Raw genomic sequence first — 71,049 nt, forward strand, 5'->3', positions numbered from 1 at the left:
CACCTGAAGCCCTGGCGCCTCCCTCCCTCTTGTGACACCTCTTCCTCCCCGCTTGTGCTTGGCGAAGCCCTGCCGGGATCCCGCTACTTCCACCACCACGTTGTTGTGCTGCTGGATCTCCGTCAACTTCTCCTCCCCCCTTGCTGGATCAAGAAGGAGGAGACATCTCTGCTCCGTACGTGTGTTAAACGCGGAGGTGCCGTCTGTTCGGCACTAGGATCATCGGTGGTTTGGATCACGACAAGTACGACTCCATCAACCCCGTTCTCTTGAATGCTTCCGCTTAGTGATCTACAAGGGTATGTATATGCACTCCCCTTCTCTCTCGTTGCTAGTCTCTCCATAGATTGATCTTGGTGACACGTAGGAAAATTTTGAATTTCTACTATGATCCCCAACAGTGGCATCATGAGCTAGGTCTATGCATAGTTTCTATGCACGAGTAGAACACAAAGTAGTTGTGGGCGATGATTTGTTCAATTTGCTTGCCATTACTAGTCTTATCTTGATTCAGCGGCATTGTGGGATGAAGCGGCCCAGACCGACCTTACACGTACGCTTACGTGAGACTGGTTCCACCGACTGACATGCACTTGATGCATAAGGTGGCTGGCGGGTGTCTGTCTCTCCCACTTTAGTCGGATCGGATTCGATGAAAAGGGTCCTTATGAAGGGTAAATAGCAATTGGCATATCACCGTTGTGATTTTGCGTAGGTAAGAAACGTTCTTGCTAGAAACCCATAGCAGCCACGTAAAACATGCAACAACAATTAGAGGACGTCTAACTTGTTTTTGCAGGGTATGCTATGTGATGTGATATGGCCAAAAGGATGTGATGAATGATATATGTGATGTATGAGATTGATCATGTTCTTGTAATAGGAATCACGACTTGCATGTCGATGAGTATGACAACCGGCAGGAGCCATAGGAGTTGTCTTAATTTATTTTATGACCTGCGTGTCAATGAAAACGCCATGTAATTACTTTACTTTATTGCTAACCATTAGCCATAGTAGTAGAAGTAATAGTTGGCAAGGCAACTTCATGAAGACACGATGATGGAGATCATGATGATGGAGATCATGGTGTCATGCCAGTGACGAAGGTGATCATGCCGCGCCTCGAAGATGGAGATCAAAAGGCACAAGATGATATTGGCCATATCATGTCACTTTATGATTTGCATGTGATGTTTGTCATGTTTACATCTTATTTGCTTAGAACGACGGTAGCATAAATAAGATGATCCCTCGCTGAAATTTCAAGAAAAGTGTTCCCCCTAACTGTGCACCATTGTGAAGGTTCGTTGTTTCGAAGCACCACGTGATGATTGGGTGTGATAGATTCTAACGTTCGCATACAACGGGTGTAAGCCAGATTTACACATGCGAAACACTTAGGTTGACTTGACGAGCCTAGCATGTACAGACATGGCCTCGGAACACGGAAGACCGAAAGGTCGAACATGAGTCGTATAGTGGATACGATCAACATGAAGATTTTCACCGATGATGACTAGTCCGTCTCACGTGATGATCGGACACGGCCTAGTTGACTCGGATCATGTATCACTTAGATGACTAGAGGGATGTCTATCTAAGTGGGAGTTCATTGAATAATTTGATTAGATGAACTTAATTATCATGAACATAGTCAAAAGGTCTTTGCAAATTATGTTGTAGCTCACGCTTTGGTTCTACTGTTTTAGATATGTTCCTAGAGAAAATTTAGTTGAGAGTTGATAGTAGCAATTATGCGGATTGGGTGCGTGAACTGAGGATTGTCCTCATTGCTGCACAGAAGGGCTATGTCCTTAATGCACCGCTCAGTGCGTTGAACCTCAAGTGTCATCTGTAGATGTTGGGACACATCTGACATACACGTTTTGATGACTACGTGATAGTTCAGTGCGTAATACTAACGGTTTAGAATTGTGGCACCAAAGACGTTTTTGAAACGTCGCAGAACATATGAGATGTTCCGAAGACTGAAATTGGGATTTCAGACTAGTGCCCACGTCAAGAGGAATGAGACCTCTGACAAGTTTCTTAAGACTGCAAACTAAGGGAGAAAAGCTCAATCGTTGAGCATGTGCTTAGATTGTCTGAGTACTACAATCGCTTGAATCGAGTGGGAGTTAATCTTCCAGATGAGATTGTGATAGTTCTCCATAGTCACTGCCACCAAGCTATTAGAGCTTCGTGATGAACTATAATATATCAGGGATAGACATGATGATCCTTGAGCAACTCGCGATGTTTGACACTGCGAAAGTAGAAATCAAGTAGGAGCATCAATTGTTGATGGTTAAACCACTAGTTTCAAGAAGGGCAAGGGAAAGAAGGGATACTTCATGAGACGGCAAATCAGTTGCTACTCTAGTGAAGAAACCCAAGGTTGAGCCAAACCTGAGACTAAGTGCTTCTATAATGAGGGGAACGGTCACTGAAGCAGAACTACCCTAGATACTTGGTAGATGAGAAGGCTGGCAAGGTCGACAGAAGTATTTTGGATATACTATATATTAATGTGTACTTTACTAGTACTCCTAGTAGCATCGGGGTATTAAAATACTGGTTCAGTTGCTAAGTGTTAGTAACTCGAAATAAAAGGCTACGGAATAAACGGAGACTAGCTGAAGGTGAGATGACGATATGTGTTGGAAGTGTTTCCAAGGTTGATATGATCAAGCATCGCATGCTCCCTCTACCATCGAGATTGGTGTTAAAACTAAATAATTGTTATTTGGTGTTTGTGTTGAGCATAGACATGATTGGATTGTGTTTATCACAATATGGTTATTCATTTAAGGAGAATAATGGTTACTCTGTTTATTTGAATAATACCTTCAATGGTTTTGCACCTAAAATGAATGGTTCATTGAATCTCGATCGTAGTGATACACATGTTCATGCCAAAAGATATAAGATAGTAATGATAGTACCACATACTTGTGGCACTACCATTTGAGTCATATTGGTATAAAACGCATGAAGAAGCTCCATGTTGATGGATCTTTGGACTCGCTCGTTTTGAAAATATTGAGACATGCGAACCATGTCTATTGGTAGATATGCATGAAGAAACTCCATGCAGATGGATTGTTTGATTTTGAATCACTTGAGACATGCAAATCATACCACATGGGCAAGATGACTGAAAGGCCTCGTTTTCAGTAAGATGGAACAAGAAAGCAACTTGTTGGAAGTAATACATTTTGATGTGTGCAGTCCAATAAGTGCTGAGGCATGTAGTGGATATCGTTACATTCTTACTTCACAAATGATTTGAGTAGATGCTAAGTATATTTACTTGATGAAACACAAGTCTGAATTATTGAAAGGTTCAAGTAATTTCAGAGTGAAGTTGAAGATCGTCGTGACAAGATGATGAAATGTCTATGATATGATCATAGAGATGAATATCTGAGTTACGAGTTTGGCACATAATTAAGACATTGTGGAAATTGTTTCACAACTAATACAGCCTGGAACGCCATAGTGTGATGGTGTGTCTGAACATCGTAACTGCACCCTATTGGATATGGTGCATACCATGATGTCTCTTATCGAATTACCACTATCGTTTATGGGTTAGGCATTAGAGACAACCACATTCACTTTAAATAGGGAACCACACAATTCCGTTGAGATGACACCGTATGAACTATGGTTTAGAAAAACCTAAGCTGTCGTTTCTTAAAAGTTTGGGGCTGCGACGCTTATGTGAAAAAGTTTTAGGCTGATAAGCTCGAACCCAAAGCGGATAAATGCATCTTCATAGAATACCCAAAAATAGTTGGGTGTACCTCATATTTTAGATCCGGAAGCAAAAGAGATTGTTTCTAGAAACGGGTCCTTTCTCGAGGAAAAGTTTCTCTCGAAAGAATTGAGTGGGAGGATGGTGGAGACTTGATGAGGTTATTGAACCATCACTTCAACTAGTGTGTAGCAGGGCACAGGAAGTTGTTCCTGTGGCACCTACACCAATTGAAGTGGAAGCTTATGATAGTAATCATGAAACTTCAGATCAAGTCACTACCAAACCTCATAGGTCGACAAGGATGTGTACTACTTCAGAGTGGTACGTAATCCTGTCTTGGAAGTCATGTTGCTAGACAACAATGAACCTACGAGCTATGGAGAAGCGATGGTGGGCCTGGATTCCAACGAATGGCTCGAGGCCATAAAATCCAAGAGAGGATCCATGTATGAAACAAAGTATAGACTTTGAAAGAACTACTTGATGGTCGTAAGGCTGTTAGGTGATGATGGATTTTAAAAGGAAGACAAACAATGATGGTAAGTCTCACCATTAAGAAAGCTCGACTTGTCATTAAGATGTTTCCCGACAAGTTCAATGAGTTGACTACGATGAGACTTTCTCACTCGTAGCGATGCTAAGAGTCTGTTGGAATTATGTTAGAAGTTACTGCATCATTTATGAAATCTTGCAGATAGGATGTCAAAACATTGTTTCCTCGAAGTTTTTCTTGAGGAAAGGTTGTATGTGATACAACCAGAAGGTTTTGTCAATCCTGAAAGATGCTAACAAGTATGCAAAGCTCTGACAATCCTTCTAAGGACTGGAGTAAGCATCTCGGAATTGGAACGTACGCTTTGATGAGATGATCAAAGATTTTGGGTTTATACAAAGTTTATGAGAAACTTGTATTTCCAAAGAAGTGAGTGGGAGCACTATAGAATTTTTGATGAGTATATGTTGTTAACATATTGTTGATCAGAAATGATGTAGAATTTTTGGAAAGCATGCAGGGTTATTTGAAAAGTATTTTTCAATGGAAAACCTAGATTAAGCTACTTGAACATTGAGCATCAAGATCTATAAGGATAGACCAAAAACGCTTAATGGTACTTTCAAATGAATACATACCGTGACAAGATTTTGAAGGAGTTCAAAATAGATCAGCAAAGAAGGAGTTCTTGGTTGTGTTATAAGGTATGGGTATTGAGTAAGACTCAAGACCTGACCACGGCAGAATAGAGAGAAAGGACGAAGGTCATCCCCTATGCTTTAGACATAGGCTCTACAGTATGCTATGTTGTGTACCGCACCTGAAGTGTGCCAAGCCATGAGTCAGTCAAGGGGTACAAGTGTGATCTAGGAATGGATCACAGGACAACGGCCAAGGTTATCCTTAGTAAATAGTGGACTAAGGAATTTTCTCGATTATGGAGGTGGTAAAAGAGTTCGTCGTAAAGGGTTACGCCGATGCTATCTTTGACACTAATCTGGATGATTCTGAGTAGTAAACCGGATTTGTATAGTAAAACAGTTATTTGGAATAGCTCCAAATAGAGCGTGGTAGCTGCATCTACAAGATGACATAGATATTTGTAAAGCAAACACGGATCTGAAAGGTTCAGACCCGTTGACTATAACATATCTCACAAGCATAACATGATCAAACCCAGAACTCATTGAGTGTTAATCACATGGTAATGTGAACTAGATTATTGACTCTAGTAAACTATTTGGGTGTTAGTCACATGGGGATGTGACCTTGAGTGTTAATCACATAGCGATGTGAACTGGATTATTGACTCTAGTGCAAATGGGAGATTGTTGGAAATATGCCGTAGAGGCAATAATAAATTAGTTATTATTATATTCCCTTGTTCATGATAATCGTTTATTATCCATGCTAGAATTGTATTGATAGGAAACTCAGATACATGTGTGGATACATAGACAACACCATGTCCCTGGTAAGCCTCTAGTTGACTAGCTCGTTGATCAATAGATGGTTACGGTTTCCTGACCATGGACATTGGATGTCGTTAATAATAGGATCACATCATTAGGAGAATGATGTGATGGACAAGACCCAATCCTAAGCCTAGCACAAGATCGTGTAGTTCGTTTGCTAAAGCTTTTCTGATGTCAAGTATCATTTCCTTAGACCATGAGATTGTGCAACTCCCGGATACCGTAGGAATGCTTTGGGTGTACCAAACGTCACAACGTAACTGGGTGGCTATAAAGGTGCACTGCGGGTATCTCCGAAAGTGTCTGTTGGGTTGGCACGAATCGAGACAGGGATTTGTCACTCCGTGTAATGGAGAGGTATCTCTGGGCCCACTCGGTAGGACATCATCATAATGTGCACAATGTGACCAAGGAGTTGATCACGGGATGATGTGTTACGGAACAAGTAAAGAGACTTGCTGGTAACGAGATTGAATGAGGTATCGGGATACCAACGATCGAATCTCGGGCAAGTATCATACCGATAGACAAAGGGAATTGAATACGGGATTGATTGAATCCTCGACATCATGGTTCATCCGATGAGATCATCGTGGAACATGTGGGAGCCAACATGGATATCCAAATCCCGCTGTTGGTTATTGGCGGGAGAGTTGTCTCGGTCATGTCTGCATGGTTCCCGAACCCGTAGGGTCTACACACTTAAGGTTCAGTGACGCTAGGGTTGTAGAGATATTAGTATGCAGTAAACCAAAAGTTGTTCGGAGTCCCGGATGAGATTTCGGACGTCACGAGGAGTTCCGGAATGGTCCGGAGGTAAAGATTTATATATAGGAAGTCCAGTTTCGGCCACCGGGAAAGTTTTGGGGTCTCGGTATTGTACCGGGACCACCGGAAGGGTCCCGGGGGTCCACCGGGTGGGGCCACCTATCCCGGAGGGCCCCATGGGCTGAAGGGACGTGGGAACCAGCCCCTGGTGGGCTGGTGCGCCCCCCTTGGGCCTCCCATGCGCCTAGGGTTGGAAACCCTAAGGGGTGGGGGCGCCTCCACTTGGCTTGGAGGCCAAGCCACCCCTAGGGATGCCGCCCCCCTCCCTAGATGGGATCTACAAGGGGCCGGCGCCCCCTAGGCCCCTATATATAGTGGAGAGGAGGGAGGGCAGCCGCACCTAAAGCCCTGGCGCCTCCCTCCCTCCCGTGACACCTCTTCCTCCCCGCTTGTGCTTGGCAAAGCCCTGCCGGGATCCCGCTACTTCCACCACCACGCCGTCATGCTGCTGGATCTCCATCAACTTCACCTCCCCCCTTGCTGGATCAAGAAGGAGGAGACGTCTCCGCTCCGTACGTGTGTTGAACGCGGAGGTGCCGTCTGTTCGGCGCTAGGATCATCGGTGATTTGGATCACGACGAGTACGACTCCATCAACCCCATTCTCTTGAACGCTTCCGCTTAGCGATCTACAAGGGTATGTAGATGCACTCCCCTTCTCTCTCGTTGCTAGTCTCTCCATAGATTGATCTTGGTGACACGTAGGAAAATTTTGAATTTCTGCTACGATCCCCAACAAGAAGGCCCCTGCCAAGAGGGTGACAACCTTAAAGGTTAGAGCCTCAACTGCTGAAACCTCCAAACCAACTGAAGAGGCTATTGGAGAAGGAAAGAAGAGGAAGGAAAGGGTCAAGAAGACCACTGCCAGAGTGCTTGGTGGATCCTCCATTATGAGAGATCTAGAAGAGGAGGAAGAGGAAGAGGATGCTGCACCAGCTCCCAAGGCTTAGAAGCTTATGGGAGATGCAATTAAATCAGAAGCCTTCCAAACCCAAGAGGAACACCAGGAGTATACCTGCTGAGGAAAAGAACGCGGCCCCAATGCCTGAAGCTGAAGAAGAGGATGATGAATCCCATGTTTTGAGGAAGTTGAAGCCCAAAATTCTTGACCACAATGATGCTCATCCAGTCGCTCAGGACATGCACATCAGGAAAGATGCAGGACTGAGATTGTGGAGACAGTTTGATCTCTATGTTGTTCGGATGAGGACTACAGTTGACTACAGGTTCCATACAAAGGAATAACAAGAATTCTATGAGACATTTTTGCTTGACAAGAAGCCCATTGTATGTGACATGAAATGGGTTGATTGGGAATATATCAAGGAGAATGAAGATCACTTCCCAGGAGTATATGACAGCTTCAAGGCATGTGGAGTAGATGAGTTTGTTGGACAAAAGCTCACAAAATGGAATGATGAGCTGATCATGCAGTTTTACTCCACTGCCCACTTCTATCCAGATGGAAGGATAGTATGGATGTCTGAGGGTACCAGGTACCAGTCCACAGTTGAGGAGTGGGTCAAGCTAATCAATGCCCCCGAAGAACATGAAGATGACTTGGATGTGTATGCCACCAAGAAGAAAGACCACAACTCCATGGCAAACATGTACAAAGAGATCCCTGATAAGGCTTTGGAGACACACAAGCTTGGCTCTGTACATTTCCTGTTGTTTGGTCTGCCTACTATTAACTGGATCTTAAGGCACACATTGCTATCCAAGTTAGGAGATCACAAGATGATCAGAGGACACTCCATCAACATGCTACAAATCTTTGATGTCCCTCAGAAGTTCATAGTTATGAGTTTGATTGTAGAAACGATCAAGAGAACTGCTGCTGATCAAAAGAGAAGTTGTGGGTATGCTCCATATATTCTGGAGCTCATCAATTCTAAGATGGGCACATGAATTTATTTGCTGGACAAGGAGCATCTACCCTTACATCCTGAATTTGAAGACAACGCCGTTGTGATGAATGAGGAGGAACCATCATCAGCTCAAGTCCAGGAGAAGAGAGCCAAGGCAAAGGCTGAGAAAGCTGCCAAGATGCCCAGTGTTGAAGAGGCATCTCAAGTTTTCCTGAATAGCAAGCAAGATCAATTAGGCTATCTGATTCAAGCTACACTAAGGATTGAGAAGGGCTTGGCCACCCTGACTCAGAATCAGGAGAGCCTGGAAAGGATTGTGGAGACAAAATTCTATGATCTTGACCTGAAGGTAACTGAGATTCAGACTGCAGTTGAGCAGCTTCAGGAGGAAACAGAGGAGAGGAGAGGAAAGACAGCTACTGATGCTTTTCAGCGTATGCCATGAGGTTTGAGGTCTGCTGCAGTGCCAGTTTCAGATGCTAGAGCTACAGTGTCAGCACCAGCAGCTACAGCTCCAGTGCCACCTCCAGCACCCACTCCATCAGCTCCAACAACATCGACTAATGCCTTCGTCCTTAGAGTTCTTTCTACACCACCTCCTAAAGACCAAGCCTGAGAGATGCATAGCACTATGCATTTTCAAACTTTTTGGTAACTTGTTGCCAAAGGGGGAGAAATATATATAGATCATAGGCTTTGAGAGAGTGTGTCTTGCTTTTTATCTCTCTTGTTCTTTGGTTGAACTTTTATTGTGTGCTTGTGTGAGATACTTTTTGTTTGTGTGAGATATTTGTTTGATCATGTGATTGATCATTTGCTACCTTAATGCTTATTTGAATGATACTATCTTTTATATCTCATATATGATCATTCACTTGCTTGGTGATGAGTGCATGCTTTTAATTTCTATCATTTTGAGCACTCCACCAAGATGTATGTGACACGGAAGAGTAACCCATGAACCTAATCAATTGTGAATTTGCATTCAAAAGCAAATTTTAAATAATGCACAAATTTAGGGGGGGCTCTTGCTTATCACATACTTCTCAAAGCGACGATGTTTTTCAATCTTATGATCATTTGTCGAAGTTTTGATCTATATGTTGTCATCAATTACCAAAAAGGGCGAGATTGAAAGTGCAACTATCCCTGGGTGGTTTTGGTAATTTCTAACAACATATAGCTCATTGAGCTAATGCTATTTCAAGATATATATTTCAGGAAAGCTCAATGATTGGCATGGCATGGATTAAAAAGTGGACCCCTCAAAATGCGAAGGACAAAAGATTGGCTCAAGCTCAAAGCATAAGACTCTACATTTTACTTTTAGTGATCCAAGATCACATTGAGTCCATAGGAAAAGCCAATACTATTAAAAGGGGGTGAGGTGTTGCTTAATGAGTTACTTGCTCAAAATGCTTAGTGATATGCTCCAAAAAACCTCAACTACTTTATCATATCCACATATGTCCCAAACCAAAAGTCAAACTCAGCCTCACCGAAATCTTCTATCCGGCGCCACCGAGTTCACTTGACATAGCCACTGCCAGAAACCCTAGTCATCTCGATCTCACCGAGATGGGATTGCAAACTCTCTGTTTCCCTTCGTAACGTTTCGGTCTAACCGAGATGAGCGGTCGGTCCCATCGAGATTGCAATGCAAACTCTCTGTTTCCCCTTCGTAACGTTTCGGTCTAACCGAGATGAGCGAATCGGTCTCACCGAGTTTGCCTGACCAACTCTCTGTTTGTCTATTACCAAAATCGGTCCCACCGAGTTTGTGTAATCGGTCTCACCGAGATTACGTTATGCCCTAACCCTAATGGAATTGGTCCCACCGAGTTGACATGTCGGTCCCACCGAAAATCCTAACGTTCACATTTTGAACTAAATCGGTCTGACCGAGTTTTATGATTCGGTCCCACCGAGTTTGGTGATTTGTGTGTAACGGTTAGATTTTGTGTGGAGGCTATATATACCCCTCCACCCACTCTTCATTTTTGGAGAGAGACATCAGAATATGCCTACACTTCCAACATACATTTTCTGAGAGAGAACCACCTAGACTTGTGTTGAGGTCAAGATATTCCATTCCAACCACATAAATCTTGATCTCTAGCCTTCCCCAAGTTGCTTTCCACTCAAATAATCTTTCTACCAAATTCAATCCTATGAGAGAGAGTTAAGTGTTGGGGAGACTATAATTTGAAGCACAAGAGCAAGGAGTTCATCATCAACACACCATCTATTACCTTTTGGAGAGTGGTGTCTCCTAGATTGGTTAGGTGTCACTTGGGAGCCTCCATCAAGATTATGGAGTTGAACCAATGAGTTTGTACGGGCAAGGAGATCGCCTACTTCGTGAAGATCTACCCTAGTGAGGCAAGTCCTTTGTGGGCGATGGCCATGGTGGGATAGACAAGGTTGCTTCTTCGTGGACCCTTCATGGGTGGACCCATCCATGGACTCACGCAACTATTACCCTTTGTGGGTTGAAGTCTCCATCAACGTGGATGTATGATAGCACCACCTATCGTAACCACGCCAAAAATCTCCGTGTCTACATTGTGTTTGCTCCATCCAAACTCCTCCCTTTACCTTCATATGCAATTGTTTTACATTCCGCTGCTATACTCTTAGAATTGCATGTGTAGGTTGATTACTTCAATTGTGCTAAGTTGCTAAAATATGCCAAGACTTAAAATTGGGAAAAGGCTAGATTTTTATTTGGTCAATTAGTCTAATCACCCCCCCTCTAGACATACTTTCGATCCTACACCTTCGTTTGTCGCGACCACCAGCGCATCATCCTCGGAGGCGAAGGCCTCGACCAGCGCGTCCACATTGTCCTCCACCCACCGCGCCAGGTCGCCCCGGATGGCCTCCGGTACTGGGGCAATGGCTGCGTCGAAGTCGAAGCTGGGATAGGTGTTCTGGAGATAGCTGAAGACGCGGGAGAACGCGCGCCCGAGTAGGCTGCGGCTCCCCTCTTCAATGAGTCGGCTGGCTCTCTCGGAATGACTCTCCAGGCGCGTCATCACGTTGGTGAATAAGTGGAGGTGACTGGCGTAGTCGTCCACGTGGGGATGAGGGGCATCTTCATTGCAGATGTGGCCCAGCGCGATGTTGGCCCTGTTCCTGAGGCCCTGGAGCATGGGGGCGTGCACGCGCTCCAGTGTCCGCCGCTGAAGCACTTCCTCCCTATTCTGTCGCATGATGGACTCGGCATTCACAACTCGCTGGTGAAGAGAGAGCGGCTCGACACGGGCGGAGGCTAGCTCGGCCTGCACCGAGACCAGGGCGGCTGCGGCGGCCTCCTCGCGCCGCTCCGCCTCAGCCAACCTGGACTTGAGGGCGGCAGTCCTACCTGCAGACTCAGCCTCTACGAGCTTCAACTTCAGGTCAAGTCTACCCTCAAGACCCGCGCGAGCCTCGGCCACCCGGTGATCGACCTCCTCCCAGGCCCTGGCCTCGCGCGCGCTAACGACATCTTCCGCTTGGGCGACTTGACGCTCCCTCGTCTCTAGTCGCTCAAGCTCAAGGCTGCGCTCCATGGCTTCCAACGCCAACGCTTCCTCACGCTTCCGGATCTCTTCCTCTTTGATGGGTGTCCCCCTCATCGACGCCAACACGGCTTTGCGCGCCTCCACTTGCTGCTCCAAGGAGGCGCTCTAGGCTTGGAGATCCCGCGAGCATTTCTCTACTATCTCGCGGTGGTGGCCAGCTTCCCGAGCTTCTTCCAAGGCTCGGGAGCAGGCCTCGCGCGAGGTCACAAGGGATGCCTCGGCCTTCGCATTATCAAGCTCACGCTGGTGGCGCGCGAGGTTGATGGCCACCTTCAACTTGTGTTGCTCCTCCATTAGCCGGAGACCCTCGGCCACAAGACGTGCATCGACGTCCACGAGTTCTTCACCGAGCTGGATCATCGCGCCCATCGCATCCCGAAAGAGCTCGTGGCAGACGACACTCCGCTTGTGCGCCAATCTAAGCACGCTACCGACTCCGTCCTCCACCGAGGGGGACGTGGACGGGGCCCGAAGCGGCTTGCCCCCTTTCAGCAGGGGCAAGGGGCTGGCGCCCGCCCGGCTGCCGGCCAAGCCTCGCGAGGGGCCCAGATGAGTGGAGACTCGTCGCTAGAAGAAGACCCCAGGATCGAAGCCAACCAGCCGCCGTCCACGATCAGAGGAGGGGGCCTTGGCACACTGGCCGCGCTCCAAGCAAGGCGGCAAGGGGGAGATGGTGAAGGCATGAGCTCAAGGCGCCCCGCTGGCAGGCTCGCTCCTCTGGCGGACCCCGCGCCAAGGGCGGTGTGCGGGCTTGGGGCGCTCGAAGCTGGCGGGGGAGACGAAGCAAGGGGGATGCCCCTCGGGAGGCCCCCCGGCCTTGGTGGAAGGAACCCTGGCGAACCATTGTTAGGAAGGGAGCGGCGCACAAGGAATGACAGAGACAAGGTACTTACTCATCAATGGTGATGTACTTCCTCTGCTTCAACGGCCCGAAGGTGCCACAACTGCAGCTTGGGGATCTCTTCCTCTTGCGGAGCTCCTCGAAGTCCACGCGAAGCTAGCCGAAGCGTTGGATGTGGCGACCATCGCGGGGTGCGACTGGAGTAGCACCCAAGGAGACGCCTCAGGAGCGCTAAGCTGGGGGAAGCTATTGGGCTCCGCCTCGCGACGACCTGACGAGTCTTCAGGAGCTTCGACCTCAGAAGCAGCGGACTGAGTCGCCCCTGCGGCTGCCGCCCCAATGTGGGGATCACGGGTTCCCGAGGATGATGCCTCGGGATCCTCAGGCAGCATCGACACATCGGCACCCACGCCCCCGGCCTCCGACGGTACTTGCCTCCCAGCGTCCACTCTTGGGGCAAGATCGGGGCTGGTGGCAGGGAGAGGAACCACGATGATGGGGTTCTCACGGGGCCCCACGAGGCCGACTGGACGCAACCCCCACTCATCGAAGGAGGGCATCTACTCCACGAATGTCACCTTATTCAAGCAGCGGTACAGAAGGCAACTCTTCCTTGGCATGTTGTCTGGCAACGGGACACCCGTCAGGACCTCGAGCACCGTTCGCCATGCCTCAAGAGGGAGCCCGGACTCCTGAAGTCTCATGTGGTCCTTGCTCTTGAACAAGGCCCACATCGGTCGAGAGTGGCGCTGAAGCAGAGCAATTCGGTGCCGGACGAACTCCTTCGCCACCATAGGTGCAATCACGTCAAGGTCTTTGAGCCTCTTCAGCCTGAGCCAGATGGGGACAAGGCGCGAATCGGCGAGCCTTTGGTGGCACCAACCGAAGTTAGGAATGGCGAGCGCCGACACAGAAGAGAGCAGGGGGTTGAGCACTCCGACATCAACAAATACCCACCGTGTCCGAAACTCGCTCATGGATGGTGGGAGCTCGAAGTCAATCCCTGCGCCAGTCGTCGCCGCCACAGCCTAAAAGCTCAGGCATCCTGAGCTCTGCCGGGGATCAATCAGGTGCAACGAGAAGAAGTGGCGGAGAAGGGCCACGGAAGGAGCAATGCCTACCATGGCCTCGTAAACAAAGGCGAAACGGCGAGAAGGGTCACGGATTGGGGATCAAGGTGCAGCATGTGGATCTGATAATGGGCAAGCACTGCGTTGAAGAAGGCGGAGAAAGGAGGAACCAAGCCAGCCCAATGGGCGTCGATGAAGAACGGGACCTCGGTGGCCGTCCGGTCGACACGAGCTCGAGACGCAGGCCAATCCACCGTCCCTCCCCACTCATTGAAGCTAGAGGCGAGCATGGGGCGCACCTTGTCCATGGCCTCTTGGTTGAGCACCAGCGACCTGCCAACAGCGGGCTCAATGGCAGGAGGTAGTTCAGCGGAGGACAGGGGCTTCTTCCCTTTATCCGTCTGATCCGGCGCCATGGCTATGGGAGAGCGGAGCTCAGATCGGATTGGGAGAAGGGGCTGAACTTCAAGGGAGCGAAAGAATTGGGGGAATGCGCCGCAACAATGAGAGGGAAACCGTGTAGACCGCGGTGGCCGCCTAGCTAGGCGGGCACCAATGCTGCATGGGGAAGCGGAGACGCCCACGCCCAATCAACCGCCACACGTCAACCGAGGCCGCAGGATGATGGGACCCGCGGCGCTCCGCACTTGCCCTTTGGCTTCGCCTCGAAGCCAAGCCCAAGCGTGCCTTGGGCCCAGGGGCTACTGTCGGTGTTTTGGGAACGGGGGTCCCCAGACTTGCCTGCCTGCGGCCCATGGCGTGGCTCTGCGAGTGGGCCCGTACGGCCCATCATCACCAGCAAGGACTCAAGACCCTTGTGAGGGGCCAAGCCTTGCGAGGCGGACGATGCAAGACCTCCTCCGGAGCGACCTCACCAGGCTGGCTCGCAAGGGGCGGAGAGATCAAGGCGAGGCAAACCTCGCGAGGTTCTCATGACGTGAGCCATGACGACCAAGGCCAGGCAAGTGTCGGGAAGGCGCCAGCGTGCACAGTGTCCTTGTTTCCTCTTTGGTGCTAATGGGGCAAGTGCAGGCGAGGAGTTCTGAGGCATCAGGCAAAGGTTTCCATATAGGTGCAATGAGACCAAGACTGACGGTGTCCTGGACTAGGGGGTACTCAACATGTCATCTCCTGATCTGTTAGATTGGACCGAGGACCCCCATGGCCGTATACTCATGGGCCGGTTCGGACAGCTGCCGCATATATGGAAGATTCCACAAGACTTGGTGATCAAGACAAAGGACTCCTCCCCACCAGCGTATTCGGCTAGGACTCTTGTCATCCTAGGCCTCTGGTGCATTATATAAACCGAGGCCAGGCTAGTCGATAGATAATAGACAACAATCATACCATAGGCTAGCTTCTAGGGTTTAAGCCTCTACGATCTCATGGTAGATCAACTCTTGTAATACTCATATCATCAATATCAATCAAGCAGGACGTAGGGTATTACCTCCATCAAGAGGGCCTGAACCTGGGTAAATATCGTGTCCCCTGCCTCCTGTTACCATCGATCCTAGACGCACAGTTCGGGACCCCCTACCCGAGATCCGCCGGTTTTGACACCAACAAAGACCAGCAGGACAGCAAGATGGAGGTCACCGTGGAGCCTAAGACGGCGTCACCACCAGAGCCTTTGGCAGGCGAAGACTACTTTTGTCAGGATAAGTTGTACTAGTTGTCCCCTTTCAAATTGGCCGTTGTGGCATCCCTTCCCGCTCAATATTTGGAAAGAGGACCAGGGCCTCTATAAATAGGACTAGCCACCATGTTAGGAGGGAGAATCTTTTTGATCCTTACACCAGAGGAGAGACCTTCGATCCACACACCCCCAGTTCACCTAGCACAAGAACACCTCTCCTCAGGAGGCTGTTCTTCCCCTTGTACTGTTCATCCTCGGCCCAAGAGGCAATCCACCACCACCACACTAGAGTAGGGTATTACACCACAACGGTGGCCTGAACCCGTATAAATCTTGTGTCTCGTGTGTTGTGAGTTCGTGTGCCTAGCCTAGAGATTGCGAAGTATATGAGGGCGTGATCGGTAAGAGGGAGATCTTTGTGCACACCCCAGTGTTCGAACCTTAAGGGTTTTGCCGGAACCCGAAATCCGACAGAGGCAAACTTTAAAGGATTATGGTGCCATTTGTGACAAAGTGTCTCTTTGGTGTGACAATAAAAGTGCCATCAAGATTTCTCTCAACCATGTGCAACACTTCAAGACGAGGCATATTGAGATTCGGTATCACTTCATCCGGGATCACATTAAGCGAGGGGAGATCGAGCTCAACTATGTCAACACTCATGATAACCTTGCAGATATTTTCACGAAGCCCTTGGATGAATCAAGATTTTGCGAGTTAAGCCGTGAGCTAAATATCATTGATTTGAGCAATGTGGCTTGAACCTTTGCACACCCCACCATACTCATCTTGATGTCTTGTTTAGGTGTAGGCATGGACACAGGGGGAGTGTTGTTCTCTCAATGAACTTTCCCTCCCCCCATTGTGCATAAATTGATTAACTCTTTCACATTCACCTGTAGATGGTAATTATGCTTCAAAGAAGAGTTTTGGTCATGGGCCCAAGGATAATTCTTTGCGGTGCCATCCCAATTGACTCAAACATAGGTGGTTCCGGCCACCGCCTTCTCCTTTCGAGAGGTTTTGGTTCATGTTTGGTCCTCTTTGTCCTTTTTGCCTTTGTTTTGGCCTTGTGTGTGTTTTAGTTGTGTCGTTTGTGCTCTTTTGCGTGTCTGGTTGCTCGAAGTGTGCATTGCAAAGGCCGTGTTTTTATGTCTTCTCAAAACTTGCACTTCCGTGGGTGTACGGTACTACCATGGCTAGCGAAGGTACTACCGCGGGAGGTGGCTGGCATCTGTGTGTGCGCAGCTGCAACCCCGGCACGGTACTACTGCTTCCACCATGGCAGTATTTTTTTACTGGAAGAGCGGTACTACCGTGATGACCCGCGGTACTACCACACTGTCACGAGCGCGTGGGGGTTAAGAGCGGGCAGGGGGAGTTCCAACTCCCCCATACCCATTCATCTCTTCCCCTCACTGTGTCTCTCCCTCTCCTGCCCAAGAACGGCGCCGGAGGACCTCGCCGGATCTCCTTCTCTGGCCACTCTCCTCGATTCCAACCAGTGGGATCAATCCCCACCTCGTCCTCTTTCCATGGACCCCGGTATCTCCCTTAGTCCCTCTCTCTTTGCCCCATTTTTGTGCTTCTAGGTTTTGGGAGATGCATGTGTAGTCCTTGTGATTTTTGTCTAAATCTTAGCAAGAGGAGATTTTAGGAGAGTGCTAGTGTAGTAAATATGCTATTTGGTGTGGTGCGACAGTGTAGTTTTGATCAACGGTAGTACCGATCTATATTTACGGATGTTTCTAGATCTGATCTTGCGAAGATCTGTTCCATGCGGTACTACCACTCCTCTGGAGCGATACTACCGTCTGGCGTGCGGAAGTAAAAAATTACTTCTTCTCTAAGTGTGGTACTACCGTGCCAACTCGGTGTAGTACTACCATGGCTAGAGCAGATGTAATTTTTTATGTCTGCATCCTGGCCCGGTACTACCTTTGAGTAACAAATTACTTTGTTTTGTCCATCAAATCTCATTTCCACATGTTTCCTTTGGTGTTGGCCTTGGTCTTTGCAATAATCCTTCTCGCTCTTCTCGTGTGTTTGTGTTGTGTGTCATAGGTGGTGGCTCCGGTTCCAATGCCAGGCGCTCGAATCCCAGCCATGACATGAGCTCCAAGCGGCTGCGCAACCAAGAAGCTCCTGAGGGATCCAGTGCCCCACGACGCTATGTTAAGACCACAGCTAGCAAGTTCAAGGAGCCAAACATCGGCATGGATGAAATACCTCAAGCGGAGTTTTTGATTCGAAGGAAGCTCAACCCTTATGTCAGGCCTAGAGAGCTCTCAAGGGGAAATGACTTGTTCTGGACCAAGCAACAGAATCTCATCTACCTAGACGTGATCAAGGCCAAGCAGAACATCTATGTCCCAGTTCAATGGATTGACATGGGACATCTGAAGAAGAACCAGGCATATTTTAGAGAGCCTCTGGATTTGATGGAGCAGTTTGGTATTGAGGAGATCATCACTTTCCACCTTGACTTTGACCCGGAGCTTGTGGCTCAATTCTTTGCTTCTGTCCACTTCCACACGGATGAGAAGCGGACCATGACTTGGATGAAAAATGGGAAGAGGATGACTGTTGAGTGGAAGGATTTCATGGAGCTGTTGCATGTTCGTGATGAATGGCTTGATGCTCCCGTTGGTGCCTGCCCACATGCCAACCCCGAGGATGCCAACAAGAGCAAGCTTCAACCTTTCTTGTTGAGAAGACCCGCCCCAGTGGCAAGAAGTCTTTTGTGCTGTACTCGTTTCTTGACATCATGCACCAGATCTTTCGCAACTCTCCGTTTCCTCACATAGGCGACAAGGACAAGGCGCACTCCTATCTCGTGGACATGATGCTCATGTGTGAGGAAGCCCGTCGTCATCAACCTAAACCACTTGATATCTCTCACATCATGTGGAGTGAGCTTCAGTTTGCTGTGTTCCTCCATAAGGTGCCCATCTATGGACCTTACTTGTTCCTCTTGATCTCGAAGGCTTGGGAGAATCTCTTTCCGAGTTCCTTGCTCCCAACTGGATTCACCATGAGCCCATTAAGCTGCGTCAGAGGAACAAGTGGGCTAACACCACTACCCGGGCTGAGGCCAAAGCTGCGATAAGGATGAGTTTGAGGAGGAGGAGGCTGAGGACAGTTCTGTGGGGTATTCACCTCCATCTACCGAGCCATCTTGGGCTAAGAAGCTCAAGGCCAAGATGAAGGCTTTGTTATGCATGCAGGCCAAGGGACAGTACAAAGCCCACGTTTCTAGAAGGAGAGTCACCAACGCGACAAGAGGATCTTAAGGAAGCTTGGCGAGGACATCTTAAGCGGGTCAGAGAAGAACATCACCCCTGAGGCTGCCTGGATGGCGAAGCAAGGCTATCATTGGACTGAGTCAGATGGGCAGTCCATTCCTGCTGCTGAGACAGATGAGGAGATTGATGGGTGATCACATCAGTAGGAGCTACCACCTGTGTCGTAGGTGTCCTCTCTGCCTTTTTGGTGTCTCGATGCCAAAGGGGGAGAGAGTGTAGGATTTGCGAGTCTTGTGTCTTGTTGCTTTCGTTTTGTTGAACCTTCGTTGCTTCGGTTTGTTGGTTTGTGTTGGTGTGCCTGTGAGACAAGGAGACCTATCCTATCATATGGTGTGAGACATATGCCCTCAAGCTTATCTTATTCTCTAGTATGTTTAGTAGATTGTGAGCTTTTGATTATCTTGTGCCCTTTACTTCATGCTCACTTACTTTACCTTGCATCCATGCTTAGTGTCACTTATATTGTTGCAAGGATTGCCTTGTCTATAAAATATAGGGGGAGTGTTGATCCTAGCATGTGTGCCATGTAGTCCAAAGCATATCTATAGAGTGCACACATCTAGGGGGAGCCTGTCTATATTTTATAGATGTTGGGTTTGCTTATGTTCATGTTATATCCTTATGTGCAAATCCCTTATTGTCATCTATCCACCAAAAAGGGGGAGATTGTAAGGGCATATTTCTCCCACTATGGTTTTGGTGATTGATGACAAGACATTCAGCGCCTCTCGGAGCCTATCAAAGATGGTGGTTCTCTACGTTTCTTTTCGGTGGATTTGAGTCGTAGGAAAGCAGTACTATTAGGAGGGGATCCACTTCAAAAAGGTTAGGGTGGAATCATCACGTACACATCTGTTCCTTTGCACCACCTTTCCTTTGCTTCATTAGAGCACCGTCCGTTTATCCTTGTCGCTGCAAGATGAAGGCCTCCTAGTGCTATAGGTTCTATGGCGTGTGGTAGTACTGCTCAAGGGAGCAGTAGTACCGCAAGGGAATGCGGTAGTACCGCCCGGGCTTGCGGCAGTACCGCTCCTCGCGAGTGGTAGTACCGCTGCCTCTGGCCTAGAACGCTAGCGCGCGCGGAAGTAGGCACAGAAGTAATTTTTTACTTCCGCCCCTACGCGGTAGTACTGCTCCCTGCGAGCGGTAGTACCATGCCAGATTTTCGCACGTCCCAAACTCAGCGGAAGTAGTCACGGACGAAATTTATTTAGTTCGTGCTTTTTCCCAGCCCAGTTGAGCCCTGCCCTGCAGTAGTACTGCAGGGGCGCGCGGTAGCACCGCTCGTTGCCTAGTGCAACATGACCTCACCTATCTTCTACCGCACGAGCGGTAGTACCGCATCAAGGTGCGGTAGTACCATAGCGCCTTGCGGTAGTACCGCGTCTCGTAGGTTGAGTAGGTGGGTAACGGTTGGATCTTGTCCCCCACTATATAAAGGGGGTCTTCTTCCTCAAGAAGACTACCTCTTCCCTCCCCAAGCTCCATTGTTGCTCAAAGCTTCATTTTCCCCAATCTCTCTCCCTAGCCAATCAAACTTGTTGATTTTCTAGGGATTGGTTGAGAAGGCCCGGATCTACACTTCCACCAAGAGAAATTTGATTCCCCCCACTAATCCCTTGCGGATCTTATTACTCTTGGGTGTTTGAGCACCCTAGACGGTTGAGGTCACCGCGGAGCCATATTCCATTGTGGTGAAGCTTCGTGGTGTCGTTGGGAGCCTCCGATTAAGTTGTGGAGATTGCCCCAACCTTATTTGTAAAGGTTCGGTCGCCACCTCCAAGGGCACCAATAGTGGAATCATGGTGTGAGGAGAATATGGTGGCCCTAGTGGCTTCCTGGGGAGCATTGTGCCTCCACGCCGCTTCAACAGAGACGTACTTTCTCTCGAAGGGAAGGAACTTCGGTAACACATCCTCGTCTCCATCGGCTCCACTTTTGGTTATCTCTTACCTTTACTTGTGCAAGCTTATATTGTGTTATATCCCTTGCTTGCTTGTGTGCTAGTTGTTGTTGCATCATATGTTGGAAATATGCCCTAGAGGCAATAATAAAAGCATTATTATTATATTTCCTTGTTCATGATAATTGTCTTTATTCATGCTATAATTGTGTTATCCGGAAATCGTAATACATGTGTGAATAACAGACACTAACATGTCCCTAGTGAGCCTCTAGTTGACTAGCTCGTTAATCAACAGATAGTCATGGTTTCCTGACTATGGACACTGGATGTCATTGATAACGAGATCACATCATTGGGAGAATGATGTGATGGACAAGACCCAATCCTAAACATAGCACAAGATCGTATAGTTCGTTTGCTAGAGTTTTCCAATGTCAAAGTATCTTTTCCTTAGACCATGAGATCGTGTAACTCCCGGATACTGTAGGAGTGCTTTGGGTATGCCAAACATCACAACGTAACTGGGTGACTATAAAGGTAGACTACGGGTATCTCCGAAAGTGTCTGTTGGGTGACATGGATCAAGACTGGGATTTGTCACTCCGTATGACGGAGAGGTATCACTGGGCCCACTCGGTAATGCATCATCATAATGAGCTCAGAGTGACCAAGTGTCTGGTCACGGGATCATGCATTACGGTACGAGTAAAGTGACTTGCCGGTAACGAGATTGAACGAGGTATTGGGATACCGACGATCGAATCTCGGGCAAGTAACATATCGATAGACAAAGGGAATAGCGTACGGGATTGATTGAATCCTCGACATCGTGGTTCATCCGATGAGATCATCGTGGAGCATGTGGGAGCCAACATGGGTATCCAGATCCCGCTGTTGGTTATTGACCGGAGAGTCGTCTCGGTCATGTCTGCTTGTCTCCCGAACCCGTAGGGTCTACACACTTAAGGTTCGGTGACGCTAGGGTTATGAAGATATGTATATGCAGAAACCCGAATGTTGTTCGGAGTCCCGGATGAGATCCCGGACGTCACGAGGAGTTCTGGAATGGTCCGGAGGTAAAGAATTATATATAGGAAGTGCTATTTCGGGCATCGGGACAAGTTTCGGGGTTATCGGTATTGTACCGGGACCACCGGAAGGGTCCCGGGGGTCCACCGGGTGGGGCCACCTGTCCCGGGGGGCCACATGGGCTGTAGGGGGTGCGCCTTTGCCTAGATGGGCCAAGGGCACCAGCCCCTATAGGCCCATGCGCCTAGGGTTTCCACCATGGAAGAGTCCATGTGGTGGAAGGCACCCCTAGGTGCCTTGGGGGGGAGGGAAACCTCCCCTTGGCCGCCGCCCCCCCCCCCCCTAGTAGATCTCATCTACTAGGGCCGGCGCCCCCCCTTGGCACCCCTATATATAGTGTCGGGGAGAGGAGGGATTTCACACCAGCCCCTGGCGCCTCCATCTCCCCCCGTTACGTCTCTCCCTCGTAGTCTCGGCGAAGCCCTGCTGCTGTGACGCCCTGCATCCACCACCACGCCGTCGTGCTGCTGGATCTTCATCAACCTCTCCTCCCCCCTTGCTGGATCAAGAAGGAGGAGACGTCTCCCGTCCCGTACGTGTGTTGAACGTGGAGGTGCCGTCCGTTCGGCGCTGGTCATCGGTGATTTGGATCACGTCGAGTACGACTACATCATCACCGTTCTTTTGAACGCTTCCGTGCGCGATCTACAAAGGTATGTAGATGCATCTAATCACTCGTTGCTAGATGAACTCCTAGATGATCTTGGTGAAACGAGTAGGAAAATTTTTGTTTTCTGCAACGTTCCCCAACATTGGCATCATGAGCTAGGTCTATGCGTAGTTCTTCTTGCGCGAGTAGAACACAATTTGTTGTGGGCGTAGATTTGTCAACTTTCTTGCCGTTACTAGTCCTTTCTTGCTTCAGCGGTATTGTGGGATGAAGCGGCCCGGACCAACCTTACACGTACGCTTACGTGAGACCGGTTCCACCGACTAACATGCACTAGTTGCATAAGGTGGCTGGCGGGTGTCTGTCTCTCTCACTTTAGTTGGAGCGGAATCGATGAGCAGGGTCCTTATGAAGAGTAAATAGAAGTTGACAAATCACGTTGTGGCTTTAACGTAGGTAAGAAAACGTTCTTGCTAGAACCCTAATTCAGCCACGTAAAACTTGCAACAACAATTAGAGGACGTCTAACTTGTTTTTGCAGCAAGTGGTTTGTGATATGATATGGCCAAAGTTGTGATGAATGATGAATGATCTATATGTGATGTATGAGATGTTCATGCTATTGTAATAGGATTCACGACTTGCATGTCAATGAGTATGACAACCGGCAGGAGCCATAGGAGTTGTCTTTATTCTTTTTATGACCTGCGTGTCATCGAGAAACGCCATGTAAATTACTTTACTTTATTGCTAAACGCGTTAGCCATAGTAGTAGAAGTAATAGTTGGCGAGCAACTTCATGGAGACACGATGATGGAGATCATGATGATGGAGATCATGGTGTCAAGCCGGTGACAAGATGATCATGGAGCCCCAAGATGGAGATCAAAGGAGCTATGTGATATTGGCCATATCATGTCACGTTTATTATTTGATTGCATGTGATGTTTATCATGTTTTGCATCTTGTTTACTTAGAACGACGGTAGTAAATAAGATGATCCCTCACAATAAATTCAAGAAGTGTTCCCCCTAACTGTGCACCGTTGCGACAGTTCGCTGTTTCAAAACACCACGTGATGATCGGGTGTTTTATTCAGACGTTCACATACAACGGGTGTAAGACAGATTTACACATGCAAACACTTAGGTTAACTTGACGAGCCTAGCATGTACAGACATGGCCTCGGAACACAGAAGACCGAAAGGTCGAGCATGAGTCGTATAGAAGATACGATCAACATGAAGATGTTCACCGACGTTGACTAGTCCGTCTCACGTGATGATCGGACACGGTCTAGTTAACTCGGATCATGTAATACTTAGATGACTGGAGGGATGTCTAATCTAAGTGGGAGTTCATTAATAATTTGATTAGTTGAACTTAATTATCATGAACTTAGTCTAAATATTTTACAATATGTCTTGTAGATTAAATGGCCAACGTAGTCCTCAACTTCAACGCGTTCCTAGAGAAAACCAAGCTGAAAGACGATGGCAGCAACTATACGGACTGGGTCCGGAACCTGAGGATCATCCTCATAGCTGCCAAGAAAGATTATGTCCTACAAGCACCGCTTGGTGACGCACCCGTTCTCCCTGCAGAACAAGATGTTATGAACGCTTGGCAGGCACGTTCCGATGACTACTCCCTCGTTCAGTGCGGCATGCTTTACAGCCTAGAGCCGGGGCTCCAAAAGCGTTTTGAGAGACATGGAGCATATGAGATGTTCGAAGAGCTGAAAATGGTTTTCCAAGCTCATGCCCGGGTCGAGAGATATGAAGTCTCCGACAAATTCTTCAGCTGTAAGATGGAGGAAAACAGTTCTGTCAGTGAGCACATACTCACTATGTCTGGGTTGCATAACCGCTTGACTCAGCTGGGAGTTAATCTCCCGGATGATGCGGTCATTGACAGAATCCTCCAGTCGCTTCCACCAAGCTACAAGAGCTTTGTGATGAACTTCAATATGCAGGGGATGGAAAAGACCATTCCTGAAGTATTTGCTATGCTGAAATCAGCAGAGGTAGAAGTCAGGAAGGAACATCAAGTGTTGATGGTCAATAAAACCACTAAGTTCAAGAAAGGCAAGGGTAAAAAGAACTTCAAGAAGGACGGCAAGGAGGTTGCCGCGCCCGGCAAGCAAGCTGCCGGGAAGAAGCCAAAGAATGGACCCAAGCCCGAGACTGAGTGCTTTTATTGCAAGGGAAGCGGTCACTGGAAGCGGAACTGCCCTAAGTACTTAGCGGATAAGAAGGCCGGCAAAACAAAAGGTATATGTGATATACATGTAATTGATGTGTACCTTACTAGTGCCCGTAGTAGCTCCTGGGTATTTGATACCGGTGCAGTTGCTCACATTTGTAACTCAAAGCAGGGGCTGCGGAATAAGCGGAAACTGGCAAAGGACGAGGTGACGATGCGCGTCGGGAATGGTTCCAAGGTCAATGTGGTCGCCGTCGGCACGCTACCTCTGCATCTCCCTTCGGGATTAGTTTTAAACCTTAATAATTGTTATTTAGTGCCAGCTTTGAGCATGAACATTGTATCGGGATCTCGTTTAATTCGAGATGGCTACTCTTTTAAATCTGAGAATAATGGTTGTTCCATTTTTATGAGAGATATGTTTTATGGTCATGCTCCTATGGTGAATGGTTTATTCTTTATGAATCTCGAACGTGATGCTACACATGTTCATAATGTGAGTACCAAAAGAAGTAAGGTTGATAATGATAGTCCCACATACCTGTGGCACTGCCGCCTTGGTCACATAGGTGTCAAACGCATGAAGAAGCTCCATGCTGATGGACTTTTAGAGTCTCTTGATTATGAATCATTTGACACATGCGAACCATGCCTTATGGGTAAAATGACCAAGACTCCGTTCTCAGGAACAATGGAGCGAGCAACCGACTTATTGGAAATCATACATACTGATGTGTGCGGTCCAATGAGTGTTGAGGCTCGCGGTGGCTATCGTTATGTTCTCACCCTCACTGATGATTTAAGTAGGTATGGGTATATCTACTTAATGAAACACAAGTCTGAAACCTTTGAAAAGTTCAAGGAATTTCAGAGTGAGGTTGAAAATCAACGTGACAGGAAAATCAAGTTTCTACGATCAGATCGTGGAGGAGAATACTTGAGTCACGAGTTTGGCACACACTTAAGAAAATGTGGAATAGTTTCACAACTCACGCCGCCTGGAACACCTCAGCGTAATGGTGTGTCCGAACGTCGTAATCGCACTCTATTAGATATGGTGCGATCTATGATGTCTCTTACCGATTTACCGCTATCCTTTTGGGGCTATGCTTTAGAGACTGCCGCATTCACTTTAAATAGGGCTCCGTCGAAATCCGTTGAGACGACACCGTATGAATTATGGTTTGGGAAGAAACCTAAGCTGTCGTTTCTAAAAGTTTGGGGATGCGATGCTTATGTCAAGAAACTTCAACCTGAAAAGCTCGAACCCAAGTCGGAAAAATGCGTCTTCATAGGATACCCAAAAGAAACTATTGGGTACACCTTCTACCTCAGATCCGAAGGCAAGATCTTTGTTGCCAAGAATGGGTCCTTTCTGGAGAAAGAGTTTCTCTCGAAAGAAGTAAGTGGGAGGAAAGTAGAGCTTGATGAAGTATTACCTCTTGAACCGGAAAATGGCGCAACTCAAGAAAATGTTCCTGAGGTGCCTGCACCGACTAGAGAGGAAGTTAATGACAATGATCAAGATACTTCTGATCAAGCCCCTACTGAAATTCGAAGGTCCACAAGGACACGTTCCGCACCAGAGTGGTACGGCAACCCTGTCTTGGAAATCATGCTGTTAGACAACGGTGAACCTTCGAACTATGAAGAAGCGATGGCGGGCCCGGATTCCGACAAATGGCTAGAAGCCATGAAATCCGAGATAGGATCCATGTATGAAAACAAAGTATGGACTTTGACTGACTTGCCCGTTGAGCGGCGAGCCATAGAAAATAAATGGATCTTTAAGAGGAAGACAGACGCGGATGGTAATGTGACCATCTATAAAGCTCGGCTTGTCGCTAAGGGTTATCGACAAGTTCAAGGGGTTGACTACGATGAGACTTTCTCACCGGTAGCGAAGCTGAAGTCCGTCCGAATCATGTTAGCAATTGCCGCATTCTATGATTACGAAATATGGCAAATGGACGTCAAAACGGCATTCCTTAATGGTTTCCTTAAGGAAGAATTGTATATGATGCAGCCGGAAGGTTTTGTCGATCCTAAGAATGCTGACAAAGTGTGCAAGCTCCAACGCTCGATTTATGGGCTGGTGCAAGCATCTCGGAGTTGGAACATTCGCTTTGATGAGATGATCAAAGCGTTTGGGTTTACACAGACTTATGGAGAAGCCTGCGTTTACAAGAAAGTGAGTGGGAGCTCTGTAGCATTTCTCATATTATATGTAGATGACATACTTTTGATGGGAAATGATATAGAACTCTTGGACAGCATCAAGGCCTACTTGAATAAAAGTTTTTCAATGAAGGACCTTGGAGAAGCTGCTTATATATTAGGCATCAAAATCTATAGAGATAGATCGAGACGCCTCATAGGTCTTTCACAAAGCACATACCTTGATAAGATATTGAAGAAGTTCAATATGGATCAATCCAAGAAGGGGTTCTTGCCTGTGTTACAAGGTATGAAATTGAGCTCAGCTCAATGTCCGACCACGGCAGAAGATATAGAAGAGATGAGCGTCATCCCCTATGCCTCAGCCATAGGTTCTATTATGTATGCCATGCTGTGTACCAGACCTGATGTTAACCTTGCCGTCAGTTTGGTAGGAAGGTACCAAAGTAATCCCGGCAAGGAACACTGGACAGCGGTCAAGAATATCCTGAAGTACCTGAAAAGGACTAAGGAAATGTTTCTCGTTTATGGAGGTGACGAAGAGCTCGTCGTAAAGGGTTACGTCGACGCTAGCTTCGACACAGATCTGGATGACTCTAAGTCACAAACCGGATACGTGTATATTTTGAATGGTGGGGCAGTAAGCTGGTGCAGTTGCAAGCAAAGCGTCGTGGCGGGATCTACATGTGAAGCGGAGTACATGGCAGCCTCGGAGGCAGCACATGAAGCAATATGGGTGAAGGAGTTCATCACCGACCTAGGAGTCATACCCAATGCGTCGGGGCCGATCAAGCTCTTCTGTGACAACACTGGAGCTATTGCACTTGCCAAGGAGCCCAGGTTTCACAAGAAGACAAGGCACATCAAGCGTCGCTTCAACTCCATTCGTGAAAATGTTCAAGATGGAGACATAGAGATTTGTAAAGTACATACGGACCTGAATATAGCAGATCCGTTGACTAAACCTCTCCCTAGAGCAAAACATGATCAACACCAGAATTCCATGGGTGTTCGATTCATCACAATGTAACTAGATTATTGACTCTAGTGCAAGTGGGAGACTGTTGGAAATATGCCCTAGAGGCAATAATAAAAGCATTATTATTATATTTCCTTGTTCATGATAATTGTCTTTATTCATGCTATAATTGTGTTATCCGGAAATCGTAATACATGTGTGAATAACAGACACCAACATGTCCCTAGTGAGCCTCTAGTTGACTAGCTCGTTGATCAACAGATAGTCATGGTTTCCTGACTATGGACACTGGATGTCATTGATAACGAGATCACATCATTGGGAGAATGATGTGATGGACAAGACCCAATCCTAAACATAGCACAAGATCGTATAGTTCGTTTGCTAGAGTTTTCCAATGTCAAAGTATCTTTTCCTTAGACCATGAGATCGTGTAACTCCCGGATACCGTAGGAGTGCTTTGGGTATGCCAAACGTCACAACGTAACTGGGTGACTATAAAGGTAGACTACGGGTATCTCCGAAAGTGTCTGTTGGGTGACATGGATCAAGACTGGGATTTGTCACTCCGTATGACGGAGAGGTATCACTGGGCCCACTCGGTAATGCATCATCATAATGAGCTCAGAGTGACCAAGTGTCTGGTCACGGGATCATGCATTACGGTACGAGTAAAGTGACTTGCCGGTAACGAGATTGAACGAGGTATTGGGATACCGACGATCGAATCTCGGGCAAGTAACATATCGATAGACAAAGGGAATAGCGTACGGGATTGATTGAATCCTCGACATCGTGGTTCATCCGATGAGATCATCGTGGAGCATGTGGGAGCCAACATGGGTATCCAGATCCCGCTGTTGGTTATTGACCGGAGAGTCGTCTCGGTCATGTCTGCTTGTCTCCCGAACCCGTAGGGTCTACACACTTAAGGTTCGGTGACGCTAGGGTTATGAAGATATGTATATGCAGAAACCCGAATGTTGTTCGGAGTCCCGGATGAGATCCCGGACGTCACGAGGAGTTCCGGAATGGTCCGGAGGTAAAGAATTATATATAGGAAGTGCTATTTCGGGCATCGGGACAAGTTTCGGGGTTATCGGTATTGTACCGGGACCACCGGAAGGGTCCCGGGGGTCCACCGGGTGGGGCCACCTGTCCCGGGGGGCCACATGGGCTGTAGGGGGTGCACCTTGGCCTAGATGGGCCAAGGGCACCAGCCCCTATAGGCCCATGCGCCTAGGGTTTCCACCATGGAAGAGTCCATGTGGTGGAAGGCACCCCTAGGTGCCTTGGGGGGGAGGGAAACCTCCCCTTGGCCGCCCCCCCCCCCCTAGTAGATCTCATCTACTAGGGCCGGCGCCCCCCCTGGCACCCCTATATATAGTGGGGGGAGAGGAGGGATTTCACACCAGCCCCTGGCGCCTCCATCTCCCCCCGTTACGTCTCTCCCTCGTAGTCTCGGCGAAGCCCTGCTGCTGTGACGCCCTGCATCCACCACCACGCCGTCGTGCTGCTGGATCTTCATCAACCTCTCCTCCCCCCTTGCTGGATCAAGAAGGAGGAGACGTCTCCCGTCCCGTACGTGTGTTGAACACGGAGGTGCCGTCCGTTCGGCGCTGGTCATCGGTGATTTGGATCACGTCGAGTATGACTACATCATCACCGTTCTTTTGAAAGCTTCCGTGCGCGATCTACAAAGGTATGTAGATGCATCTAATCACTCGTTGCTAGATGAACTCCTAGATGATCTTGGTGAAACGAGTAGGAAATTTTTTGTTTTCTGCAACGTTCCCCAACATCATATAGGTTGCTCATCTAGTTGCATATCTAGACAACCTATTTTGATGCTAACTTTAATTTGGTAAAGAAAAGCTAAAAATTGTTAGTTGCCTATTCACCCCCCTCTAGTCAACCATATCGATCCTTTCACTCCCGAGCCATGGCTGGCACGCCATAGCCGGCGCAAAGTCCGACGCTGCCACAGCCTGGCAGCACTGCCACAACTACCTTATTACTCGGGAACAGGGCAGCGGAGCACGATGGCGCAAGGAGTCGCGGCTGCAATTGCAAGCAGCAGCGGGCGGCGGCACAAGCGGCGCCCGCAAGGACCAGGAGCAGTGGTGGGCGGCGGCGCAAGCAGCAAGAAGCAGCACAACGGACGGCAACAAGCAGCAGCGCATCCATGGTGCAAACAACAGTAGCGATGGGCAACACAAGCAACAACAGCTGGCGGGCGGCGGCAACCAGCAGCAACACGACCGACCACAGCTATGGCCGGAGCCGCCACGACCATAAGGACCCGATTGCTTTTTTATAAAAGAAATTTAGGGACCTGATTGCTTTTTATATAAAAGTTCAGGGACCCGATTGGTTTTAAAAGAAATTGGCCCCACCCGTCATAACCTGTCAACGGTCAACCTAACAGTCAAAGCTAATGGTCAATCTGACGAGTGGACCCGAGCTGTCATAATCATGTTTAAACTTAATCTTTTTTTAACATCAGTACAGACGCAAGCGCTCATACATACGCGCATACACTTACCCCTATCCCTATGAGCACCTCCGAGAGACTGAGCCGGCATGTCATCTTGAAATTTATGAAGTCACCATAGGCGTCTCGTCATCGACGGGAACGTCTCCTCCCACCGAAAGCACATCGTCGGAAATCCTGAAATAAATCCAGGAATAATGCGAGCACCAGGACCTGAATCCTGGTGGGCTGAGAATACCACAGTCCCTCTAACCATCCAACCACGGGTTGGTTCGCATGTAGGGCTGCAAACGATAGAGCTCGAGCGAGTTGGAGTTGGCTCAGCTCAACTCATATGAAAATTCGAGCGAGCTCGAACTGAGTGAAGCTCATGATTGAGCTGTAGAACATGCCTCGTGCTCAGCTTGTAACGATCTCGAGTTGATCTCGAGCTAGTTTCGAGCAAAATTAGATGGTAAAAATTATAAATCTATGGATGAAAAAAAAGATAAATATGCTAGGAACCTTTGCCAAAATATAGGATATTTAACACATAGTCAACCGCGTGCCATAATTAGGCCGAAATTTTCGCTGTACTTAATTAAGTTTCCATATTCGTCGATAAATAAAATGGACAAAAATTATAGACAACATATATGGTAATAAATTATCTTATTTCCATTTAATATATGACGTGATCATTTAACATAATGATATTCCGTCGAGCTATCGAGTTAAAATCGAGCGAGCCAACATTGGATCAAGATCGACTCGTTTCTTGGTTGAGCTACATAAAGTGTTCAAACTCAGCTCGTTTCTTTTCTAGTCGATTTCGAGTCGAGTCAAAAAATGAGTTGATCTCGAGCGGCTCACAAGCCTCGAGTTTTTCTTGCAGCCCTATTCGCATGTTTAAACTTAATCAATATAATCATCAGTGTGACATGGTAGGTTTTTGAAACAGCGAACCAAAATGCCGCAATGTGGTAATTTTTTTGTTATTTACTCGATCCAAAGACACGCACTACCCTAGTCGATAGCTCTGTCGCCCCAACAACCGAAGCCAACACCCTTGCGCAGAGGCAAATTCAAAAGCAGCAAAGCGCCAAATGCCGCACAAAATGCGCTGATATAACGGTAAAAGAAACTATCCATGGGGCGAATAGTCCGGCTCTCACGACATGGGGAATCGCTCAAGCTCAATTTTTTCTTAACGGATTGTCAGTATAGTACTCCAGTCCGCCGTAAACAAGCGAGAGCTGTCGCATTACTTGGCATTTATCAAAGGAGAAGACGCAGACACCAAGCATCCCGATCCCGGCAACCATATGATAACACAATCAGCCAAAATGTGAGCCTATCCATAAATAAACTGAGAGCCGATCTCGCACGCAACGCAATTGGGTGTGGTCTTCAAGAAAAGAAGGAAAATTGCGCTCCATCTGGCATGACGCCTTTGGCGCTATCCCCTCAACCGGCCCCGCCCAGCAGCCTCACCTATCTATCTTCTATCCACTACGCTACAATGACGACTGTCTATGATGCGGGTGCGATCGCCGAGCAAGCCAAGTGTTTGACGAAATTCCTCGCCATGTATCCAGCTTGAAGCTTTTGCTCTATCATCTCGTTTTCTTTTCTTTTTTCGAGAGAGGGGGAGAAAAATAATCCCCTCATCTTCTCAGCCGGCCCCGCTCATCAGCCTCAGCCCTCAGCAGTTCACCCGGGATCAATACGCTCCGTGCCGTCGCTGTTACTGACGACTGAACCTATATGATGGAGCGCGGCCACCAACTGTTCGACCAAATTCCTCGCCCCAGAGCGCGCCATGGCTCCCCCCTTCCCCCTCCTCATACTCCTCCTCCTCGTCGCCGGCGCGGGAGCTGGCGCCGCGGCGCCGTCGAATGCGCACGCGTGCTCGTCGGCCGAGGCCAACACCTACGCGTTCTGTGACGCCTCGCTGCCGTTCCCCGTCCGCGCGCGCGCGCTCGTCTCCCTCCTCACCCTCGACGAGAAGATAGCGCAGCTCTCCAACACCGCGGCGGGCGTGCCGCGCCTCGGCGTCCCGCCCTACGAGTGGTGGTCCGAGTCGCTCCACGGCCTCGCCGACAACGGCCCGGGCGTCAACTTCTCCTCGGGCCCCGTCGCCGCGGCCACCATCTTCCCCCAGGTCATCCTCTCCGCCGCCGCCTTCAACCGCTCGCTCTGGCGGGCGGTAGCCGAGGCCGTCGCCGTGGAGGCGCGCGCCATGCACAACGCCGGCCAGGCCGGGCTCACCTACTGGGCGCCCAACATCAACGTCTTCCGCGACCCGCGCTGGGGCCGCGGCCAGGAGACGCCCGGCGAGGACCCGGCCATGATCGCCGCCTACTCCGTCGAGTATGTCAAGGGCTTCCAGGGGGAGTACGGCGACGGCAGGGAGGGCAGGATGATGCTCTCCGCCTGCTGCAAGCACTACATCGCCTATGATTTGGAGAAATGGGGCAAGTTTGCGCGATACACCTTCAATGCCGAGGTTAAACGTTTGCTCCTATGAATGTTTTCGACTGTGTTTTATATTATTATTAAAGCTCATTTTCGGTTATTGCACTGTATCTAGCTTATTAAAACATACTGGCTGTTCACTTCATTAAGTATGTCATACCATAACAGCCTATGATTACAGTGCTGATTTTCGGGGACTTGACATCACACTAGCACACTACTTTACCAGTTTAGTCTACGAACAAAAAAAACAATTCTGCATACAGTTTTTTTAAGGATCGTGTACAGGTTCTTTGGCACACTAAAAAGAAACTTCAGAGTGGGTGTATCATGTAGTATCAGTGATGCTTGAGAATCAAAATATCTGTGCCAAATGTGTGCAACGTGAAATCACAGAGTCGCTTCTTTTTTGAACAATATATATTCAATCAAAGAACAGATATATTAGCTTGGAATCTGGTGGAAAATTCTTTTAAACTTCTACTGCAACTTTAAATTTTGCATCCATTGTTGGTAGGTAAATGCGCAAGATTTCGAGGACACGTACGAGCCTCCTTTCAAGAGCTGCATCCAGGAGGGTCGTGCAAGTTGCTTGATGTGTTCATACAACCAGGTAAATGGTGTGCCAGCATGTGCGCGTAAAGATCTGCTGCAGAAGATTAGGGATGAATGGGGATTTAAAGGGTACTACTGCTGGCTCTCCTTTCAGTTGTTCTCTACTGCATGTGCCTTGAACTATTAGATATGTCAGGAATGACACTAATGTCATCATATTGGTGCTTATTTTTTGTCCTAAGGTACATCGTATCTGATTGTGACGCTGTGGCAATAATCCACGAAAACCAGACATACACGAGTTCAGGCGAAGATTCAGTAGCGATTGTTCTTAAGGCTGGTTAGTTTCCTGAAACCCTCTCTCTTGTGCTGAACATCGCATATGGGATTTTATTAGCATGTTGCTGTCTTTCTAGACTAGGACTTGCACTTCTCAGCTCAATAACACTATAAAAGTAAAAATTAGGAGATTAGGGACATAAAATTTAATTTTGGAGTCCAACAAATCTGAACTCCATTTCGAGGTTTCTACTTTCTGCTTTCAGCGTGACTGCTTAAAATATGAACTTGTACACCTTGCTGGAATTAGAATGATTAAGGTTAAACATCTTCTCAAAATAGATTTCTTTGGCCACCTTGTATATATCATTCAACCAAGCAGAATTTCTTGCTGAATATGATTCCTGTTTTTCAAGGAATGGATGTCAACTGTGGGTCTTTCCTGATTCGGCATACAAAGTCGGCTATCGAGAAAGGAAAGATACAAGAAGAAGATATCAACCATGTTCTTTATAACCTGTTTTCTGTTCAGCTTCGCCTTGGACTTTTTGAGAAAACCAGTGAGAATCAATGGTTCACTCGACTAGGCCCCAGCAATGTTTGCACAAAAGAGCACAGGGAGCTCGCAGCAGAAGCTGTAAGGCAGGGAACCGTCTTGTTGAAGAACGATAACAGTTTTTTGCCTCTAAAGAGAAGTGAAGTTAGTCATATTGCTATAATTGGAGCGGCAGCAAACGATGCATACATAATGGGTGGAGATTACACAGGTCTAAATCACCGGACTCATTTAAACACCTCTTATTTTTCTATCCTACGTAAACTAATGCAAGCCTCACTTTGTTCAGGTGTTCCCTGTGATCCTATCACCTTCCTTAAAGGCATGCAAGCCTTTGTTCCGCAAACGACCGTTGCTGGCGGTTGCAAAAATGTATCATGTGACTCAACGGATGGATTTGGTGAAGCCATTGAAGTAGCTAAAAGAGCTGATATTGTTGTTGTGATTGCTGGGTTGAACCTGACTCAGGAGACCGAAGATCTTGATAGAGTGACCCTTCTCCTTCCAGGCAAGCAGCAGGATCTCGTAAATATCATTGCCGGTGTAACAAAGAAGCCTATTGTGTTGGTCATCACGGGCGGTGGTCCTGTCGATGTTTCTTTCGCGAAGCAAGATCCAAGAATTGCAAGTGTCCTGTGGATTGGATATCCAGGGGAAGTTGGCGGTCAAGTTCTCCCAGAAATTCTTTTCGGAGAGTACAATCCAGGTAAGTAAAACTTTGCAGTTTAATGCGGCGGTCAAGTAAGTAAAAAACTTGTACTGATGGCTAATCTGGTACACTCTGATGACAGGAGGAAAGTTGACTATGACTTGGTACCCCGAATCCTTCACTGCGGTTCCAATGACCGATATGAACATGAGAGCCGACCCTTCGCGCGGCTACCCTGGAAGAACATATCGGTTCTACACCGGAGATGTGGTATACGGTTTCGGTCACGGTCTGAGTTACACAAAGTACTCATACAACTTCTTGCAAGGTCCAAACAGAATCAGCCTGTCACAGTCACCAGTTCCAGGCCTCATCAGTAGGAAGCCTGCATACACACGGAGGGACGGACTGGACTACGTCCAGGTTGAAGACATCGCATCATGTGAATCCCTAGTCTTCTCTGTCCACATCTCGGTCACCAACGAAGGTGCCATGGACGGGAGCCACGCCGTCCTGCTGTTCACGAGATCGAAGTTGAGAGTTCCGGGCTTCCCTCTGAAGCAGCTGGTTGGTTTCGAGCGCGTTTACACTGCCGCCGGCAGATCAACCAACGTGGAGATCAAGGTGGATCCCTGCAAGCACATGAGCGCGGCCAACACTGAAGGCAGAAGGGTGCTGCTCCTGGGATCCCATCATGTCATGGTAGGAGACGAAGTGCACGAGTTTGTCATCGAAGCATAACAATCTACAAGGTGTGTCACTTCTATAGCTGCTGTATTTGGCATAGTCGGATTTACACCTGTACAATTGTACCATAATCATGTTGTAAAGATTCATTGGATGCATGTACGGTTGAACCGATTTTGCAGTAAAAAAAACAGAAGCAGTAATTTTGACGCTGTTCCAGTTTGTCATCGAAGCATAACAATCTACAAGGTGTGTCACTTCTATAGCTGCTGTATTTGGCATAGTCGGATTTACACCTGTACAATTGTACCATAATCATGTTGTAAAGATTCATTGGATGCATGTACGGTTGAACCGATTTTGCAGTAAAAAAAACAGAAGCAGTAATTTTGACGCTGTTCCAGTTCTATTTTTGTTAGTTGAACACTGTTTTTTTTCGAATGTACGTCGCTTTCACTTCTATAGCTGCTGTATTTGGCATAGTCGGATTTACACCTGTACAATTGTACCATAATCATGTTGTAAAGATTCATTGGATGCATGTACGGTTGAACCGATTTTGCAGTAAAAAAAACAGAAGCAGTAATTTTGACGCTGTTCCAGTTCTATTTTTGTTAGTTGAACACTGTTTTTTTTCGAATGTACGTCGCTTTCACTTCTATAGCTGCTGTATTTGGCATAGTCGGATTTACACCTGTACAATTGTACCATAATCATGTTGTAAAGATTCATTGGATGCATGTACGGTTGAACCGATTTTGCAGTAAAAAAACAGAAGCAGTAAGGCAGGGAACCGTCTTGTTGAAGAACGATAACAGTTTTTTGCCTCTAAAGAGAAGTGAAGTTAGTCATATTGCTATAATTGGAGCGGCAGCAAACGATGCATACATAATGGGTGGAGATTACACAGGTCTAAATCACCGGACTCATTTAAACACCTCTTATTTTTCTATCCTACGTAAACTAATGCAAGCCTCACTTTGTTCAGGTGTTCCCTGTGATCCTATCACCTTCCTTAAAGGCATGCAAGCCTTTGTTCCGCAAACGACCGTTGCTGGCGGTTGCAAAAATGTATCATGTGACTCAACGGATGGATTTGGTGAAGCCATTGAAGTAGCTAAAAGAGCTGATATTGTTGTTGTGATTGCTGGGTTGAACCTGACTCAGGAGACCGAAGATCTTGATAGAGTGACCCTTCTCCTTCCAGGCAAGCAGCAGGATCTCGTAAATATCATTGCCGGTGTAACAAAGAAGCCTATTGTGTTGGTCATCACGGGCGGTGGTCCTGTCGATGTTTCTTTCGCGAAGCAAGATCCAAGAATTGCAAGTGTCCTGTGGATTGGATATCCAGGGGAAGTTGGCGGTCAAGTTCTCCCAGAAATTCTTTTCGGAGAGTACAATCCAGGTAAGTAAAACTTTGCAGTTTAATGCGGCGGTCAAGTAAGTAAAAAACTTGTACTGATGGCTAATCTGGTACACTCTGATGACAGGAGGAAAGTTGACTATGACTTGGTACCCCGAATCCTTCACTGCGGTTCCAATGACCGATATGAACATGAGAGCCGACCCTTCGCGCGGCTACCCTGGAAGAACATATCGGTTCTACACCGGAGATGTGGTATACGGTTTCGGTCACGGTCTGAGTTACACAAAGTACTCATACAACTTCTTGCAAGGTCCAAACAGAATCAGCCTGTCACAGTCACCAGTTCCAGGCCTCATCAGTAGGAAGCCTGCATACACACGGAGGGACGGACTGGACTACGTCCAGGTTGAAGACATCGCATCATGTGAATCCCTAGTCTTCTCTGTCCACATCTCGGTCACCAACGAAGGTGCCATGGACGGGAGCCACGCCGTCCTGCTGTTCACGAGATCGAAGTTGAGAGTTCCGGGCTTCCCTCTGAAGCAGCTGGTTGGTTTCGAGCGCGTTTACACTGCCGCCGGCAGATCAACCAACGTGGAGATCAAGGTGGATCCCTGCAAGCACATGAGCGCGGCCAACACTGAAGGCAGAAGGGTGCTGCTCCTGGGATCCCATCATGTCATGGTAGGAGACGAAGTGCACGAGTTTGTCATCGAAGCATAACAATCTACAAGGTGTGTCACTTCTATAGCTGCTGTATTTGGCATAGTCGGATTTACACCTGTACAATTGTACCATAATCATGTTGTAAAGATTCATTGGATGCATGTACGGTTGAACCGATTTTGCAGTAAAAAAAACAGAAGCAGTAATTTTGACGCTGTTCCAGTTTGTCATCGAAGCATAACAATCTACAAGGTGTGTCACTTCTATAGCTGCTGTATTTGGCATAGTCGGATTTACACCTGTACAATTGTACCATAATCATGTTGTAAAGATTCATTGGATGCATGTACGGTTGAACCGATTTTGCAGTAAAAAAAACAGAAGCAGTAATTTTGACGCTGTTCCAGTTCTATTTTTGTTAGTTGAACACTGTTTTTTTTCGAATGTACGTCGCTTTCACTTCTATAGCTGCTGTATTTGGCATAGTCGGATTTACACCTGTACAATTGTACCATAATCATGTTGTAAAGATTCATTGGATGCATGTACGGTTGAACCGATTTTGCAGTAAAAAAAACAGAAGCAGTAATTTTGACGTTGTTCCAGTTCTATTTTTGTTAGTTGAACACTGTTTTTTTTCGAATGTACGTCGCTTTCACTTCTATAGCTGCTGTATTTGGCATAGTCGGATTTACACCTGTACAATTGTACCATAATCATGTTGTAAAGATTCATTGGATGCATGTACGGTTGAACCGATTTTGCAGTAAAAAAACAGAAGCAGTAAGGCAGGGAACCGTCTTGTTGAAGAACGATAACAGTTTTTTGCCTCTAAAGAGAAGTGAAGTTAGTCATATTGCTATAATTGGAGCGGCAGCAAACGATGCATACATAATGGGTGGAGATTACACAGGTCTAAATCACCGGACTCATTTAAACACCTCTTATTTTTCTATCCTACGTAAACTAATGCAAGCCTCACTTTGTTCAGGTGTTCCCTGTGATCCTATCACCTTCCTTAAAGGCATGCAAGCCTTTGTTCCGCAAACGACCGTTGCTGGCGGTTGCAAAAATGTATCATGTGACTCAACGGATGGATTTGGTGAAGCCATTGAAGTAGCTAAAAGAGCTGATATTGTTGTTGTGATTGCTGGGTTGAACCTGACTCAGGAGACCGAAGATCTTGATAGAGTGACCCTTCTCCTTCCAGGCAAGCAGCAGGATCTCGTAAATATCATTGCCGGTGTAACAAAGAAGCCTATTGTGTTGGTCATCACGGGCGGTGGTCCTGTCGATGTTTCTTTCGCGAAGCAAGATCCAAGAATTGCAAGTGTCCTGTGGATTGGATATCCAGGGGAAGTTGGCGGTCAAGTTCTCCCAGAAATTCTTTTCGGAGAGTACAATCCAGGTAAGTAAAACTTTGCAGTTTAATGCGGCGGTCAAGTAAGTAAAAAACTTGTACTGATGGCTAATCTGGTACACTCTGATGACAGGAGGAAAGTTGACTATGACTTGGTACCCCGAATCCTTCACTGCGGTTCCAATGACCGATATGAACATGAGAGCCGACCCTTCGCGCGGCTACCCTGGAAGAACATATCGGTTCTACACCGGAGATGTGGTATACGGTTTCGGTCACGGTCTGAGTTACACAAAGTACTCATACAACTTCTTGCAAGGTCCAAACAGAATCAGCCTGTCACAGTCACCAGTTCCAGGCCTCATCAGTAGGAAGCCTGCATACACACGGAGGGACGGACTGGACTACGTCCAGGTTGAAGACATCGCATCATGTGAATCCCTAGTCTTCTCTGTCCACATCTCGGTCACCAACGAAGGTGCCATGGACGGGAGCCACGCCGTCCTGCTGTTCACGAGATCGAAGTTGAGAGTTCCGGGCTTCCCTCTGAAGCAGCTGGTTGGTTTCGAGCGCGTTTACACTGCCGCCGGCAGATCAACCAACGTGGAGATCAAGGTGGATCCCTGCAAGCACATGAGCGCGGCCAACACTGAAGGCAGAAGGGTGCTGCTCCTGGGATCCCATCATGTCATGGTAGGAGACGAAGTGCACGAGTTTGTCATCGAAGCATAACAATCTACAAGGTGTGTCACTTCTATAGCTGCTGTATTTGGCATAGTCGGATTTACACCTGTACAATTGTACCATAATCATGTTGTAAAGATTCATTGGATGCATGTACGGTTGAACCGATTTTGCAGTAAAAAAAACAGAAGCAGTAATTTTGACGCTGTTCCAGTTTGTCATCGAAGCATAACAATCTACAAGGTGTGTCACTTCTATAGCTGCTGTATTTGGCATAGTCGGATTTACACCTGTACAATTGTACCATAATCATGTTGTAAAGATTCATTGGATGCATGTACGGTTGAACCGATTTTGCAGTAAAAAAAACAGAAGCAGTAATTTTGACGCTGTTCCAGTTCTATTTTTGTTAGTTGAACACTGTTTTTTTTCGAATGTACGTCGCTTTCACTTCTATAGCTGCTGTATTTGGCATAGTCGGATTTACACCTGTACAATTGTACCATAATCATGTTGTAAAGATTCATTGGATGCATGTACGGTTGAACCGATTTTGCAGTAAAAAAAACAGAAGCAGTAATTTTGACGCTGTTCCAGTTCTATTTTTGTTAGTTGAACACTGTTTTTTTTTCGAATGTACGCTCGCTTTCACTGATTTTTTTCCTTCTCTCATAAACCGTAGTAAATTGCTAGTGGTTTTTTTTGGTTTTTCGCTGCATAATATGAAAAGAAAATGAAAGTGCTTGAAAGAGGATTCGAACCCACGTCTATGTTATACCTATCAAGCCCAATAACCAACTAAGCCACCTTTTGTTGTTGTCTATTGTAGAATGACAATGTTATTTGAACCTTTCTTATTTCTGCCATATCAGAAGAAAAAATAAAGTATGGCTTGGTAACTTTGGCAATGACCAGCGTGATAACTATGGTCTGAGCAACATGATAACTATACCATGATAAGACTGGTAACTACAGTACGAGAAGGTTAAAAACATGGGGAAATATGGTAATTTAACATAGAAATTACCAGTGAAATGTTTCAAAAACTTTTTACCCTTGGATGAAAGACACCATGGTGTTTAAACGTAAGATATTAGTTATCAAGTCTACAATGATACATCATCATGTTATTTACACAGAAATTATCGGGTGTATGTTTTTTAACAAAAAAATTCAGGTCAAAAGTTACAGTGGCGTTTGTATGGGAGTTATCAATTTTGTATGTTTCTACTACTATGTTATTTACACAGAAATTAGCGGGGCATCACCCTCCACCCCCCCCCCCCTCGCCACGGTCGCCATATTTACCAGGATCAGGTACATAAATTATCAAATCTGCGATGTGTGAGTTATCATGTTATTTGCATAAGAGTTATCGTGGTATGGTTCAACAACTCCTCCCACCCATACCCCCACCGACAAAGTTATCAGGACTGGGTACATAATTTATCATGTCTACGATGTGTGATTTATCATGTTATTTGCATAGAAGTTACCATGGTATGTTTCAACGACTCCCCCCACCCCCACCCCTACCCCCGCCGACAAAGTTACCAGGACTGGGTACATAATTTATCATGTCTATGATGTATGAGTTATCATGTTATTTGCATAGAAGTTACCAGGACAGTGATGTGTAAACTATCATCATATTTACACAGAAGTTATCGAGGGTATATTTCATCAAAACCCCTCCCTCCGGCGGAGGGAAAAGTTATCATGTTTGCGGTGCGTAAATTATCATGATATTCACACGGAAATTACCAGGGTATATTTCATCAACTTTTTCTGGTTTAAAAATTACCATCGTGTTTGCATGTAAGTTATCAGGTCCGCGGTGCATAAATTACCAGGCTATTCACATCGAAAATTACCGGTTGGTATATTTCAACAGCTTCTTTCACCTTGGGCTAAAATTATCACGGTGTTTGTACGTAAATTATCAGGTTTGCGGCCCAAAAATTACCGTCTTTCATAGATGACCTACCACCTTCCCTTCGTCAACATCTCCTACCTCTCGGACTGAATATTCTTTAGAAGAATCATTGATCACATCACCAAAATCATCTGCGCTGTCATCCGAGTGTTGACGGAGATACCTACTTCCATCATAAAATGGAACAACAACGATAAAATAGAGAAAACTCATGGAATTAAAAAGAGAAAATGTATATTTTATAAGAAATACAGTACTAAATATCATGATCAAATAGTTTAGCTTTATCCAACTTACCACGTACCTAGATAGTGTGGAGTGGTTAGTGTATTGAGGTCTTCCTTAGCTTCATGTCACAGGAGTTCGAGTCCCCGCATGCAATTTTTGTTTGCCCAACCTGCTCTATTTTTAGATGGTTATTAATACCTGCGGAAAAAAGGAAAGTGCGGGTAATTAATTCATCAGCGCGAAAAAAGGAAAGTGCGGGCGGGAAGGTAATAATCAACGTGATTTCGGGGAGGAGCGAAGGGATTGTTTCCGCGGCACATGTAGGACTACAGTTAGTTTCCGCTAAAAAATCACGATCGTGTGATCTAGATCCAACGACGTGCAGATCGTTTGGATCTGTTAGCGAATTTCCAGTCGGCAGGAGAATAGCTTTCTCGTTTTATAAAAGGTAGAGAGAAATTTACAGAAAGTTTCGTAAGCCCAACGAGTAGGGCTACCAGCTAGGATCCACACACACACCCTCAAATACATGCTACTCTCTCATAAAGATTTGAAAACACCTAGCTCTGGCCGATCTTCAAGTTTGTATCTCAGAGAGAATGAGGTCAACAAATTGGGGGGATAGTTCGTTGCTGGGCCACATTCCTGGACACTCGCGCATTTCTTTGCTTCCACAAACTCCAAACAATGAGAATGACTAGCGAATCAAAGCTCTTTCTGCTTGTCTTCGGCACTTCCTTGCTAGATCTTAGCCACCATTCCTCCAGGTTGCCCTCTATGGAAAGGAGGCGATATGAACAACTAGTGAAGTGAAACATGTGTGTCATGCCTGTCTAGTGTAAACACACTGCATAAAGATGTGGTCAAGAGTGTCCTCTTCCTGGCAGCAAGTGAAGCACGGGGCAGTGGTGTCTTGTAATCCATGTCGGAATTGTCTATCAGAGGTCCAGACACGATACTGGAGAGCAAGCCATATGAATATTTTGCATTTGAGTGGCGCCCAACTCTTCCATATGCAATGAGCGGTGGGCAGGCGAACCATGCTTTTAACATCTTGTAGGTAGATTGCTCCGAGTACTGATCGAAGGCACTCCATCTCCAGGTTAAAATGTCGGGGGTGCTAATATTAAGAGAGATGATGCCAACAACGGACCATAGGTTTGAGAACTGTTGTGGTGTCAGACCTGCACCTACGCCTGTGATCCAGCTTTGGTTGTTGAGGGCCTCATGCTTGATGTAGTAGCAGTAATGTAAAAGTTGGGCCATCTAGGCCATTTTGCTCATAGTGTGTAGGGCCTAATTGTGCATTCGTTGGACTGCAAAATAGTCATGTGCTCATATTCAAAACGGAAAGTTCCATGTTAGCGGAAATGGAAAATTCCTTTTCCGCGCCTGTTCCACCGAAAAACATCATTTTGTTTCCATTTTCGTTTCCACATAAAAAATTTGTTTTGCAAATTTTCATTTCCACTTCCATTTTTCCTCTCCGTTTTCATTTTTCGCCGGAAAAGCAAAAAGTTTCTGCTTCAGTTTCATCCCTAGCACAAGGTGACGGGGCCTTGTAATCAATCTGTGTTGCCATGACAGGATAAACTCCTTAACTACGTCTAGCATTGGCTGGCACTGTGCCTTGGTGAGCTGAGAAATGCCAAGCTGCAATTCCAAATATTTGCATGGAAAATGTCCAATGCGGCATCCATGGATCTCGTCAATCCGGCCCGTGTCTGTAGTGTCCGACCTGATTGGGATGGTCGATGGTTTAGCATAGTTGACTCTCAGACCTGATGCTTCACCAAAGATCTCCAAAGCACTACTAACAAAGTTCAAATCATGGCTAGACGGACGCACAAAGAGGATTGCATCGTCTGCAAAGATATAAACTTGTTGTGGCGGAGTGACGTCTGGAAGTGGGGAGATGACCCCCAAAGTTGCTGCTCTAAGAATGATGGATGTCAAGGATTCCATAGCAATGACGAAGAGAGGGGGAGATAGAGGGTCCCCTTGTCTCAGTCCACGTGGATGCACAATTTCTATGCCAGGGATGACATTCAAATCACTCTTGAAATAGCCGACGAGAGAAGGATGGAGATCCATCGCAACCATCTGGTACTGCTGCAACACCTCATAGAGAAAAGCGCATGAAAGGCAGTCGAAGCCTCGAAGGCCATGATATATATCAAACTTGAGCATCACTCCCTTGCACTTCCTTGTATGCAAACGCTTATCCAGACCAAAAGAAAGTTGTCTTGCAGACATCACTTGGTAATGAATGATGATTGATTTGCGAAGGCGAGCTTGCCTATACGTCGCAAGTTTTTTGCCACCAATTTTGGGAGCTATGTACCAAACTTATACGTCTATCGTCACCAACGACATTCACATCCGGCTTCTTGGGGATAAGCGTGATGAACCCTTCATTAAGCGATATGAATCCTCTACCATCACCAATGTAAAATTTTAGGAGGGCTGCCATGATATCATTTATTATTATCCCCAAGTCTTGTGATAGAATATCCCCATAAATTCATCTGACCATGGGGCACGATCTGCTGGCATCTCCTTTATCACTTCCTAGACCTCCTGAAAGTGCGTTATATCGACTAGAGGGGGGTGAATAGGCGATTTTTATGAAATTCTTCACTAAGAAATTTGCCGGTGAGGAAATTCCTTAGCGAAAAACTACTAGCAGCGGAATAAGTACTCAAAAGTAAACATAACAGAATACAAGCATAGTCATCATGATGAAATGAAGACAGGCACAGAGTACAGGAAGCGTAAGCACAGGATAACACAGGATGAAGACAAACAGACTGAAGAAATTGAACTGAGAGAATTGAGAAAGTCTTCAGTCAAAGTCTTCAAACACAGATATGAACAAGCACACAACTCGATTATGAGGAAATGAAAGAGTTGAGGAAATGGAACCAGTAAGCTTGGTGAAGACAATGATTTGGTAGACCAGTTCCAACTGCTGTCTTAGTTGTACGTCTGGTTGGAGCGGCTAGGTATTTAAACTCGAGGACACACAGTCCCGGACACCCAGTCTTGAACACGCAGCTCAGGACACCAAGTCCTCACCGTATTCTCCTTGAACTAAGGTCACACAGACCTCGTCCAATCACTCGTGGTAAGTCTTCAGGCGACTTCCAAACCTTCACAAACTTGGTCACTCGGCGATCCACAATTCCTCTTGGATGCTCTAGACCATGACGCCTAACCGTCTGGAAGAAGCACAGTCTTCAAAGGTAACAAGCGTCGGATCCACGCAGGATCAATCTCTTCAGTGATGCTCAATCACTTGGGGTTTGTAGGTGTTTGGGTTTTGGGTTTTTTCCTCACTTGATGATTTTCGCTCAAAGTCCTCAGAGGATGGGTTGCTCTCAAATGACAAGTGTCAGTTTCTCTCGGACTAGCCAACCAGCTAGTGGTTGTAGGGGGCGGCTATTTATAGCCTAGGGAGCAGCCCGACATGATAAGACATAAATGCCCTTCAATGATATGACCGTTAGGTGGATAGATATTTTGGGACAGCTGGCGCATAGCACAACAACGGTCGGAATTTTGAGTAGCAAAATCCTCAGGGCTATCATGTTCCTCACTGTGTAGGCAATCTGCACTGGCGAATTCCTAACTCCTCAGTCAGAACAAATTCCTCAGAGACCAGAAGAGCTTCGTCTCTGTCATTGAAGAAATTGATTGAGCTGTATGAGATTTCCAATGGCTTCACTCAAAGGGATTGGTAGGTGTAGGATTTTGAGTTGAGCATCACGTGGAAATTTTCCTTAGTATTTCCTCGACCCCTTTTAACAGTACGGTGTTTCCTATGACCCAAGAAAGAGAAAATGAAACTACAAAAACAAAAGTCTTCACGCTTCATGTTCCTCGAATGAATACTAAGTCTTCAAGGTCACACCATTTTCTTCACTTTCGAAGTCTTCAGGAAGTCTTCAGAAATCTAAAGTCTTCAGTCGAAGAACTTCATTTTTAGGGGTCGACTTTCTCTGTAAATATCAAACTCCTCATAGACTTATAGACCTATGTACACTCACAAACGCATTAGTCCCTTAACCTATAGGTCTTCAATACACCAAAATCACTAAGGGGCGCTAGATGCACTTACAATCTCCCCCTTTTGGTGATTGATGACAATATAGGTTAAGTTTTCAACGGGGATAAACATATGAAGTGTAAATACTGATATTGAGGAATTTGATTGCAAGATATAGAAGAACTCCCCTGAAGATGTGCATAGTGAGGAATTTGCTTTTGAAGCAATGCACACTTGAAGAGTTGAATCATGGAGATATCCCCCTATATCTTGTAATTCATACACGCATTTGACATATAACAGTGAAAAATTTGAAATGCATGATGAAATATGGTGACTGATGTAATTCAGCATGCGTGCAATAATATTTAACAAGGAATAAGCATGCAGAAAAACGCATCAAGAGTATCAGAGCACCATCGGGTTTAAGTTTACAACTCGATCCAATAAAAGTCTCAGAAGAACGAGAGTTGTAACTTAAAAAAAACACTCATATAGTAAGACCCGCTTGTAGACTAACTCAAAATTCTTCCCCTTTGTTATCAAATGACCAAAAGGACAGAATATGAGGACTAACGCCTCTGAAGAATATCAAGTTGATGAAGAAGCGTCAGCGTTGTTGGGGTCATTTGTTGTAGTAGGGCCTGCCGTAGTGTCGTCCAAATCTTCATTTTCATTAGTGTCGCGCGATGAATAATATGAACTGGCCACTAGAGAAGGAACCTTAACCTTCTTGAATTTCTTCGGTGGAGGTGCAGACCAGTCAAAATCTTCATTGAGACCCATTTTCTTCAGATCGTCTTTACCATACAGATGTGACAGGATTGCCCAGGTGCGGCCGAAGACTTGATGGAGGTAGTAATGGTTTTTCTTCACTGCATTGTGTGTAGCAGTCATGTTGTGAAGAAGTGAACCAAACTAACGCTTAACCCATTTGTGATTTCGATCCACCTTCTGGTGAAGACTAAGCAAAAGTTCACGGTCAGTCATCACACGCGGAGCAGTGGCTTGAGGAGTGGACTTGGGTGCATTGGCAGAGTCGTGTGTGGCAGAGTCATCATTGGTGGAATAAGAGGCAGCCTTGCGAAATTGACCATCCAATGGATGAATGCCTTCATCAATAACAATCGGTGCCTTGCCCTTTCCATCAACTGAGGAATAAGTCTGCTTGAGGATTTCAATTGGGGACAAGTAGCTAAGGTGATTCTGAAAATCAGCTTTGTAGTTGAGTGAAGACCTTGTCCTGAGGAATCTCATAATCCAAGGTGCATAAGGCTTCAGCTCAAATGGAGATAGTGCAACATTTGCCAGAGTCCTCATGAAGAAGTCGTGATAATTGACAGGAATGCCATGAACGATATTGAATACCAGATTCTTCATGATGCCAACAATTTCCTCATCAGATGAGTCGTGGCCTTTGATAGGACTGATTGTCCTCATAAGAATACGATAGACAGTTCTGGTCATGTAAAGCAATTCCTTCACGAGGAATTTGGTTCTTGGTGCTTGACCTGGCTTCAAAGGTTTCATCAGCACCTGCTTGTAATGATTTGTAAGCTCAGGTTCACTGTAGATACAACGAGCTTCTTCAAGGGGAGGACTGAGTGGTAAGGCACGAAGCAATTCAGAGGCTGGTGCAGTGTAGTGAGTATTTTCAGACATGCAGTCTAGCACCCATGAATTCACATCATCAGAATCTCCTGTGATGTGCAACGTTGCATAGAATTGAAGAATCAGTTCTTCATTACAATCACAGATGTCAGAACAAAAGTTTAACAGTCCAGCGTCGTGAAGAACACTAAGGACTGGTGCGAAGCACGGCATAGATTCCATGTCCACGTGAGGAATATGCTCATGATAGAAGATTTTCTCCTTGTTGAACAGCACTGAGGAATAGAAATTGGCTTGGCTAGCAGTCCAGAAACGCCTCTTCCTAACTGCGAGTAGAGTTATATGGGTTGTAATCTTCGAAGAATACGTGCTCGCCAAAGAAATCATCAGCCTTGAACTTTTGCTTGCGTGAGAATGGATCCTTTGGCTTCGACAGAGGAGTGTCAGTGAGTTGCATCACAACCTCAGGAATCTCAATCGCAGGTTCTTCAGACTGAGGAATTTCTGGTTCCTCTTTAGTGGCAGTCTGCATCTTCGGATGTTCAGCAGCAGTTTCTTCAGCACTAGTGGCTGAAATTTCCTCATGCACCAGATGAAGTGGGGTGAGTTTCTTCAGAGCCCATTTGAACAGTTGGTGCAGGCAACTGAGGTATTTGCTGCAGCGGTGTGAACATTGGGGAGTTTGGATGCTGACTTCCCAGAATTCATCACTGATTACGGGTGTGGAGCAGCCAACGTCCACATCTTCATCTTCTATTTCTTCAACGCCAGCCTCTTCAGCTGTGAACTGAGGCATGGGCGAGGAGATGACAGGTGTTGAAGGGATCGCATCCACTTTAATTTCTTCATCCAACTGCTTAGACTTCGCAGCAGAAGGAGTTTCTTCATCAGATCCGCTGGGGATCACATATTCTTCATCAAAAGGAAGAAGGTCCTTTGATGGCTTGGTTGAGATGGAAACAACATCAATGGGATTAGCAAATGAACTTGTTAAGGGCTTCATCTTCTTCGGAGCTGAGGAATCTGAAGCAGCTGATGCTTTCCTTTTCTTCACTACAGCACGCTCTGCAGCCTTGGTCTTCTTCACATCTGATGCAGATGGAAGGATTGGAGTTGAAGTTGGCGCAGGAGCAGCTAAGGAATTTGGTTGATTTTCTTCACGCACAACTGATGCAGTTACCCTGATTTCTTCAGTTTTTTCAGGCGCACCACTAGTGGATGCCCTGGCAATTTCTTCAGCGGCTGGAATGCAGTCATCAGCCCTGGAACTCATATTTTCTTCAGCAGCCTGATTTTCATCAGCGGTGCTGGCATGTTCTTCAATCGGCTCAGCGGATGCTTCAGCCTGAGGAACTTCCTGTTGCGTTGGGGCAGCAACACTGGAAGTGAAGTTATCCGCAAGTTTCACAAAACGAACCTTGGCTCCAAGCCAATCAGCGCGATATGTGTCAAAGTCATCACTGAGTTTCTTGATCTCGGTTTGAATAGTGACAAGTTCTTCAGTTGTCGTAGAGACAATGTTTTTCTTTAGATAGCGCTCTTTCTTGTACTGTGCTTTCTTGGTCTGCCTGGCCTTCTCAAATTTCCACTTTTCTTTTTGAATGAAGTGGGTCAGCATGTGACTTTGGCCAGGAGTCAGCTTGAAATCAGGTATGGGAGTGTTGGGGTCCTTGTGCCAAACATCAATGTATTCAAGGATCAACTTGGGATCCAAAAGTAGTGGCACATCTGTTCCCTTGGCTCTAGCGGCCCTGACTTGCCTATCTCTGATGATTTCTGCAAGTTCATCATCATCAGCTTCGTCTTCTTCAGACGGCACTTGGAAAGCGCCTTGCTTCTTTTGAGGACTTGGTCGAGGACCGCGTCCAGCAGTTGACTTTGTCTTCAGTAGTGAGGGGCAAGCTGAGGAACTTGGTGCAGCTGAGGAACTTGCTGAGACACCTGAGGCAATTGAGATGCCTGCAGTCCTTTGGCACGAGGCAAGATCCACAGGTGTTGAGGACTTTGTCGGAACAGCCAAGGACTTTGGAGGAGCTGAGGATTTAGAAGGAGTAGGAGCAGCATGAGGAATTGGCCGTGAGGGCTTTGAGGATTCTGGCCGTGAGTGCATTGCTGAGGAACTTGGCCTTGAGGGCATTGTTGGTGAAGCACTTGGCTTGCGCGCAGACTTCTTTGACATAGCCTTCTTTGGCTTGACAGCAGAGGCCTCAGCAGAGGCAGCAGCAGCAGCAGAGTCTTTATTGAATTTCCTCACTGCTTCTCTGGCTTGCTTAGCCAACTTGGCTTGACGCTTGGCCCATTCGTCAGGATAGTCCTCACCGCGCTTGAGGCTGGTGGGGTCTGCTATTTGGCCAGGTGCCAATGGAGCTCTTGGGCATGGAGGATTGAGTGCGGATTTCTTCATGTACTTTGGAGTTACATACCTGTACTCCCTCCATTCTCTTGCCCATCTCCTTTCTATCCTCTGTATGCGCATCTTGCGCTGATTTTTGTCCTCCTTTCCAAACTTGGCCTCATCAGGAGTGCAGTAATTTTTGTACATGTCCTCAGGGATTTCAAAGGCAGTCATAACCTCAGGCTTCTTTTCTCCTTTCGGTGGCCTTTTACCATCAGCCATTTTCTTCAGTTGAGGAATTTGAACAATCGAATTATCTAAAGAAGTATGCAATTTTTCTTCGAGGAACGCTGCAAATGAGTTAAGTTGATGAGAATCTAGTGATTCAGCAGCTGACATGAGTACCTGTGAACAGAGTATAGTTGCGAGGAATTTGGAGAAGGTCATATGCGTTCTCAGAAGGTTTTTCAAAAAGAACAAGTTTGAGAAATTTGACCAGATGAGTCTTGAAGAATTTCACTAAGCGTTCTTTGTGTTAGGTTCCAGAGTTGTATAGATCGAAGATCCACACAATTGAGGAATCTTGAAGAAAATGATGCTTAGAGAAATGAATCAAGAACAGATGACTTGTGAGGTGTTTTAGTATGTGAAGATATGAAGAAAAACACCTTTAAAGATTTTGTAGATAATCATTCGAATCAACGAGGGCAGTAAAAGTAACTTTTAATTACCCTGGATGAAGAACACGACGAACAGTGAAGAGGAGAGGTGAAGTTCGTCTGTGTAGATCTTCCACGCCCTAACTCGGCAGAGGAAGACGGCTACGGCGGCGGCAGAGTGAAGATTTCCGCGGTCGGTGCGAGTACGCCGGCGACGAGGTCGAGGCAGTGAAGCTCTTCCTCACCGGCGGCGATGAAGTAGCTGCGGCGCTAGGGTTTGAGAAGCTCGAGCTGGAGAGGGAGGTCGAGCGGAGTAAAAGAAGTGAGGAAGGGAAGTGAGGAAGGGAAGGAGGGGTATTTATAGCCACGGTGAAAAACTGCTCGCCCGAAGAAACTGGACGAACGTGCCCCTGACCCTTCTCATTCGCACGACATGTGTCACCCACGTAGTGAGAAGTGGAGATCGTGTTAGATCGTGGGTGAGTGGATAAGTATATTGTGGGATGCGGAACGGTTTGAGCGGCAAAGCCGAAAATTTAGATATGATAGGTTTTAAAGTTCCGTTCGCAATTTCTTCAGCTGACAAGGACACAGTGAAGATTTTGAACGAGTTTCAAATAGAACGCACATGAAGAATTTTTGAATAGATTGGGTTGAGTATAGCATAGAGGGAAAGGGTCCGATCATATTCACTTAGCAGAAGAACCAACTTGAAGAATTAGCAATAAGTGAAGCAGCATAGTATCCTATTAAATTGCACTGTGGCCTTTAGGTTCACTTTTCTTCTCGCCAAAACCTGAATTTTGCTACTGTTTATTTGCAAAAGAAGTTCTGAAATTTCAATTTAACATTACTCATACCCATCCTAAATATAAAAACATTACTCTCTATCCCTCATACATTAGCTGACAACCACTTGAACAAGTACCTGTAAAACAGAATATTTTCAGTTCTCAGAAGTACAACAAACATGTAGAGGCAATTGAAATATATCAACTCGAATTTGCAGCACCCTTGAATATTGACAGGCTGCGTGAGGGTCAGTATCTACCAACGTAAGGCCAGGTTCCCAACCACCCAGGTAAGAAATCTAGCATACCGTACAAATTCATTCAACATTCACCTTAAGCACAATGCAAAAATGTGAAAATCTAAGCTTAGCAAGGTTAGTGTACTATAGGTGTATGCAGTGCCTTCATAGATGAGACAAAGAGCTACAAATGCACCATGCATTGAAAAAAGAAAACCTGACCGCAAGCAGGTACCGCTAGTATTCAGTTCTGAACCTTGAGAAAGTTTTGAACCCTTCCTTATAGAGAACGTCAACAAAATGCAGATCAAAAGTGAAAATCCATATTTTTATTAGATCGATTCAAGTTTAGCAAGATCAGGCCACTGCAGTGTTTAATTTTCGATCTAATCAATGATATGATCGACCTCCATGGCAGTGGCTTTCTAACTCAAAAGCTAACAAAACAGTATACTCTTTATTAACAATTCAGTGACATTGCACATTCAGATCACATTTAATTGCATTGGGCTGAGATGATTCATGCTTCTTCTTGGGGTGTTATTCGTCGATGCTTGCAGTGTGCAGCTTGTTTTTCACATTTTATTGTGTTTTACCCTTTTTGATTTCCTTCTTTCTACAACAGAACAGAGTAGATTCACAATGATGGGATGACCATCCTAATACAGCAGAAGCTTTCCAGCCCCATTCTAAGTTAAATGGCCGAATATATTATTTTTAGCAAAGCGTAAAACAACAGAAATCATGTACCTCTGAAGATGTGGGCATGTCAGCAACCTCATTATCCCGATTGATAGGTATAAAAAATCAGCTATATTTTCGCACGAAAAAAAGGAATCAGATGGACTTGAAGTGTTCTCCTGAAACAAAAATAACAAGTGTTCAGTAATAACCAGTACTGACTAATTATGTACAAGAGAAGGAGAATCGTACTGATAAGTATCTAGAAGGTAAACGTAACCCTGGGGAATAAATGCAGCTTGTCTCTATCTTGTGTTTTCATTTGCTTTCTTCAATCAGCTGTCTGGCTTCTCTCATCATTTCTTTTCTAGCTTCTCTTAGTCACTTGAGTGAAGGTAAAGATTTACCTTGGCGGCTGCAATCTGATGATAGAACTTTTTTATTTCTGAATCAAATAACCTCAGATGAAAACTATAACACAACCTTAAGTAAAACAGAAGTTCATTAGATTCAGGTAGAATAAATTAGGCTTGAGATCACCTCATGCCACACCCGGCTACGACATAAACAGAAACAACACTGAAAATCAGTAATTTCTCAGCTCCTCCTCATGGATTATAGTAGCTAGTGGACAACGTACAAAGTGGATTAAAGAACACAAAACTGTTTCCCAACAAATATGTGTTGAAGTATTGTAGAAATTAGACTCCAAGGGCTCAAACACAAAACTGGATTCTGCCCCAGAGTTTTATTCTATCAGGTTAGCACTTGAGGCAGACACTTTCCATTCCGTGAAAATCAAATGGACATTATGAATTCGAAAACAATGATTCGCTTGAACCCAAAAGAAAACAAACTAACGACATAATAAAGTAGTAACCTACTCCAAAAGGAAACAAGACCATTAGTAAAAGCAATAAATGCCTACTCTTCTTGCCATTTGCAATAACAGGCTGCAGGTTACTTTTCAGAATACTATCACGCAAATCAGATTCTGATTAACCTCCTTTAAATTTCTTTGAGCTAAGTTGGCTAATTGTTTTCCCTAAGACGAGCTCGTGCAACGAAGTCCAACTAAATCGGATCATTTCACAACTGCAGGTAGATCAATCATACAATCACCGTAACTTATCCTATTCTGAGTTTCTGACACACCGTATCAAAGAATTGGGTCAAAGAGTTATACATACAAGAAAGGAACAAGTAAGATTCCTCCTAAAGTCACGAGAACAAAAATAACCATAACCTTTTGAGGCACCTGGGGGTCCTCTCATCCTCTGCCTGGTTAATATGGGCGAGATCTGGATGTTGGGGCGACTAGTGGCACTCAGGTAGGGAAATTGCAATCGAGATGCTCAATGCTGCCCAGGACACCGGACATGGTGCAGGCCAAACACCATGCTATGAGACTACGAAGCCTCCCGCAAGGCCTGGCCGTCGACCGACGAAGCCTCCACCAGTCGCGAAGCCCCCCGCGTCTCTGCTGGCCTCAACGCTGCCGCCGACCAATGGGCGCACCCCCCGCAACACACAACGAGATCACATCTTAAAAAGAATTAGAAAATCATGCATACAAGAATTAGATAGTAAAAATCCCTCATATCCCACCCCGTAACTAAGAAATTCATGGCAAAAAGTAAATTGGTCTAAGGTAAGCACGCATCAAATTTCAAATCCCAATCTTCTTTATCCCGACGGAAAGCTGCAACAATGTACTCACAGTCACAGATCCATTGTCTCCTACAAATCCTCGGTGGCATGGAACCACCGAACCCTTGTCTCCGTCAGCCGTGATGAGAGGCCATGCACAACGCGGTTAAGAGAACAATCCCCGGCCAACTTGCCAAGCCATCCACAGCCCCAATGACGCCGAGGTCACCCGCCACGATATCCGCCGCAGCGCCGCCCGACCCCAAAGCCTGCCGCCGCTCACCGCGGCGCCGAGCACCATGGCCCCGCCTGCCCATTGACCACCACACCCTCAAGTAGCTGCCGCTCATCGCACAGTATTTGCCGTTGAAGTTCAATCTCTCGCATCGCGGTGATTATAGGAGAACAGGAAAGTGGGCTGAGTAGTAGTAATCCCCACGACTAGCTAAAAATATTGCGTGCCCTTTTTCATTTCAGAGGTCGTGCACGTTTTCTAAAAAAAGAAGTAACCGGGCATGTGAAGTGGTAACCTAAAATTACCTCAGGGAGTGAGAAAAATTACAGAGGGGAGTCAAATCTGAGAAATATTGTTCTGGCTGGCTCGGTCGGATGGCTGGGGTGAAGAATTACTTATTCTTCACCCTGGGTTATTAATAGAATTTCTATATATATATATATATATATATATATATATATATATATATATATATATATATAGCCAATGAAGAAAAACAACAGAAACAGTGAAGATAATGCAAAGTTGAAGAATATGATCAATTGAGGAATTTCAACTTTTGGTGGTGGCGTGACCCACCGTATAAGAATGATGATTTCAGACACCGCGTACAATTATCGTAGGGTTCTGAGAATCAAATTCTTCGTTAATTTCTTCACACTAAGAGTGTTATTCTTCATTGATTGAAGAAAAACGTTTCTTCATGTGTTGCACATCTAAGTCATTAATTTTGCATAAGTGTTAGGATGAGTGTCCTTTTCAAAGAACATTTGAAGATTCTAGGATATTTAGCTCACACCGCAACTTGCTAAATCTTTTCTCATCCAAGGGCTTTGTGAAGATATCGACTAGCTGTTCTTCAGTCTTCACATGCTCAATAGAAATGTCGCCCTTCAACACATGATCATGAAGAAAATGATGACGAATCTGAATGTGCTTTGTCTTCGAGTGCTGAACTGGGTTGTGAGCAATCTTGATGTCACTCTCATTGTCACAGAAGAGAGGCACATTCTTCATGTTGACGCCGTAGTCCTTGAGAGTTTGCTTCATCCATAGCAATTGAGCATAGCAAGAACCAGCAGCAATGTACTCAGCTTCAGCAGTAGATAGTGATACGCAGTTCTGTTTCTTCGAGGACCAACAGATCAAGGATCGTCCAAGGAAATGGCATGTACCAGATGTTGACTTGCGGTCCACACGATCACCAGCATAGTCAGAGCCAGAATATCCAATGAGATCAAAAGCCGAGCCCTTGGGGTACCATAATCCAAGTGTTGGTGTGTGAGCTAGATATCGAAGAATATGCTTCACAGCCTTATGGTGTGATTCCTTTGGTGTAGCTTGAAATCGGGCACACATGCAAACACTAAGCATTATATCTGGCCTAGATGCACATAAGTACAATAAAGAACCAATCATGGAGCGGTATACCTTATGATCGAAGTCAATACCATTTTCATCAGTGCACATATGGCCATTTGTGGGCATAGGAATTTTGACTCCTTTGCAATCTTGCATGTCGAATTTCCTCAGTACATCCTTGAGGTATTTCTCCTGAGATATGAATATGTCATTGCGTTGTTGATGAATTTGAAGACCTAAGAAGAATTTCAACTCTCCCATCATAGACATTTGATATTCTTCACTCATCATATAGGAAAATTCATCACTATAACGTTGGTCGGTACAGCCAAAGATAATATCATCAACATATATTTGGCACACAAACAATTCACCATCATAAGATTTAGTGAAAAGAGTATGGTCGAGTGAACCGGGTTTGAAGCCTTTCGTCACGAGGAATTCCTTCAAAGGTATCATACCACGCCTGTGGGGCCTGCTTGAGGCCATAGAGGGCCTTGTTGAGTCTGAAGACTTTGTCAGGATTCTTTGGATCTTCAAAACCTGGGGGTTGAGCAACATATACTTCTTCCTCAAGCTTACCATTGAGGAATGCACTTTTCACATCCATTTGATATAAAGTGATATTATGATGGTTAGCATAAGCAAGTAATATGCGAATAGCTTCAAGTCTAGCAACAGGTGTAAAAGTTTCATCGAAATCAATTCCTTCAACTTGTGTATAGCCTTGAGCTACAAGCCGTGCCTTATTCCTCACCACAAGGCTGTTTTCATCTTGCTTGTTGCGGTAGATCCACTTTGTGTCAATGATATTGTGCTTGCGAGGATCTGGACGTTTGACCAGTTCCCAGACATTGTTGAGCTCGAACTGATGTAATTATTCTTGCATGACCTGAATCCACTCAGGCTCCAGAAATGCTTCATCTACCTTAGTGGGTTCTGTAATAGAGACAAAAGCATAGTGCCCACAAAAGTTAGATAAATGTGAAGCTTTTGAGCGTGTGAGAGGACCTGGCGCTTTGATGTCATTGATGATCTTTTCAACTTGCACTTCTTTTGCAATGCGAGGATGAGCTGGTTGTCGTTGAAGAATTTGATCAGCATTTTCTTCAGTATTTTCTTCAGGTGCATTAGCTCAACGTTCTTCATGCTCTGGAATGAATTCTTCAGCGGATTCTTCAGTAGGAATGACATCCTCAGTAGCCTTGAACTTGATAGTTTCCTCAGATGCTGGTTCATCTATCACAGTAGGTAGGTGCTCTCTTTGCGAGCCATTAGTTTCATCGAACCACACATCTACAGTTTCAACAACCTTGTGAAGAATGTTGTTGAAGACTCTGTAGGTGTGCGAGTCCTTTCCGTAACCAAGCATAAACCCTTCATGTGCTTTCGGTGCAAATTTTAAGTTGTGATGAGGATCTCTAATCCAACATTTAGCACCGAAGACTTTGAAATAACTTACATTGGGTTTCTTATCAGTGAGGAGTTCATAGGCAGTCTTCTTGAAGAATTTGTGAAGATATACTCTGTTGATGATGTGGCACGCAGTATCAATTGCCTCAGTCCAGAAACGACGAGGCGTTTTGTATTCATCAAGCACAGTGCGAGCCATCTCAGCAAGAGTCCTGTTCTTGCGCTTCACGACGCCGTTCTGCTGAGGAGTATAAGGAGCAGATAACTCATGAGTAATACCAAGTACATCAAGATAGTCATCGAGACCAGAATTCTTGAACTCAGTCCCATTGTCACTTCTGATGTGCTTAATCTTCACACCAAAGTTGGTTGAAGCCCTCGAGGAAAATCGTTTGAAGACTTCCTGCACTTCATGTTTGTAAGTAACAAGGTGTACCCATGTGTAACGAGAGTAATCATCAACAATAACAAAGCCATATTGAGATGCTTCATTTGAAATAGCAGAATAATGATTAGGTCCAAAGAGATCCATGTGAAGCAATTCAAATGGGCGAGTGGTGGTCATGATAGTCTTCGTTGGATGCTTGGCCTTCGTTATCTTCCTAGCTTCACAGGCTCTGCATAGGTGATCCTTGAGGAATTTGACATTCTCGATGTCAATGACATGCTTCTTCTTCGCAAGCGTGTGCAAATTCCTCATGCCTGCATGACCAAGTCGTCGATGCCAGAGCCAGCCTTCTGAAGCTCTTGCAAGTAAGCACACAGCTGGTTGTGGTCCTATAGAGAAATCAACAATGTACAGATCTCCTCTCCTAAAGCCTTCGAAGACTTTGGAATTGTCAGCTTCCATAACCACAACACAACGGTACTTGCCAAAGACGACAACCATATCAAGATCATAAAGCATTGAGACAGACATAAGGTTGGATCCTAAGGACTCAACAAGCATGATGATCGCAACCTTACCTAGACCCAATACCTGACCTTTTCCTTTGTCAGCAAAGATGACATGCTTCAGATGTGATAGAGATAATGGAGCATCCATCAATAGATTCTTGTCACCAGTCATGTGATTTGTACATCCACTATCGAGGACCCACTCAGTGGCTTTGGGTTGATCATCCTGCAGATGAATTAGTGCAGCTTACAAACTCATATACTTCACCAGTGAAGAATATGACATCAATTCATCAGATCAATTTCATCAAACAACAGAACAGATAAAGCAATGTGAGGACGTGAGAAATGAAGGTTCATTTCTTCATGATTAGCCTGCATCCTATCAGGCATACTCAGGTCTCCAGCAAATTCTTCAGATGATTACATACGTCTGGAGACCTGACCCTGCAGAAGAGATTAGTTCTTTTTCTTCACCACCCACATCTGAAGGGGTTCATCATTCTGCGAGCTCCATACGAGAAGGATGGCATAGAAGCCAGTCCATTTCGTTTCACATAAGAGGGGTTAGAATAAGCATAAGAGTAAGCAGAGAAATTCTTCGAGGACTTATGGACATAATAATTTGAAAAATAATGCACATATCCATAATACTTAGATCTTCTCTGCGAAACAGATGGGTTAGCACGATGATGTTCATATGAGGACTTTGATCCATTTGAGGAATATGATCCATGTGAAGAGTTTGGTCCGTATGAGGACTTGGATCCATATGAAAAATTTGGTCCATATAAAGAATTTGATCTGGGGTTCCTATTCTTCACAGGTGGTGTCATGATGACATTCACCTGAAGATTTTCAAGGCATCTTTTGGGAACCCAGATTTTCTTCATAGGGGAACCGTTCCTGCAGTTAGTGCCAACATATCTAGCAAATACTTCACCATTCTGATTTTTGAACAGTTTGTAGTTGGAGTCAAATGACTCATCATCAGAATGAGGAGATTCACATGCATATCCAGATAGGTTAGATGGATCAACTGGAGGTCCCTTTGCAGCAACTCATGTAGTTTTGGGGTACTGCTCAGGCTTCCAATATGTACCATCAGTATTGAGTTTCCTCTCAAAGGCAATACCCTCTTTCTTAGGGTTCCTGTTGAGGATCTGCTTTTTAAGCACGTCACAAAGAGTCTGATGCCCTTTGAGGCTTTTGTACATGCCTAGCATGTATAATTCCTTCAGCCCTGCATCATCAGTGATACTAGCAATGTTCTCAGATGAGGAATTAGTGATAGCAGAGGCATGTGAAGAATTTGAAACATTAGCAGCATTTGAACATTTAGGTGAAGAATTAGCAGATTCACGTTCAATGCATTTCAAACAAGGAGGAACAAATTCTTCCTGAGAAGCGATGATTTGTTGATCACGTAATGAATCGTGCTCCTTCTAAAGATCTTCATAACTCACTCTTAGCTTCTCAAGGTCTTGCTTTCTTTGAAGAAATTCATAAGAAAGCTTCTCATGATTAGATAATAGAGTGTTATGTTGATCTTGAAGGGTGCCATACTTAGTATGAAGTCTCTGAAGACTTTCAGCCAAAGCTTTTGACTGATCCATTTCTTCACCCAACATATCATCACTCTTGTTTAGCATATAGTGAACTTTTTCCAAAACTCTTTGTTGTTTAGTGGCAAGGGAAGCAAGCTTGACATAGCTGGGTCCAAATTCATCACCAGATTCATCATCACTAGACTCGGATAGGTAGCATTCAGTTGCCTCAGCATCTTTTGCCATAAGGCATGATACAGAAGATGATGATTCTGGTTCGAATGTCATCGCTTTGAGAGATTCCTTGAAGTCCTCAAACCAAGGATCATGACAGGTTTGATGACCTTCATAGACCTCAGAGAGACGGTCCCAGATGAGCTTCGCATGATCGAGATGCATGATATTCCTGAACTGATTTGTGACAGACCGGAGCAGATGACATTCTTCGCCGTGAGGTTGAGAAGAGTGTACTTGCGAATGTCATCAGCTTCCGCCATCTTGTACAGATCGGTCAGACCAATCTCAGTGACGGTCCACAGCTCGCTGTTCATCGCCATGAGGCGTTTCTTCATCATGGCCTTCCACTTGGGATACTTGTGACCGTCAAAGATGGGGCATGTCACTTTCATCATACCTGCGGTCGACATAACTAAAACTCTAGGCGGTTAAACCAAAATCACACAGAACAAGGGAGTACCTTGCTCTGATACCAATTGAAAGTGCGTTATATCGACTAGAGGGGGGTGAATATGCGATTTTTATGAAATTCTTCACTGAGAAATTTGCCGGTGAGGAAATTCCTTAGCGAAGAACTACTAGCAGCGGAATAAGTACTCAAAACTAAACATAACAGAATACAAGCATAGTCATCATGATGAAATGAAGACAGGCACACAGTACAGGAAGCGTAAGCACAGGATAACATAGGATGAAGACAAACAGACTGAAGAAATTAAACTGAGGGAATTGAGAAAGTCTTCAGTCAAAGTCTTCAAACACAGATATGAACAAGCACACAAATCAATTATGAGGAAATGAAAGAGTTGAGGAAATGGAACCAGTAAGCTTGGTGAAGACAATGATTTGGTAGACCAGCTCCAACTGCTGTCTCAGTTGTACGTTTGGTTGGAGCGGCTGAGTATTTAAACTCGAGGACACACAGTCCCGGACACCCAGTCCTGAACATGCAGCTCAAGACACCCAGTCCTCACCGTATTCTCCTTGAACTAAGGTCACACAGACCTCGTCCAATCACTCGTGGTAAGTCTTCAGGCGACTTCCAAACCTTCACAAACTTGGTCACTCGGCGATCCACAATTCCTCTTGGATGCTCTAGACCATGACGCCTAACCGTTTGGAAGAAGCACAGTCTTCAACGGTAACAAGCGTCGGATCCACGCAGGATCAATCTCTTCAGTGATGCTCAATCACTTGGGGTTTGTAAGTGTTTGGGTTTTGGGTTTTTCCTCACTTGATGATTTTCGCTCAAAGTCCTTAGAGGATGGGTTGCTCTCAAATGACAAGTGTCAGTTTCTCTCGGAGCAGCTAACCAGCTAGTGGTTGTAGGGGCGGCTATTTATAGCCTAGGGAGCAGCCCGACATGATAAGACATAAATGCCCTTCAATGATATGACCGTTAGGTGGATAGATATTTTGGGACAGCTGGCGCATAGCACAACAATGGTCGGAATTTTGAGTAGCAAAATCCTCAGGGCTATCATGTTCCTCACTGTGTAGGCAATCCGCACTGGCGAATTCCTAACTCCTCAGTCAGAACAAATTCCTCAGAGACCAGAAGAGCTTTGTCTCTGTCACTGAAAAAATTGACTGAGCTATTTGAGATTTCCAATGGCTTCACTCAAAGGGATTGGTAGGTGTAGGATTTTGAGTTGAGCATCACGTGGAAATTTTCCTTAGTATTTCCTCGACCCCTTTAATAGTACGGTGTTTCCTATGACTCAAGAAAGAGAAAATGAAACTACGAAAACAAAAGTCTTCACACTTCATGTTCCTCGAATGAATACTAAGTCTTCAAGGTCACACCATTTTCTTCACTTTCAAAGTCTTCAGGAAGTCTTCAGAAATCCAAAGTCTTCAGTCGAAGAACTTCATTTTTAGGGGTCGACTTTCTCTGTAAATATCAAACTCCTCATAGACTTATAGACATGTGTACACTCACAAACGCATTAGTCCCTTAACCTATAGGTCTTCAATACACCAAAATCACTAAGGGGCGCTAGATGCACTTACACCTCCTTGTCGGTAAGTATGCTCTCAAGATCACATAGGGCGGCCGTTTCATACCTAGCTCCATAAGATCAAGGGAGCGCATTGTTGTATCATATAGTTACAATGTTGTATATATATGTTGGGTTGTATAAAAATCTGTATAATTGTTGTATAAATCTAGGGCTGTGCAGCCTAAGATGGTCTGAAAGGCATCGTCGAAGGCAGCTGCCTTGTCCTCATAATCGAAAAGGACGTTCCCATTTACAATGATCGTGGGGATGAAATTTCCGCATGACTTCCATTCGCGGCAGCGTTAAACAACTTGGTGTTGGCGTCTCCCGCTTACAGCCATCGCACTCTAGATCTTCGCCTTGCAATAGTACGCTCCAGGGACGACAACCCCTACACCGTGAGTTTGAGGCCTCGTTTGGTTGCATGGAATCCGGGGCGGGGGGGGGGGGGTCCCTGCCTTTTCCCTGTGCGGGAAAACCACCGGTCGAACTGACCCGTGTAAGCCCACGATGCCATTTGGTCACACACGAGGGGGAGGGATCCCTGCCCGAACCACGTCGTTTCCATGGGGAGAAAAGCCACGACCCCATAGGCCGTGGAGAGAAGCCACGGCTCGAGCGAGACGAGCGTGATAGGCGCGTCGACCCAGATCCAGCGCCGCCTCCGAGCTCCTCTGCCGGCGACCAAACCTACGCGTCTGGCCCGCTTCGTCAGCGACCGAAGCAACGCCCATGACCCCCTCCCTCCGGTGCCCAGGATCGACGACCCGCCAGCATGTCCCTCCTCCACCCCAGGCCGACGGTGAGTCCCTCCACTACCTGGTCTATGTTGGCATCCCTCGTCGAGCTGCCGGCCCGATCTGACCTGCGTGGTGACTTTTCGCCAGCCCTGTAGGTCGTCAAGGAGAAAAGCAGGTGTGACGCTTCTTTGATCTGCGGTGAAATCACTAAAGTCCTCTTCGGATCTTGTTGTCTCCGGCATGGCACTGACGAGACCAAATTCGGTGGAGCCGTTTCCTGATGTGATGCGGGTGATAGTCATGTTCTTGTAGAGCTGCAGCTGTGGGAACTCATCCATCTCTCCAGTGATGGTAGCCGCAGCAGCGCAATGGAATAATTGCATTGGTAAGAAGGGCGTATTATCCCCATCTCTGCCAAATGGTGATGTGAAGTTTCCACGGGGTTATTAATTGGTCAAGAGCATTCTACCCAGGGTACCATTTCCATGGAATTATCTCCCCTTGGAACCAAATGAGGCCAGGGTACATCGCTCCGGGGGTGATCACTGTTTCTAATTCTGATACTGCCAATCTACCTGCGCGGTCTCTCTAATCTCCCGTGATGTGAGGATGCTGGCAGCAATGTGCCGTACCAACTTTCCCCAATCTCTCGTGACAAGTTAGCGAAAGCACCAGCTCACCGCCGCTGGTTTTGCAACGACCAGCCGGGCCAGGCGGGCGGGCCCAGCCCGAGCCCCCGGCGCGCGAGGCCACCACAGGCGAGGCGAGCAGCAAAAACAGCCAGCCAGCCAGCCACCCCCGCCCGCCTCCCTTTCCGTCCGTCCCCAACCGTCCCCCTCTCGCTCGCATCACAACAAACGCGCTCTCGCCCAGCTTCCGGAACTCTCCCCCCGTCCCCGTCGCCACCGGCATGGCCTCCGCCGTCTCCGTCTCCCTCGCCGCCTCCTCCTCGCCCCTCGCCGCCACCTCGCGCGCGGGGGCGGGGGCGCCGCGGCCCCACCACGCGCTCCCGCCCGCCCGCGGCCCGCGGTCCCAGGCCCAGGCCCTCCGCGCGGTCTCCGGCCCCGCCGTGAGCCGCCGGTGGGGCGTCGGGCGCGGCGCGACGGTCGTCTGCGCCGTCCAGGGCCAGGACACCACCATCCAAGGTATAACGCGCCAGCTCGCACGATCGGCCTGTTGAATTGTTGATCCGTGTTCCGTATGAGATTTGGTCGTGCTGAAATACTGATCCGATTAATGCGTCTGCGTGGATCTGCTGCGTGTTTTCCGATGCATCTAGGCATGAGATGAGGCTTTGCTTTCAGGATTAGGATTTGCTTCGGGGAATCGGCCAATCATGTCTTGGGTCGCTTCCACGCGGGTCCCCCAACGTCGAGTTGTTAGGAGCATAGCAGCGATGTGGACGCGAGGCTATGGATTTTACCCCGTTTGTAGCAACTCGACGTTCGACGTCTCTGCTGCGGTGCCAGCGTATACGTGCCTACATGTCTTCATGCATGCATGAAGCATCTGCTGTCTTGATTTGTAGAGCTTGCGCCTGAGTTTCCTGGGAAGCTCGCTGTACAAACCAGCGCGCTGTTGGTGTATTCAGCTGTGTCCTGTGTGCATGGTTGGGCTGCTTTACAACTATTAATGTTGTCACACATCTGGTTTTATGAGGGATTGAGGGGCACTTGTATCTAAATATGGAATCGCATAAATGTTTAATGTGAGTTATTGTAGATATGCTAGACTGTTCAATAGTTATTCAACTTATCGATACCTGCGTGTCTGGTTGATGGAGATTTGTTACTACTGTGCCTGAAACACTGCTACATTTAAGGTAACGATGCTGGACCATATCATTGACCCTGAGAGGACTGAACGTATTTCACATTAACATTATTCCCTTCAGTGTAATTGTGTTTTCTTGCCCAGTGACACATAAATGAGCAAATATCGGATCTTTCCACCATTGTTTTCGAGTCGCGCGACTAGTCGATGAGTCACAAAAAAATGTTGACTCAATAGTGTCGACTAGCGACTCGAGTCGCGACTAGTCACAACTGCATGCTCGACTTTTTCCGAGTCGCTACCCCATAACGACTCATCGATTCGAAAACCATGCTTTCCACAGAAATCTTCTTTTATCTTTTTTGGAAACATCGTACTCCATGTGATTGAATTCCATTTTCAGTACTCTATCTGAGGCGCTAAAGTCCATCCGGTCGCCCGTCTTTGACCGTGATGGTATGTTGGCACGTTTTGACGAGGTGGTCTTCGTGAAAAAGTTTGGCAGCTTGCTCGCCTGCTTGGAGGCAGCTAGTCCTGGGTCTGGCAAGGCGATTGCTTGCCTCCTAGCGGAGGAGGCTTCTACGGACAAAATCAAGAAGGTGAAGAAGGCTCTCAAGAGCATAGGCAAGAAGAGTGGCGCCATTGGTAAGGCGTCAGCGGCTGCTTAATGGATGATACTCGGTCTCTTCACCCACCATTTCCGATTGGCTCGTCTTTGTGGATTTGGTGGTGTCCGTTCTCTTCAACCTTTGTTTTGTTGGGGGTTTCTTTGTGACGTAGAAGTGTGAGGGATCATGGTTGTTTTGTCTTATGTATGTTTGTCGGGTTGACTGTGGGGTCATGGAGTTTCTTTCTTAGCAAGTATGTGGTCTATATGTATCGGTTTTCGCCCTGTTTTCCTTTAATTGACTGGGTAATTCTCTTCTTCTTAATTAATCGATGAGGCAAATCTTTTGCCTCCCTTTCGAAAAAAAATCCTTGCAGTATAGAACACTTTGCTTCAATGACTTGCAATACAACCATGATATTCTATGTACTCCCTCCATCCCAAAATAAGTGACTCAACTTTGTACTAAAGTTAATACAAAGTTGAGTAACTTATTTTGGGACAGAGGGAGTATTTACAGAAGTAATGAAATACAAGTTCTATACAAGATATGGACATATTAAGATGAATCTTTGTCTGCGGTGTCTAAAACTTGAGCTGTTGGTGTATTCAAGGAGTAATCACAGCTTTTTGGATATAGACATCTTGTGATTGTAACCTCGTATTTCTGTGATGGTGCAGTCAGAGTCTGTGGAAGTTCAAAAAAACTGATATCTTACACAAAGCAACGTAAATATACTCATTTCTGAACAAAAGAGCAATTACTGTTAGTGCTACATTAATGTAAATGCTATGTGCCTTCTGAAAGAAATATACTCGCCTATGTTAATAACGACAAGTTAGTGGCCCTAAATCAATATCTGACATGGAAATGCCATGCGCCTTCTGCTGCTGAAGATATTCTTATTCCTGTAAAAGTGGTTTTATAGATCATCCGTGAACAGATTTTTCAGTCTGGTTGGGATTTCGTTGATCTACTTTAGGGGTCGGCCTGACACTTTACAGTGATTAGAACTTTTATGGGTGTTTATGCAGATATCGTGCTGTTTTTGGACTTAAATTTGTGTTTGAATCCTCTAACTTTTCAAACTCAACCAATTTGGTCTGGTATAGGATCATTGGACAGAGAGGCAACGGCATGAAAACAGTGCCAGTAGTATTGCTTGTTAATGGCTGGAGTTAGCTTAGCTTTCTGTTTATCTATTCGTTTCATCATTCAATGTTCATCAGCATGAAACAGTAAAGATTTGGTTTTGCCAATTACTCTATATTTTCTTCAAGCTACTTGATCTGGACATTTTATTTGGGGATCATACAACTTGTGAAGTTAGTTGATTTGGTTTTTTCTTCTTTCTGTACGTCAGCAGTTTCATTGATTTATGTGTTCTCAATTGTTCATTGTGATACTGTCCATTTGTTTTGTAGTTCCTGATGTCACAAAGACAACATGGCAATCACTTGTTATAGAGAGCGAGATTCCAGTTCTTGTTGGATTCTGGGCTTCATGGTGTGGACCTTGCAAAATGATTGATCCAGCTATTGGTAAGCTGTCAAAGGAGTATGAAGGGAAGCTGAAATGCTACAAGCTCAACACCGATGAGAATCCAGACATAGCAAGCCAGTATGGCGTCCGGAGCATCCCAACCATGATGATCTTCAAGAATGGCGAGAAGAAGGACGCGGTGATCGGAGCAGTGCCTGAAAGCACACTGATCACATGCATCGAGAAGTTTACCGAGAGGTAAAACGCTGAACGGGCCTCCTCGACGGTTCCTCGGCATTCCATGTCCATTGTTCAGTCAGACCATCGAAAACTCGACGTCATCTGCGCAATCTTTCTATACGTGCGTTCACTTGTGTAGATAGTATTGGAAAGTTGCTCTCTGTACCATCAATAAATAGAATCACAGAAGTGTTAATGATAAAAATCCCAAGGAAGCCTGGTTTCATTTTGCCATTCTTTTGGGCTGTAGATATGTAGTATGACGGGACTGTTAAGAGTCATGTTCTGTATTATCATGTCACATATTCCGTCAGTTGATGTGATCGTTTCCCTTATGAACTGATGAATCTGTGATACTGTTTCTAGATCTTGATTGTGAGCACTGTTCCCCCAATCAAAAGGTTCTCTGATCTTTTAGATGGCTGTGGATGAGATGCAGATGCGCTGGTTGGATGGAACAGACTGATGCCTCTTTGCTTTTTCAGAGGAAAATAGTCGTAATCAGAGTATATTACTGATCGATCAAAACAAACAGAACCCTGTTTGGTAGTTACATTGAATTCAGAACAGGCCGAATATGTACGTCTGATTCGATCGCATCGTGCTGAGGACCACGAGAGGTGTTAAATCGGTCGGCGGAGAATTATGATTATTGGTGACATGACATTGCACATCAGCTGGCTGGAACTGAAAGCATATCAACGCCATTTCCCAGTTTATCTGGTTCATTTTCTTGACATGAATCGTGACAAGTCTCTTCATTTGGGGAAGCTTCGGGCTGTGTTTGATAGCAAAGTATTATATAAATCAAAGAATCAAAAACTACAGTAATTTTGTCTGTAGGTGTGAGATACCATAGTTTTATCAAAACAGAGTATTTTGCAGTATTCGCAATACATAGAACCTGTTTGGCTGTTGCCGCATAACGCTGTAAATTTTGCTGTTTAGCCGTTGTATTCCATCCGGTCCTTTTTAGTCCGCATATAAGATTTGACTAAAATCAAGCCTCGTAAAGTTTGACGAACTTTATAGAAAAAAGTACCAACATTCACAATCTGAAATCAATATCAATAGATGTGTCATGACTTAAAGTTTCATATTGTATAACTTTAGCATGTCAGATGTTGATATTTTTTTATATAAATACGGTCAAACTTTGTGAAGTTTGATTTTAGAGAATTCTAATATGCAGAGTAAAAAAGACCGGAGGGAGTATTTAAGCACTCAGCAGCTCTGTTTAAAAAAAAAAGAGGTTTGGAGTTCTTTTTTTATGAAGAGAAAAACTGCAGTTTCCTCAATACTATAATATTAAAAGCATAGTTGTTAGGGGCAACCAAACAGCTCATTGTAAATAAAACTGCGATAATCTCAAAAACTGTAGTATTCTCAAAATACTTAGAAAATACTTTGCTATCAAACATGACCTCAGCTCTTTAAATGCCTCCTTTTGTAGGTTTGTGTCTGATACCCCATCTGGAGGACCTGTTACAGTAGCTTCATATAACTTTTGCCAACCAGTGATCTGCTGCCTCCTTAGGTTTGTGCCCTGTTTGAGAAAAACAGTCGGCGCATGCAGTAAACTGCGGCCGCCGGCCAGCGCGAGGAAGGAGCTCGGCGATCCACGGTCTCCTGATTGATGTAAACAAACAGTGGGCGACCTGTGTGCACCTTGATCGTTTGGTAGTACAAGTACGTGGGCGCACGCACGCACCCGTGGGCATTCAATTGGCCGGGCCGGACCATGAGTCCATGACCCCTCCCCGCTCCCGGTCCCGTCGTCGTTAGCTGTAGCTGACAGCATATCAATATACGGTTCGTCAATAACTATATGGATCCGCCACATCCAGTAAACAAAAACCTCCGCTCTCTGGCCCTGCAAAAAACGTGGGTGCACCGGCGTGACGCGTCCCGCGGCGATCTCGTTGGATCCCAGGCCACATGACATGCCGCTCCGCCACCAGCCGTCGGCGCGGCGGCACGGCAGGCTGCCACGCCCCCTCTCCCCGCACCTACCGGGGGCGCCCGATGATTGCTCGTGCGGGAACCGGGCGCCTCGTGCGCGCCTTGCATAATGCAATGCCGCGCCTCCGTCGTGGAAGGACGGACGGACGGGCGACCAGACAGACAGGACAGAGCACGCACCAACCGCCGTGCCTTATCATCGCGGGTCGCGGCTCCCGCGGCATGGGACGCGACGACGCACACGCCGGCACCCGCCGTATCGCCGTTCGCCCATCGCCCATCGGGAAGGGACCAAAGCAAAACGAGGAGCACTCTCAGGGCATCTTCAGCCGCGTCTCCAAGAAAGCCTTCTAAACGTTTTTTCGTCCACCGGCGCTAAAAAATCGACCCAGTCACACCCCCAAGAGCCCAATTTTCGCCGGATCGGGTCAAAACTGGCGCCGGCGGACCCAACCCGAACCCGGCGCGCTGGGGGTCGCTCGGGGGCGCCGGCCGAATCGTTTTTTGCGGAAGAGCCGCGGGCCCGCCGCGTCAGCGACTCTACTCTCTTCTTGCCCCTTCGTTGTCCTCATCGTCTCGTTTCCCGCGGCGAATCAATGCCAAAGCTGCCGCGCGCTGCCGCGCCGGTCAGCCTCCATTGATGCCTCACAGGCGGCGCAGTGAAGGCTGGGCGACGCGTCCCTCGGCCGCCACGCAATCACGCCACGCGTAACGCGCCGGTCAAGCCTACCACGCGGCGTCCCCGCCTGTAAAAGCCAACTGCAAGCTCGCCGGAGAGACTCACCCCATCATCCACCGACGACACGCTCATTTCTCCCTCTTTCCTCCTCTCGCCGTCACCAGTTGAGAAAGCATGGCCGAGCGTTTCCCAGGCGACGGCGCGGCGGCGAACGGATTCGGGCGCCGTCATCTGCACGAGGCCGAGGCTCGCCTCCTTTTCGAGGCCGAGTACCCGGTCTCGCCGGACATGCGGGTGCCCGGGGCGTGGAGGATCAGCGCCGGCGGCGTGCCGGTGCCCCCGGTACCCACCGGCACGGCGCGGCTTGCGGAGATTGCACGCATCCGCTCGTCCCTGCCGCGTGCGGCGAGGGAGGGGCCCCGATACGTCCCCGACAGCCCAATCTGGGAGCCGTACTTCCGCCGCCGGCACGGTGAGCAGCTCGAGGCCACCAACGGCGTCGTGCCCTCCGGCAGGTTCAACGCCGCCGGCCGGCGTCGGTGGTGGGGCGTGCCCAGGCGCACGTTGGAGTCCGTCCTCGAGTACATCGAGGGCGGCAACACGCCGCGCCTCGAGTACCCCGCTCCCCCGTCCTTCTCACGTCGCCGCCGGGGAAGCTTCTGGACGCCGAGGCGCATGGAGACCGGGGTGTCCTCCTCGTCCGGCGGCTCTCCCTGCCTCCACCTCCGCCCTGTCAAGCCGGAGCCCCAGGACACGCCTGTCAGCGCGCATACCCGCAGCTCCAGCGCCCTCGTCGAGCCCAAGGTGGAGTCCAGCCTCCCCCCGGAGTACGAGGAGATAGCCCGGCGCGGCTTCTCCGACGAGGACGCCATGCGGTGGTCGCGCGACGACTACCTGCGCGAGGAGATGACCCGTGTAACGCCCGAATAATCTTGCTACAGTAATCCCACGCTAATCATGCCATGTCATCCCGATTACTCTTGCTAAACCTCCGTTAGTTCAAACCGCGTCAAATTCAAATTTTAAATTAAAATTAATGTCGGCAATAAAAGTTTTCAAAAATTGAAACAAAAATGTTCGGTGGTTGCCAAATGTTACAAAGGTAATTATGGTGCAGCAAACACATTTTTATAAAATGTCTAAATAATTTAAAATGTTTTAAAACAGAAATGCAAATAGATAAAAACAAAACAGAAAAAAAGGAGAAACCCCCTGGGCCGTGGCCCAACTGGGCCAACCCACCAGGCCCAGCCGGCCACCCACCCCACCCACTCCTTATCCACTACGCCACCCCCACCCACTCCACTGACACCCCACAACCCCCCTCCCTCCGAAAATATCTCCCTTCCCCCCCATCTCTCCCGATTGGATCGGGAGGAGACGGCCGCCCCGACGCCCGTCGTTGCCGGCCCCGCCAATCGCCGCTGCCGCCAGACGCAGCCCGCTCCGACCTCGCCGCGCCGTCGCCTGCCATCGACGCCCGCCTCCTCATCTCCTCCCGCACGGCCGCGCCCGACGCAAGCCACCACTCCGCTACGGCCACCGCCGCCTGGAACCTCCCTCGCCGCACGACGACCACGCCGGCGCCCGGAGCTCCCTCGCCGGACCACCTCAACGGCCTGCTCCCTCCCCATCGCCCGGTCGTCCCCGTCGACCTCCTCAACCCCTGCTGCCCCGATCCCTACTCCCGACCGTGAGCCGCCGCCTTCTCTCTCCCCTCTGCCTCCGTGCTCGCCGCGGCCCCCCCTCCACCGTGGCCGCGCCTCGGCGCTGTTGCTCGCGCTCGCCGCACCTGCGCACCCGCGCCTCCACGCGAACGCCTGCGCTCGCCACCGCCCTCCTACGCTCGCCACCGCCCTCCTACGCCTGCAAGATGCAGCTGTTGCAGCCGCTGCCGCCCACGGCTGCCGTGCTGGTCGGCGCGCCACGCCTCGCCTCGCCCTACAGCCGCTGCCTGCCGGAGCTCCCTCTCCGCGCTGTCATGGCCAGCCGGCGAGCCCCGCCTTGGCTAGAGCCTTACCCAGTGCCATGGCGGGCAACGCCCCGCCCGCGCCCGTCGGGTTCGCCCGCTAGCGCTTAGCGCTCGCTCGAGTGACGCCCGCACCCAATCGCCCGAA

The 71,049-nt window shown here is 46.8% G+C and overlaps 3 protein-coding genes and 1 long non-coding RNA gene across 10 annotated transcripts; 3 read left to right on the forward strand and 1 right to left on the reverse strand.

Moving 5' to 3' along the window:
• Positions 1-31,975: 31,975 nt before the first annotated feature.
• Positions 31,976-37,938, forward strand: LOC123189807 (probable beta-D-xylosidase 6). Of its 4 annotated transcripts, XR_006496009.1 has the most exons (8): positions 31,976-32,805; positions 33,292-33,458; positions 33,572-33,669; positions 34,025-34,250; positions 36,286-36,410; positions 36,489-36,905; positions 36,991-37,679; positions 37,864-37,938. XR_006496009.1 is itself a non-coding variant. In XM_044602301.1 (7 exons), exons 1-7 carry the CDS (start codon positions 32,119-32,121, stop codon positions 37,587-37,589), a joined length of 2,319 nt encoding a protein of 772 aa, XP_044458236.1. In that variant the 5' UTR covers positions 31,977-32,118; the 3' UTR covers positions 37,590-37,938. The 4 variants fall into 4 exon arrangements, 2 of the variants coding, with proteins under 2 accessions (XP_044458236.1, XP_044458235.1); XM_044602301.1 differs by having other exon boundaries at positions 31,977-32,805; positions 36,991-37,938; XR_006496008.1 differs by lacking the exons at positions 36,286-36,410; positions 36,489-36,905; positions 36,991-37,679; positions 37,864-37,938 and adding exons at positions 34,454-34,870; positions 34,956-35,644; positions 35,829-35,903 and having other exon boundaries at positions 32,046-32,805; positions 34,025-34,375.
• Positions 37,939-38,159: 221 nt separating this feature from the next.
• On the forward strand, positions 38,160-39,973 carry LOC123189808 (probable beta-D-xylosidase 6). The gene is made up of 3 exons (XM_044602302.1): positions 38,160-38,445; positions 38,524-38,940; positions 39,026-39,973. The coding sequence occupies exons 1-3, from the start codon at positions 38,175-38,177 to the stop codon at positions 39,622-39,624; spliced, it is 1,287 nt and encodes a 428-aa protein (XP_044458237.1). The 5' UTR covers positions 38,160-38,174; the 3' UTR covers positions 39,625-39,973.
• An 11,156-nt stretch (positions 39,974-51,129) lies between these two features.
• On the reverse strand, positions 51,130-54,142 carry LOC123189809 (uncharacterized). 3 transcript variants are annotated; one of them, XR_006496010.1, is made up of 3 exons: positions 53,351-54,142; positions 52,174-52,526; positions 51,130-51,321 (listed from the first exon to the last, which is right to left on the reverse strand). It is a non-coding gene; the product is annotated as an uncharacterized lncRNA (long non-coding RNA). The 3 variants fall into 3 exon arrangements; XR_006496012.1 differs by having other exon boundaries at positions 52,174-52,283; positions 52,385-54,142; XR_006496011.1 differs by having other exon boundaries at positions 52,174-52,283; positions 52,357-54,142.
• Positions 54,143-62,980: 8,838 nt separating this feature from the next.
• Positions 62,981-66,626, forward strand: LOC123189811 (thioredoxin M2, chloroplastic). Of its 2 annotated transcripts, none has more exons than XM_044602303.1 (2): positions 62,981-63,333; positions 65,994-66,626. In XM_044602303.1, the coding sequence occupies exons 1-2, from the start codon at positions 63,099-63,101 to the stop codon at positions 66,311-66,313; spliced, it is 555 nt and encodes a 184-aa protein (XP_044458238.1). In that variant the 5' UTR covers positions 62,981-63,098; the 3' UTR covers positions 66,314-66,626. The 2 variants fall into 2 exon arrangements, with proteins under 2 accessions (XP_044458238.1, XP_044458239.1); XM_044602304.1 differs by lacking the exon at positions 62,981-63,333 and adding an exon at positions 64,459-64,606.
• The last annotated feature ends 4,423 nt before the right edge of the window (positions 66,627-71,049 follow it).

This window comes from Triticum aestivum, chromosome 2A, assembly GCF_018294505.1.
Source record: "Triticum aestivum cultivar Chinese Spring chromosome 2A, IWGSC CS RefSeq v2.1, whole genome shotgun sequence".
Lineage (NCBI taxonomy): Eukaryota > Viridiplantae > Streptophyta > Magnoliopsida > Poales > Poaceae > Triticum > Triticum aestivum.

Bases quoted from the DNA above. Each gene is read 5' to 3' on its own strand.
- LOC123189807 (XM_044602301.1), top strand. From the start codon at position 32,119: ATGGCTCCCCCCTTCCCCCTCCTCATACTCCTCCTCCTCGTCGCCGGC. The intron at 34,251-36,285 runs GCAGGGAACCGT...AGAAGCAGTAAG, and splicing joins CTCGCAGCAGAAGCTGTAAG to GCAGGGAACCGTCTTGTTGA. The intron at 36,906-36,990 runs GTAAGTAAAACT...CTCTGATGACAG, and splicing joins TTTCGGAGAGTACAATCCAG to GAGGAAAGTTGACTATGACT.
- LOC123189808 (XM_044602302.1), top strand. From the start codon at position 38,175: ATGTACGTCGCTTTCACTTCTATAGCTGCTGTATTTGGCATAGTCGGA. The intron at 38,446-38,523 runs GTCTAAATCACC...CACTTTGTTCAG, and splicing joins AATGGGTGGAGATTACACAG to GTGTTCCCTGTGATCCTATC. The intron at 38,941-39,025 runs GTAAGTAAAACT...CTCTGATGACAG, and splicing joins TTTCGGAGAGTACAATCCAG to GAGGAAAGTTGACTATGACT.
- LOC123189811 (XM_044602303.1), top strand. From the start codon at position 63,099: ATGGCCTCCGCCGTCTCCGTCTCCCTCGCCGCCTCCTCCTCGCCCCTC. The intron at 63,334-65,993 runs GTATAACGCGCC...TTTGTTTTGTAG, and splicing joins CCAGGACACCACCATCCAAG to TTCCTGATGTCACAAAGACA.